This window comes from Lathyrus oleraceus, chromosome 4 (genome assembly GCF_024323335.1).
Source record: "Lathyrus oleraceus cultivar Zhongwan6 chromosome 4, CAAS_Psat_ZW6_1.0, whole genome shotgun sequence".
NCBI lineage: Eukaryota > Viridiplantae > Streptophyta > Magnoliopsida > Fabales > Fabaceae > Lathyrus > Lathyrus oleraceus.
Genome location: NC_066582.1, coordinates 152,969,204 through 153,041,292, shown reverse-complemented (window position 1 = coordinate 153,041,292; position 72,089 = coordinate 152,969,204). Strand labels below are relative to the sequence as shown.

At 35.4% G+C, this 72,089-nt stretch overlaps 1 protein-coding gene across 1 annotated transcript; it reads left to right on the top strand.

The window, feature by feature from the left end:
• Nucleotides 1–12,822: 12,822 nt before the first annotated feature.
• Nucleotides 12,823–47,294, top strand: LOC127074251 (uncharacterized). The gene is made up of 35 exons (XM_051015552.1): nucleotides 12,823–13,211; nucleotides 13,429–13,522; nucleotides 13,788–13,882; nucleotides 14,049–14,551; nucleotides 14,641–14,857; nucleotides 14,946–15,257; nucleotides 16,368–16,518; nucleotides 16,683–16,820; nucleotides 17,378–17,459; nucleotides 17,946–18,223; nucleotides 18,326–18,439; nucleotides 23,453–23,715; nucleotides 23,938–24,183; nucleotides 24,264–24,419; nucleotides 26,267–26,404; nucleotides 26,506–26,745; nucleotides 27,009–27,136; nucleotides 27,359–27,482; nucleotides 28,373–28,534; nucleotides 28,628–28,775; nucleotides 28,879–28,979; nucleotides 29,383–29,544; nucleotides 30,306–30,353; nucleotides 31,200–31,307; nucleotides 31,764–31,838; nucleotides 39,059–39,109; nucleotides 40,389–40,532; nucleotides 40,631–40,758; nucleotides 41,548–41,635; nucleotides 42,892–42,951; nucleotides 43,040–43,277; nucleotides 44,745–44,896; nucleotides 45,001–45,071; nucleotides 45,866–46,022; nucleotides 46,637–47,294. The coding sequence occupies exons 1-35, from the start codon at nucleotides 13,029–13,031 to the stop codon at nucleotides 46,799–46,801; spliced, it is 5,520 nt and encodes a 1,839-aa protein (XP_050871509.1). The 5' UTR covers nucleotides 12,823–13,028; the 3' UTR covers nucleotides 46,802–47,294.
• The last annotated feature ends 24,795 nt before the right edge of the window (nucleotides 47,295–72,089 follow it).

The window sequence follows — 72,089 nt, the reverse complement described above, 5'->3', positions numbered from 1 at the left end:
AGTCAGAAACTATTTTTAATCAATTAAAAATGAATAAAAATAACCTAATTGAACTAAAATCTCAAATTAATTAGAAAATTGATGAGAATATTTTTCATAGATCCATCATCATTCAAATAGGTTAGGAAAATATTTTTGTATTTTTTGAATATTGAAAACTATTTAAAATGAATTAAAAATAACCAGAAAAGAGAAAATTCATTAAAAATATCAAATGACAAAATAAAAAATATTAAAAATCAAAATTAGAAACTAGAAATTATTTGGAGAAGAATGCAATTGGTCCCATATTTTTTGGATTTAAAATGAGAGAGATATGATTTTTTGAAGTTTAATGAAATAAAAGAAATAAAATAGAAATTACAAAAATCAGAAAAAACCACAAGCGTCTGATCAAGCCTCATTAATTGACGTGGCTGATCAGACGGATGTGAGATGTGCGCGCATGGAAGGCATGAGTCAACTGAGAAACATTCAACATTATTGAAAGTCATAAGATCCAAAGGACACGATTCAATCTGGAAACATGATCAAACGATATGGATTTAAACTGGTGAACGGGCGGTGGTGTACACCACTGTCTTCTCCGGCGAGCACATGAACTCCGACCAGAGTTGCAGGTTCACAAACCTCAACCAAAATCCACGATCCATACATCAAAATTAAGCTGGGGTGATGTACATCACCCCTGTAACCTTGAATCACACTCAAAATTCCTATAGAGTAAGAAATCTGAGCTGGAAGATTCAGGTATAAAAAATGCAGTTCAATAAAACGCGAAATTGAAGCTACCACTAGCTTGCCTTTCAAGTGAGGACTTCAGAAAACACATTGGCCAGACAAATAGATCAACGAGTAATGAGTTTCGATGAGAAAACCAGTTGATGATCACCTTTGAATTTTGGAGATTTGAGCTTGCTCCCTTGCTTCCTTTGGCCAAACATAAGATCAATGGAGTATGAGAGAGAGGTCTAGGAACTTTAGATCTAGAAATTCAACCTGATTTAGTTGAATTTCAGATCTAAGAAATTAAAGAAAATTGGAATAGTTCCTTTAGGTGTGGCTCGGTTGTGATTTTTGCAGCACTTCAGGTTGATTCATGGATGAAATTTGAATGGAGTGAGGCTCTTATTTATAGATGGAGAGGCAAGGCAAGTGTGATCAAAGTCGTGTGCATGAAATTGGATATTCATTGCATGGGCTTGCATGATCATTCAAAAGGCCCAAATTCAATGACAAATGCACTCTGAAGCATAATTGAGCTGAAATGGTCGTGGACTTGGCAATGCACAAGCTTGTATAATGAGTTTCAACATGTTATGCATAATCATGCCTAAAACTTCTCCTCTTCGAAAATGCCATTTTCCAAATCCAAACATGAGCATGTGAGTAATGGTTGGAAAGGTTTTGATGTAAGTAAAAATTGTTATGTTGGGCAAAAATCCATTTGGAGTGTGGAAATTAGTGAATTTTGAGTTTAAAGTGTAAGGTGCAAAACATGCAAAGGCAAAGTTTCCAAATTTGGACAATGTTCAAGTCCTTCTGTTTTAATGATGCAAGCCCCAAGTGAAAAAACCTCCAACATAAAAGTTGTAGATATCTTCAAGACAATCAAAATGGACTTAAATTTTTCATCATTTGGATTTTTGATGAAAGAGTTATGAGCATTTGAAGTTGGACTTTTTTGCCTTTCAATGCATTTGATCCAAAGTGACCTATAATATATTGTATTATCACATGTATTTCCTTTGAGATTTTGAAATTTTGTTCAAGATAACATTTGAAGTAGACATCTTAAGCTTTCCAATTAATTTGATACCACCTCAAAATCATAAAAAATGAATGAGTTATGTTCTTGGGAAGTTGACCTAAAATTAGGGTTTCAATCAAAATGACCTATAATGTTTTGGAATGGGAGATGACCTTCCAAGATTCAAACCAATTTTTGATGAACATGAAAGTTGTTCATATTGTCCTTAAGAACATTTTTGATTTTGGGATCATCTCCATTTGACCAACACATAAAAAGTTAGGTCTCAGTGTATTTCAAAATAGTCAGATGAATTGACTGATCAACTTCTCAAGTCCTTGACTCATATCTTGATGAATTAATGATTGAGGGAACACAAATAAGTTCAAATATGCATGAAATGATGAATTAAAGAACTTCCCTTGATTGTATTTGACCATGGGCTGAGGTTGCTTCAAGAGCAAGGCATTGTGGATGATCAGATGAACTAGGGTTTCCTTGGGAGTCAAGTCTCAAACCCTTTGACTTGCTTTGATCAAAATGATGAATTGAGATGCTAGGGAGGCATACTTTATGGATGATAGCTTTGGGAATCATTATCATGCTTGCTATCATCTTCACTTGGCCATATCTCTGCACAAAGGATCTCCTTGAAGCTCTTGACCTTGTGATTGCTCAAGCTACAAACAAGAAATGTTAATGACATATTTTTGTGCTTTTGGTTAGTAAACAAAAATGAAAAAAGCAATGATATACAATTCAAGCATGCTTGGTGATCTCAAACCACTCACAAGAGGTCCCACCCAAAGGTAAAGGAAACCAAGATGCTTATGATCCTTGAGGCAATGCAAATGCAATGTTATGATGCCATGAGGGATCTTAGGGACAAAATTAGGATCTTACACTTTTCACAATGGTTATCTTCTATAACAGTAGTTAAATGTTAATTATATTCCAAATAAATTATTGTTGATGGGTTTCGAATCTATGATAAATATATATATATATATATATATATATATATATATATATATATATATATATATATCACAATGATTGTTTAATCTAATCGTTGTGATATGTAGCATGCTACCTAGCTTATAACCACTATCACACGCCCTTTGTGGAAACCACCATACATACAATCACACGCTACCTAACAACGAACGTGCAACCGTCATTATATGTGTTTTCGTAATAGTGAAAATAATTGGTGGCAAAAGGATTCCCACAAATGATCTTATTGCTCCCTTAGAAACTGTGTCCATCTATTATGAGAAAAATGTGTTAAAGCGGAAGGACGTGTATCACAAGAGGATAACCCTTGAAAGAAAGTTGTCGAAGGAGACTTTGACATTTGAAGAGGTAGTTGAACTGTTAGAGGATGTCATTGTGAAAGATAATGGATTTCTTATGATAATTCAGATTTATGTTGATGACATGTTTGTGACTGAGTCTCCAACTCAGAGAAAGTAAAGTTGTTGAGAATAAGTATATAAAAAGAAAGTTTGTACACTCAAATAACTCTAGATAGATGTTGAAGAAGATGTCCATGACATTGTGTCCACTATAAGAAGAAAGGTTGGTGGAAAGATGATTCATGTAATTGTTCCAGCTGTCCCATGGATAATGTTTCATTCCATCCAGAAACATTTAGAAGTGGAAATGTGTTTCAGAGAAGGATTTTGAGAGAGAGTCGGGTAAATAATCTCTTGAATGTAAAGAAATAATGGAGTTGTTAAAAGTTGTTGAGTTGATGAAAGCAAATCATTGTTATGAAAAGTTGGTCAAAGAATTTATTGTGAATATTTAGTGTTGGGTGTAATACCAAGGTGTATGATATAGAAAATTATGTGAACACTACTATAATTTTAACATATAATAGCATCAAATTGATAGCCTTTTTTTTAATAAAAGGCTATTAAAAGTTTAACACCGAGATCTATAGCAACCCTTTGTTATCGGGCGCTATTATATATATTCTTCTACAATAGCACTTTTTCTAAAACTCTATTAATAAAAGATACCCCTTTCTTAGCGTCTAATATAAAGGCGTTATTGTCAGATTTTATTACATTAAAATAAAATAATAATAATAATACAATAATAATATATATGGCATAATTTTAATATCTTTGAGCTGAAATATTCTTTTTTTGGTAAAAAAAGAGCTGACCAGTATCCTTCTTTCCTCAAAAACACACGCACCCAGAAACCCTTTTATTCTCCCCTTCATAGTTCATCTTTTTTCTTTCTCTTCTTCATCATTCACCATTAATTCATCTTCTTCCCTTGTTAACTCTAAATCATTTGATTCTCTCTAAAAATAATAATAGAGAAAAGCCATGCTTCACAGGTTGTTCTGACAAAATGACAATTTTGAATGGATGCTTCAATGCTTGTTTCACATTTGGATCCTGTTATGCTGTTATGGGTCCCATATCTATATCTAGTGGTTGGTTTTGTTTTGTTTTCCTTACTTTAATTAATTGTGTTGTTCTCCTTAAATGAGCTTTGCTTAGGTGATAATTCATATCTTAGTTCAGTGCAATTTCTGTGGGTGCAGACCTGTTATGGTTCAGGTTTTAGGACCATTACAACTGTCTTCTTAAGTTAACCTTGTTCATGGACAAAACATTGAATTTGATATTTATATAGGATTGTATGAGTTATATATAAATTTATCATCAACTTTTTACTTTGCTTTATCTTTGGACGCAATTATTTTTGGATTTTCAATTTCCTAACAGGCAACTAATTATTTTATGTATTCTTCAATTTCTGATTTGCAAAGGTATTCTTCAAGCTCATGGTCAATATCCAGGTGAAATGAGATTCAACTATTCCGGCAAGGTTAGAATCAAACTTTCAAAGGAGATGATGAAAATGATATCTAAAATTTTATCATAAGTTAGGATTTTAGTGATCTTGAATTGATTTCATCATGCACTGGAATTGATATCCTTCTTTATCTAGTATGCATAATTTTATATATCTCTTGATGGCTTGAGACAGAAGTTAAAGGTTGCAAAACTCTAAATACTGATTTGATTTCTAGTGTAGTGGAGACAACTTATATGCCAGTAGTTTTGGATTGAAGTAGAAAAACTAATTATAACAGTGGTGTAGTATCATGTATCAGTGGTATACTATATGACTAGTAAACAACTTATGTGGTGTTCTTGTCATATGTTAGTTATTAACTGCTATTCATCAATCAATTATGCTTACTGTATTTTAAAGAAATACACTAATGTAAAGATCCTCCCAATAGTGTATTTTTTGAGGCCTTAGAATGTAGAGATTAACCAAGTGAAAAATTATCAATTGATAATCTAAAATATTTTGACTTTTATTTGCATATGATATCAACTTCTCAAAATTAAGGATGGTACATTTATATTATACTGGAATTTGTGTGATAGATTTATTCATAGTTAAATTCAATTCATTATGTAATTTCAACAATTGTTAAGGTCTACCTTCATGTAATTTCAACAATTTCAATAACTACAAACGATTTGTGTGATATATATTCTTAATCATTACTTAAAATTTGTCCATATTTTGTGTTACCTGAATCGCAATATAATATTAAACAAATTTAGATCCATTGTAAGCTGCAAATCCTGTAATGTGTCTACGGTGTGCTAGTTTCATGAGGGTATTAATTTAGTATAGTATTGAGCTAAAAAAATCTATCAATTGATAGTAGGAAAAATAGAGGCCTTTAATAGCATTTTTCTGAAAATGCTATTAAAGGTGGGGGCCTTCAATAGCGGCTTATTGGAAAGCGCTATTAAATCTTAGAGAATAACGCAAAACTAGGATACAGTAGTGTTTTTTTTTAGAAAAGTGGCAGTATCATAAACTTACTCTTCTAATAATGTATTTGAGAAAAGTGGTATCTAAAACTTACTCTTTTTAAAGCGTTTATTGAAGCGTTATTATAGATAAAGAATCTATAATAACGAGAGCTTTAATAGTGCTCAAAAATACTATTAAAAATCTTTTTTTGGCATAGTGGAAGTTTTATCCTTCAATTATTAATGATTATTTGAGCATAAATAAGTATACAAGGTCCGATAAGACTCTCTCTATTTACAAGATTATGACCAAGGAAAAGGAAGTTGAGGAAGAAGAAGAAGTTGGCAGTGAAAAAGAAGAGGAAACTGCAAGTGATGATGAAGAACATTATGTCGAAGCACCAAAGTATAATGAAATTATGAGCTTCTTAGTGATGCTCAATTATTGAAGTTAGTGTCGAATGATGGATCTGATTTGGATGAAGGAATTTGTGGCTAAGAATGATGGTATTCTTCATGGGTTGCTGAATTGCAATTGTGAACTATTTGTTGGAAAAATATCCTAAAGATTAGTCCTTCCAATGTTCCTGTTATTGATGAATATGATTTTGGTAATATGCCAAATCCGTAACCAGAAGGAATCTATTGATGCATCATTGATTTTTTTTACCAATTAGGAACTCATTCTACCTTGGAATGTGAAAAATGTTGTCTTTGTTAATTGGTTAAACATTTTAAGTCTCATGGCATCCAACCACTCATCGGTGTTCCCTCTCTAATATGTGATATTTTGAGTGTTCAAAAGAAATACATTGTTATTTGTGATGATGAGGTTGGTGTTGCCCCAGGTGTTTTGACTTTGAGTTACATATTGAATGTTGGGAAATATTTGGTAGACATCCTGTCCAACATTTGGGCACTTATTTATGAAACTAATATGGTTTATGATGGAGAAATGTTGGAGCTTTTTCACCTTAACTTGTTGTTGCTGCTACATAAGTATATTGCCATACACATTGTGCCAGACATTGTCAGACATTGTGCTTGACATCTGTCCGTCTAAAGAACAAAACTATTGTTACTGCAATTTTGTGGTATGTGTTATAGTTCTTGTTATCTAGTACATGTATTCATTTTGGACTGAATTTTTCTATTACCTCCTGCCCATTTTGAGAAAATTAGGGGGAGATGATGATATAATGAGATTTAAGAAAGAATGTTGCTTCTATCTGGTGTTCATAAGAAGTTATTGGCTGCTATTTTTTTTCTTATTATTTTGATCTTGGCTTGTAAGTATTACTCTGGTTTTTCTATCTCTGCCTTTGTCAAATCATGGCAAAAAGGGGAGTGATTGATGTGTGCATATGATATATGTAGATGAATTGGTTTGAGCTTGCCTTGGTCTGTTTTCTGCATCTAACAACCACCACCTTACATGATCTCTGATATTTTTGTTGTTGTTGTATGTTCTTATGTGGTGTGCTAGTTTTTGAAGATTTACTCTTACACATTGCATAAGTTATTTTAGCCAAAATTTGACAAATGGGGGATTGTCGTTGCTTTTGATCGTTGCATTTTTGGTAAAACAACATGAGTAGTACAAGACATATTTTGGTGAAAATGCAACATGTGGGACAAGATATTTCAACATGTGTGTTGCATCAAGCCTTAGTCCATAAGACAGGTTTCGTGAGCAAATTTGAATGTTATTTATGTTTGACTATAGAGGTTATTACAAAGATTTGTTTCAAACAACTCGTTGAGCAAGATGTCTTAAACATGTTGTGTGACATTTGAGTGTGTGTTCTGCACAGACCGCATCATATTATTCTATATTGATTTTGGTACGATCAGAAGATTACTTTTGGAATAGGTTTGTTAATCCAAATCATTTTGGTAAAATATTTGGATTTGGTTTGAATATAGAGATTTAATTTGATTGGATTTGCATTGAAGAAAATATTTAATTGGATATGCTTTGAAGGAAGATTTGGTTCAATTTTATTCAATCCAAGATTTGTTGAAATTGATCTACACATATATTGGCTGAAGTTTTAATTAAACAAAATTTTCCTGAAGATATTTTATTTGTTTTGTTTTAATTATAAGATTTGGATTTGCATTTAATAAGAAAATCTCAAATCTCTATTAATTATGATTTATATCAAGTAAAGATTTTAATTAATTTGTTCAATATTCAAAATTGTGTTACATGGACAGATGTCAGACTAAATGTTCAAGCATGTGTGCAACATCTGACATTTAGCAACAAGTTATGGTTGTTGTTGTTCTGAGCGGAATTTTTTGTTGTGTTTCAATCATATTTGTTGATATCTTTTAGCAATGTGTTATTAAATTTGTTTGACAAATTAAGAAGATCAAATATGATTATTTGGAGATTTAAATTTGAATCAAGACAAATCAAATCTCTTTGTTAGAGGTTTTTGAATAACAAATCAAAACAACATCCTTTACAAATTTGAACGTGATCAGATCTCCCTTCTTTTGACTAAATATTTGTGGTGTAACATAAGTGATTTTTTTTTTGCATTTTCAGTATGATAAAGTAAATTAAATTCTAAATTATGCATCATTTATGGTAGATCATTACCCTTGGTGAGAATTTGAGCCTTATAATAGATGACATGTAAAATTCGATTTATTTTTCGTTCTTATGTGATTTCTCTCATATTTGTTAGTTACTCTAGAGCTTGACTAGACTTTTGTTGAAACTTTTTATTTAATTATACACCCTGATATGATAAATAAAATTTGTTTTTGTTTTATATTTATCCATTTAGCCAAAAAAGTCAACCTTTAAATTATCATCATTTGTTTGAAACCTGTTTGAGCCAATTTATCCCATTTTTTTTCTTATGACTCATTACAACCCTAGAAGTGAAAAACAATGTTATAACCATACTCAAAGGGATGAGAGAGTCTTATTTGGAGTTGTATGAGGTTGAATTAGTAGATTTGTGATATTTTAAAAGAAAAGAAAAGAAAGAAGAAAATTATATTACTATTCCTTCTAGAGAAGAAGAGAAAAAAACAAAAGAAAAAGAGAAAAGAGAAGTGAAAATGACTGCAAAGAAGTTGTTTGAAAATGAATAAAGTGATGATTAGTTCAACTGATGCGGTTCCTTCCATTTCTCTTTTGTCCCTTTAAGTTTCAGCTTAATATCTCTTAGTATTTATCTTACCCTTACCTTGGCCACTTTACAGCCTAAATAAAGTATTTTTGATCTTTGTGTGCATGTATTTCAAGTGTGGATATTATAGTCTTTTCAAGTTTATGGTAATGCTAACTTGCATGATATGCTTCAAGTGTAAAAAGATAATCTAAACACTTGAGAGTAAAATAATATTTATATCATGTGAGGATTTTGCCAATTTTGATGTACTATTTGGTAAATTATCCTCTTATTTGCTTTATTGTCACAAGAAGTTACTCACTAACGCCATATTGCTTAAAGCTTATAATGAGAATTTTGTTTACCCCTATATGATCTTGAAAGTGTTTGAAATTGCATGTTCTGATTTTGTTCTTATTTCTCGTTTTTAATTTATTTTGAATTTTGAAGTTAAAGTTTTGTTCAGAGTACAAAAGTTTAAGTGTGAGGAATTTTATCAGTGTATTTTAATACATCGTATTTTACTTTGTGTTAAGATAATTCTACGGCTTCTCACGTTAACTTTATTGTTTTTAATATGTTTTTAAGTTAAATTTGAATTCTCTTTGATTTTATATTTGTTGCTTATTTTTATAACAAACTATATGTGTTATATCAAACTTATTATTTATTAGTACTTTTAGAATATTAATAAAAACTATAATTTGTAATTTGGATATCAAAAAATCGATTCAAATTAAATCACATAAAATTGGATCAAATCAGATCAGATTTCTATAACCAATCATCCAAGACCAAACCAGACAGCGAGTAAATTTATCTTTAGATCAAACGATATTTTGCTTAAAAACCGTTCCAAACCGAACCGCAAACACCCATAGTAAATAGGAATATAATCCGCATAATATTGATAACACTTGTTTAATTGATGTTATAATCAAATAGAAATTGAATCCACTTATAAAATTTGTGATATAATAACCGATGATAAGTATGAAATTACTGAACTAGTAGATTAATTTGTTAATCATAATTGTAATTGTTTTTTTATTTTATTTTTAGTTGCCTGAAAACCTAAAACTCCACTTATTCGTATCTTCCCTTTGGTTAAATTAACTTATAGTCCTTGCGATACGATTTGAGTGCCGCTTTCTTATACTACACTTTATTTACTCATTTTTGACCTGTGTGCGATAACGAATCATTCATCTTTTAGCTTTTGGTTTTGTTTATATTGTTATTGAGTCTCCCCACCGATTATGCATCATATGGTTGGATTTTAAATATTTTTTGATGCATGAATAAGTCAAAGTGTTTGGTTATTATATTTTACGTAACATGCTTTAAGTCAGTTTGTTTAGTTTTTGAATCAAAAATTGTTTTCGAGAATTATTCAAGTCATGACAATATTAGAATCTAAAAAACACTTCACATTTTACAAAAAATGAGATTCTGGAAGTGTGTTTTGAATTACATTATTACATGACTCAAATCAGGATTATAAAGAGCCTGATAACTGTTTTCATGTTGCCATGATTCGAGTCATAATATCCATGATTCAAATTACAATCACTTGATTCGAATCATAGGTTGTCTGATTTGAATCAGATAAGATTACATTTATTTAGTTTTGCCTTTATAACTCTAATTCGAATCTCATGTTTTCACGACTCAAATCATGTGATTCGAATAACATAATGTGTAACTCGAATCACATAAATAGTTTCTCATATGTTCCCAACTCTTGATCCAAATCACTTGATCCTTTGATTCAAATCATACCTATTGCTTAAGACTCAAATCAAACACCATTTCTCACTCAGTTTTATGTTAGATCTACAATATGATTTTAAATTTCACAACACACTTGTTCTCTCATTTTCAAATAGGGTTTTGAGTATGTTTTGAGTATTTTGAAAATAAATTCTTTCATCTTCTACCTCATTATATTTCCATTTTCACGCGAATCTAAATCTCATATTTTGAAATGTATGATTTTTTTAGGAGATTATGCTATTGTGATTAACGCCTCTTTGAAATTTTCTCGAGTTTTAAAAGGTTTGCAAAGTGTGTGTGGTTGTGTCTGGTTTTTACAAGTCCAACAAAAAAGAAAAACGTTCTTCTCTCCAAAATTTATTTAATAGTGTTGTGCGGAAGCCTACACACAAAGTGTAAGTTCTTCTCAATCTTCAGACATGTCAAGACTCAAGATACCGATAGGATCGAGGAAAGATCGTTGCAGAATGGATACTTTGGAGCAACATTCTTTGTGTTGGAAGATTCAAGCTGATTTTGAGTAAAGATTTCGTGATGGTTCAATTTTGGATATTGTGTATAGTTCAACAAGGGTCTAAATCAAAGATTTTATATTTTAAACATTATTTGTATTGTGGTTGTATTTAACATCTTGTAATTTGTCACGAGCTATACTGGAAGACCAAAATTTTCAATGGGAAACCATTGGAGAGTGTAGTAGGCTTAACGAGAATGATAGTTAAACCACTATATGTTCAACATATTCTTTTCTCTATCTATTTTAATTTCATAGAATTGCATGTTTAGGTTGTTTTTATCACTTTCATAGAACCATATATTGTTAAGTTTATTGTCTTGGTAGCGATTTATTATTTAAACATAAGTTTTATTAGGTTGACACCACAAATTCTCTTGTTGATTAGGACTTGAAACAGTGGTCTTAGAATTATACTTGTTTTGATTATGTAAAGTTACAATTCTCATGTAAATCGATCTTAATTCAATACATTACTTAGATTAATTTTGGTTAGCTGGTTGTTCCAATTTATCATATTTGTATACCGATTAAGGCGTTTGTGTATATCCTGTCCGATAAACATAATCAATTTTTATACGCGCTTTGCTTATGCTTCACAGAGCATTTTTAAACTTTGAGAAGTTTTTCAAACTAAATTTAATTTCAAATCGGTCAAAATATTTTTGGGAGGACTATTCACTTCTCTAAACCGTTGCATTCTCATATTCTCGTCCAACAAATTTGATGATCGGTGTGGTTATAACAACATAATATCACGTTTGACAATAAAGTGCGGACACATTCAAGATGCTGGGTTAGAAGACTTAAGAATAGATGACGTATGCTCATACTAAAACATGGTGTAAGCATAGATTTAACTTTTACTCTAAATAAGATGTTTGGTGAATAACATTTTTTAATATGTCTATGCCTATGAACAAATTAAATAAGATGTATTTTAAATGGTCGGTGAACATCTTATTGATTTATGATAATGAATGACAAATTACATATTATAACTTTTTTCGCACAGGAGGTTCAAACCTGAAAATCAAAATAGCAATGAGGTAAAATTTGAAATTTGCTAAGGCTATATGTGCGTTGATAGAATGCGATGTAATGGAGCAAAATAAAATATTATGTTCTACCATTTGGATTGGTAAGAAGAAGATGAAATGGAGTAGAATATGATGAAATACATTCCATTCAATTTTATTATTTATCCTCATTTTTATTATTTACCCTCATTTTTATTCCATCTGATTTGGATGGAATAACATTTTTTTTACATTCCATCATAAATCATCCAAACAATAGAATGAGATATCCATTTTGTCCCGTTTCACTTCATTCCACTTTGTTCAATTTTGCTCAGTTAAGTTTGAAATATTCAAAGATAGCCTAATGAACGAAGTGGAATCGAAAATTCCATTCCATTGTTTGAAAATTTTAGAATGGAAGAAAATAGATTGTTAATTCCGTCCAAATACGAAAGGATAAAATATGATGGTAAATGATGAAATAAAATGAAATTCATATCATCCCATTTCACTCCATCGAATTTTAAATTATTCAAACAATAAAATATCATTCATTTCTGTCATATTCCATTTTACTTCTTCAGATTCCATCAATACAAACAAAATTTAAAAAAAATTGACGCAACTTCAATAATATATAAATAATATATATGCCATTACAACTAATTTTCATACAATTTGTGCTAAAGCCTAAAAGTGCAAATAAGTATAGAAAGAAGTTAAGTAAGCAATTCAAAAAAGAAAATTAATACTACTAATATTGAGTAGATAAACTATGGAAGGAAAAAAATGAAAAAAATAAAAATAAATAGAGAGAGAAATAAAAAAACAAACACACACCTTAGTTTGGTTGGTGACACACAAAACCCAGAGCCCCTCGTGCAGCGCCGTTATGAATTAAAGGAAGGCGCGAATAATTGAAAACGGATCGAGACACGTGCTGGGTTTGATACAGGGTTTATCAACCGAAGATTAGGGTTTAACTTATCAAGCTTTCAAGTGAATAGCACTTTCAGAGAAGAAGGAATGTCCGAAGCTGAAGCAGAAGCTGGTTCAATGCTTTCAGTCGTTGCTTCGTTATCCAAAAGCTTCGATCAAGTGCCTCCTTCAGCCGTTCCGGCGGTGCTAGATTGTATTCTGCTTTCCACCGGTTTGTCTCCGCCCTCGCTCTTCGCTTCACTTCTCCATGACTTTCCTCGTTTTCTCAAGGTATTCATCTTCAATTCAGTTCCTCTCTTCACTTTTTCCCAACCATTTCATAAAAAACTATGCTCCAGACCTCATTTTGTTGCTATTTGCTACTTGATTTTTACGTTTCTAGAATTTGTAAGACTGTTTATTTACTATTTTACTATTTCTTTATCACTCTATATTGAGTTTTTTCTTCCGGTTTTTTATGTTTGATTATATTTGTTGGATGTAATAGGACATTATCAAGGAGGATGGTACTTTGGATTCTGATAAACGACACCGTCTGGTGTCATTGGTGGCCGCATTTTGTCACCTCCTGAAGAAAACAGGTGAGTTGCTTCTGATTTATGTGTAGTTTTTGTTCTTGTTAAACATTCACAAAGGTTTTTTTTTTACAAACTGCAATATTTTCTCTGTTGTGCATTTGGAAATGCATATATTTTTCTCTGTTTTTGCATTTGGAAATGCATTTATCAATTGAAACTATAATGCTATGCTGAAATGGAGCTTTTGCAGCAGCAGTGGAATTACAGTACACTTCATCTTTTTTATTTTTTAACTAGGAATCATTCAATGTGATTTATTTACTTGCAGGGGCTGATTCTGACGCGATACAACTGTTTGTTTGGAGGTGTTTTCTTCCTTTAGCTAAGGTGTTGCCACCATCTCAGCATGACTTGCTTAATCAGGTATAATACAATGTCAAATTAAATAGCTAGGAAATTGCTTATCAGGTTCGAATCCTACTAGGTGCAAATTGCTTATAAAAAAAAAGCTAGAAAATTGTGTTTTGCTGGTAGTTGATGTATAATTTATTTATTTATCATTTAACTAATTTGTAATTTGATATGGTAGATAACAGAATCACTCATGGATGTTGTGATTAAAACCGGCACCTTGGAAGTTCTCGAAGAAACTTTGGTGCCGGTTTTTATAAGATCAGTCGGTCTTTCACTGGGGATGCTTCATAATGATGATTCGAGTTTGTATAAATGGAGTAGAGAATCGTCTCACCAGGATTCACATGACGTAGTTGATGGGGAACAATTTACATCTTCATCAAATTGTTACAAATTGACAACATCATGCAATGTTTTGTCTGTAATTCTTGAACTCGCCCTTCAGTTTCTGCATACAAATACACTCTCCAATTCAGCTGAAAGAGAAGGGTGTATTGCTGAAACATTTGTTAAAGTTTTGATTTTGGAATTATGTAGTATGAGTGAACGGATGCTTTTACATAGTCCAGAACATAGATCTTGCGCAATTGGCTTTCTTCTTCCTATCATTCTCAAAACATTCCATGACATTGGCTCTTTTGAAATCTCAATTCATGGGCAGAAGCATGGTTTATCTCGGTATAGCCAGCTAGATTAGTTAATATATTATTTGCTTTAATATACATTCTTTATCTGTATGAATTGTCTGGTGTATTACTGGTTTTCAGGGAACATTTCTTCATGAAAATATGGAACTGCTGCAAAACACTATTTTCAATGGGACCTCTAGAGAGAAGAGAGGGATACAACACACTCTCTCTGTATTTCTCTTTTTCCTGGCTGGCAGAAGAATATGAAATTTCTGATAGTGATACAGTCATTAAAGCTGAAGAGTTTGACATAAGAGCAGAAAAAGAGTTCTGGGATGAGATAAAAACGGGGCTGGTACTTGAGCTCTGTTTAGTATTTTTCTGTTTGATTGCTTATGTTGTTGATGCTTTGCTTACTTGAGAACCAAAATGAATATGTTCAGGTTGACAGGGAGAGTTTAGTGAGGAAGCAGAGCTTACATATATTGAAGATGGCTCTGAATATACGAGAAGGAGTCAATTCCCTCCCTAGCATTTCAAATAGCGACACCAATGGAAAGTGTTCAGTACCTTGTGGGGTGACAAGGAAGGAACTATGGGCTCTCAAAGAAGCGAAGTCACTTGGTGTTGGGAAGCTTTCGACGTTAGATGAGCTTATTTATAACAGCCAGCAATATTGGGGTGCCTTTGTGCTTTTATATGAGATGCTTGAGGAATATGGTACTCATTTAGTTGAAGCGGCTTGGAATCATCAGGTATGGGGCCAGTTTGTTTCAGCTTTTTTAAAAAATGATTTTTATAGTATTACATATTTTTGTTAAAATAAATTTACAAAGATTTAAAAAAAAGCTTCAAATATAAAATTAGTTTAAGTAGTTTTTCATTAAATGTTATTTTAGGTGTTTCATCCTTTTGCTATAACTTTTTTTGGATAGTTCAAAAACTCCCTTCATTTTGAAGCTATTTTGACTATGTTTTCATAAAAATCATTTTTGAAAAATTATGTGATTTTGACTATGATTTAATCTTCAATAATGCATATTTATGTTACTGGATGTCAAAATTAGTCTTTTAATTTCTAAAAAATGAGTTTGAAAGAACTTTTACTATTTTGATTTTTTTTTCTTCATAAAATCAGTTTTGAAAATAAAAAGAAAAAATCAGTTTTTTAAATCTATAACAAAGGGGCCAATATAATCATGCAAAGGAGTAAAAACTTGGTGTGTATGTGTATATTTATATATTTTTGTATGTGTTTCTTTGTAATGAAGTGCTAACATATACAATGCACAAACTTTTATTTATACTAATACAAGATTCCAATCCCAATTGAATGACTAAAAAAATCATGGAAATTACTCCTAAGAGATGATTTAAGATATTTTAAGATACAATGATGATTTTATGAGATGTTTTATTTTTAATATTTTAACAAGCTTCAAAATCCTACTGTTAATGATGGGTTTGAATTGATGAAGATGGGAGGTATGCTTGATATTTAGGAGTAAAATTGTGAAGTGGGAAAGAGTGAGGAGAACAAAGGTAGAGGAAGTTTTACTACACCTTTCCCTGGTACACTGTCATTTTAGCCTCACACTTCATAAGAAAATTTCTTTATCTACATAGAGAAAGAGGTCATGATGTGACGGGTTAAGTTTATTCAGAAACAGTTTTGTTTTTATTTGTCCTTTTAACAATTCCTGACATGGCTCGCATAGTCAAGAAACCCATTTAAATTGCATACAGTTTAGTGTATTTTGGAATACAAAGTTGTCAAAACTTCGTTGTTTCTGTATTTTGGTTTTGTGTTTTGTGCAGTTCCATAACAATTGCATCTAATGTGTTGAAGTAATTCTCTTATACAGGTCTCCTTGATGCTTCAATTCTCTGAATCATATCTCAATGTTGCAACAAATATCAGTAAATTTCATCAAGATCAATTTGAAGTATGTGGCGAGCCTTTTGACTGGTTATCTATTTTATGGGAACGGGGCCTTCAACATGACAATCCTCAAGGTTAGTGTCGTCATGATTATGGACACGTGAGGCCCTGGCAAGTCTTTTTATTAGTAAAATTTAAGTCAAAATATGAATACCATTACCCAAACTACGGAGTTTGTCACATATTAAATTAGTCCTTTCATCCTTTTTCCTTTTGTGGTGTTTCCAAATATATGCAGTAAGGTGCCTGATCATGCAGTCTTTCCTTGACATCAATTTGGAGAATCATGTGAACTATGTAAAGTCAGTGCCTGAAACCTTTGTTCTCGGTCCATTTATGCAAGGGTTGAATGATCCAATGCACCATAAAGAATTTGGTATGTGCTTCACTCCTTTGGCTCCTTTCAAATGAATTTTTTCTTGTTCATATTTGAAATTTATGTTAAGTTTTTTCCCTTTTAGAATTTTGACAAGACCCAACTTAGCTCCAAAAGCTAGATCTAGGGATGGGGATTGCACAAGCCTTACTTTGGCAATATCTCTAGTCAATGTAGGATCTCAAGTTCTCAACACACTCCCTCTCCCATTCAAAATTGGACATCTGGAGTGTAGACAAATATGAGTGGCCCATAACAAATCTAGGATATAATTTATACAATTTTAGAATCTGTGCTTGGTCAAACTCAATTCTAAAAGCTAGCTCAACGAGTGAGCCTTGTCCAAGCCTTACTCTGGCCTTATTTCAAAATGATGTGGGATTCTAGTATTTTTTATTAAAAAAATCTGCGTATTTAATGGTTTAATGTCACTCAAATGATTAATTTCTTCAAATCTGACGTTCCTTTCACTGGCATGAAAAAATGTGTGTCTCCTTATGCTACTGTAAACATTTTACATTCTTCTGAATACTGTCATGACTTAATTGATATTTTAGGTGTGAAAGGAGTTTATACATCAACCGTGATTAAAGGTGCAGCCCAGTTTTTCCGGCAGTATGTTAATTTTCTATCACCAAGGTATGCTTAGAACTTGTTTTAGTAAATAGACTGGTATACGGTGTGTTTATAAAAAAAAGTTCATTAGCTTATCCTTTTTACACCGGATCTTCATGCCAATAAGTAAAGAGACTTCCAAATTGATAGGTATATGTCATGCAGTCTTTGAACAACTTAGACAACTTAGTCCAAACTCCATAATACGGTACTAGAGTAGTTTTAGTTTATTAGTTTTGAGGACAATACCCATCTCTCTAAATATCTATGTGAGATTATAGAAGGCATTTGGTTTTGTTTCTTTGCTAATATGATGAATGACATACTTCCTGCTTAATTTAGTGGAGCAATTTTTTCTCACACGCACATGCACACGCTTGTTTGCCTATAGTTTGGTGGTAATGGTACCCGTAATGCTTTTTATCTTTTTCCTTTATTTATCTTTTAAATGTAAATGTGTAATGAAATACTTTGGATTTACATTTCTTATTGTCTAAAAGTTATTTACAGGAAGCTCTTTGCATTTTTATACAATTTAGCATCCACCACTAAACATCAATCTTTTGGACGGGCTGGACTTATGGGCCTAGCTGAATGCATTGCTTCAGCTTCTGCTGGTATTGGAATACTTATTCATGCCAGGACAGAATCATTCACCGAAAATCTCCCAGTGGAATTTTTTCCTGGAATGGAAAAAAGTCAAACTGGTAAAAAAGAATTACTGGATATCTTTAGATATGTTATTGAGAGCAGCAAACAACATTTCAATCCCAGTTACCGACTTCAAGGTTTATAGCAGTGTACTTGGATTATATGATTCTTAGCATTCATTTTCATATTCATAATTTAGGAGCCATAGAGTCATCTTACACCTAGATTATGTTTTTCAGTTTGTGGCAGGATTCTTGAGGCTGCTGCTTCTGTGGTGTGCGCATTTGATATTCCTCTTGAAACTCTTTTGTTCTTCATTTCAGCATTGCCACACGAATTTACGGATTATGGTGGTATGTGGAATTTCTAATATCTAGTGCTTTCTAACATTCTAACTATAGTCACAAACTTGTGTCACTACTCTATTTTGGAAAGTGGAAGGAAAATATAATGCTAAATACTCTATTTTCCCTTTAATTGCGTGCGAGTGGAAAGCAAGTAAACTTACAAAATCTTCATGTTGTTCATATCTACTGATCCAATGAAGCTGGAAAACTGAACTATCAATTACTGTCCACTTTCTATACTATTAAAAGTTATATTATAATATTATATTACTAGGGTTTAGTATTAAATATATGGATTTGACCCATTTGTCTTATGTACTACTCTTTTAACCTATTAATATAAATATGAGGGTCTTTCTTATGTACTACTCTTTTAACCTATTAATATAAATATGAGGGTCACTACACATTGTAGTGCATCTGACTGGTTATTCATATTCTTTCTCTCTTTCTACATGGTATATCTATAGAGCCTACTAGGGTTCGGTTGAAAAAAAAAGTTAAAAAAACCCGAACCCTTTCGACAGCAGCAACAGAGAAGGCCGATTTTGCATGCTGGAGTGGTGAATTTTTTTTTTCGGCGGCCGAATTATGGAGAAATTTGCATATGAGCAAAATTGATGTCTTTAAACGCTTTTTCGTGCGCATCTGAAACACGTGTTTTTGACATCAGATGGGTTGTGGTTTTGGGATAGACTGAGGTGCTTTTTTTAGAGTTGATAGAAGCTTGGTGGATTCAATGGCTGTTTGTGGCATTTTGGTGGTGTTCTACATTGATATAGTGTATTTTTGTGCGGTTTCGAGTTAAAGTCGTGTTCTACTGTGTTTTTGGTTAAACAATATCGATGAAAATTGAAAATAGCATCAAAGACAGTTCTAAGAAGCCCATTACCGAGTTTGTTACTACTTTCACAAAACTCACCGACATCAAGCTTGATGGGGATGGTGAGAACTATGTGGAGTGGAAGTATCTATTTGAAATTAGTCTCGGCGGAATGAGAAATGATGGACATTTAACATAAGCATGTCGAAAGGAAACAAAGGCAACAACAATTTGGAATTCTGGTCTTACTTGTGAATTTTGTTGATAAGCAAGTTCAATAAGTTATTACTCACTGCAAGATTGAAAAAGTTGTGGGATTTTTTGAAATTTATTTTTGGTAAATCTGATAATCTGAATCGCATTTATGCTCTTTTGCAAAAGATTTTCCGCCCCAAACAGGATAAGTGTAAGTTGATGGATTATTTTTTAGAGTTTAAGAAATATTCCAAGGAGTTGACTTCTCTTCTAGCGTGCAAATCTGTCGAAGAAATGTTAACTCAGCAAAAGAAACTTATAGCCTTGAGTTGCCTTTCTGGTCTTGATTTAGAGTATGAGGTGGTTCAATTCCAAATTTTGTCAAGTAAGCAGGTTGATAACCTTACTGGTGTTTTCTCTCGGGTTATGCAATCATCTTTTATGGAAGTTTTCTCTCGGGTTATGCAATCATCTTTTATGGAAGCACACCCTACTACTACAGTCTACATACAATGATTCCTATGCAATCATCTTTTATGGAAGCACACCCTACTACTACAGTCTACATACAATGATTCCTATGATCGCTCAACTTTAGCTGTAGTTGCGGTGGTTTTCATAATGGAGGTAGAGGAGGTCGTGGTGGCCGAGGTCGTGTGGGTGGTGGTTGTGGTGCTCCAGTCCAGTGCTTTGGTTGTGGCGAATTTGGTCACTACCGAAACCGTTGTCCCCATGCACAAGCTAATCCTCGCTTCACTAATATAATGTCTTAGCCTGATCCTCAGCCTTCACAAAATGAAGGGCATACAATAGTTATGAGTTGGGGTGTACATGGGTTGGATAAACCCACCAAATCCGGTCAAACCGACTCAAACCAATCCGAAAAAATGGGTTTGAACGGGTAAGTAGGTCAATATGATTTTCGAAAATGAAAAACCGTTCAAAATAATTGGGTTTCGGGTAAACCCGAACCCAACCCATAAAATCCAATCAACCCACTCAATCCATAAATTTGACCATTAACTAGTTATTTTTGTTTTTTATGTCTCTTAATGAAATGATATATGAATTAATATTTATATTTTCATTATTGGAGTTTTGTTGAAGATATTAATGTTGAAGTCAAGACTTCTTTTTTAATTGTGAAGGATATTTGAACAATGTTCTTAGTATTTTTTTTTTTGTAATTTAATGAATGATAACTTTGATGTATTTATACTTGGTTGCTTTAATTTTAGGCTCTTATTTTGTGAATCATGATTTGAAATTATTTAGGATGATGCACTTTGATTATTTTGATGCTAATACTAATAAGTTCTGAGTATTTTATTAATTCTAATTCTAAGTACTACCGTAATACAATTTTGAGTTTTGCAAATGTTTTTATTATAAATTTCATAAAGAATTGGTGTCTATAGGACTAAACTATTTTTTAAGGAAAAATAGTTGGAGCATTTTTTGGAAAAGAATATGATACATCATTTATATTTATGGTTTTACCCAAATCGACCCAATAATGTTGTGGGTGATTATTTTACCTCACCCAAACCGTTATACTCTATATGGTTTTGGTTTTGGCCAAACCCAATCCAAACCGACCTATGTACACCCTTAGTTATGAGTGATGAAGAATTTAATAGATACACGGTTTAGTTGTAATGTTTGCATTTTTCGAAGTGATAATGCAAAAGAATATTTTTCCTGCACAATTTAATATTTTCATGAATCAACGTGGCATGATTCACCAATCATCTTGCAACTCCACAACAAAATGGAGTTGTTGAGCGCAAAAACAGACACTTAATGGAAGTTGCCCGAGCTTTATTGTTTGAGATGAAAGTTTCAAAAGTTTTTTGGACAAACTGCTGCCCACTTAATTAATCGCATGTCATCATCTGTTTTAAATGGTGTTATCCCATATTCCATTCTTTTTCCTTCTCATTCTTTGTTTTCTTTACCCCTCCTTCTCATTCTTTGTTTTCTTTACCTCTCAAAATACTTGGTTGCACATGTTTTGTGTTTGATGTTGTCTTCCCCTGCTGATACTCATTGGGAAGCATTAATCCACATTGTTAAATATTTGAAGAAAGCTCCCGGAAAGGAAATTGTGTACCAAGATCATGGGCATATGTAGGTGGAGGCTTTTTCTGATTCAGATTGGGCAAGATGTCCAGTGGATCAGAAGTCTACCACAGGATATTGTGTAGTCTTCAGAGGTAATTTGATATCTTGGAAAAGTAAAATATAATGTAGTAGCAAGATCAAGTGCAGAAGCATAATACAGGGCTATGGCTCAAACAAATTGTGAACTGATATGGGTAAAACAAATCTTGGATGAAATGAGATTTGAGTATAATTATCTTATGAAATTGTGGTGTGATAACCAGGCTTCCATACATATAACATCAAATCCGGTCTTTCATGAAAGAACAAAACACTTGGAGGTAGACTGTCATTTTATCAGAGAGAAGGTTCAAGAAAATCTCATATCCACTTCCTCTGTTAGGACATGAGATCAACTAACAAATTTGTTTACAAAGGCATTGAATGGGGTGCGTGATGATTTTATTTGTAACACGCTGGGCATGATATATATATATATATATATATATATATATATATATATATATATATATATATATATATATATATATATATATATATGCTTCAGCTTGAGGGGGAGTATTAAGAGTTATATTATAATATTATATTACTAAGTTTAGTATTAAGTATATGGGCTTGTCCTATTTGTCTTTCTTTCTTATGTATTACTCTTTTAACATATTAATATAAATATGAGGGTCACTGCACATTATAGTACATCTGATTGATTATTCATATTCTTTCTCTCTTTCTACATATACTAAATTACTGTTACAATCCCAGAGAACAGAAGTAGAATTTGATAGAAAGAAGAATAAAAGACATGTGTTTTTATTGAATATTGAGAATGAGATCACTGCTCCACTGCCCTGTTCACTCAAATGCTTACAAATCTTAATGATCCCTCTCTACATTGCATCATCCTATTTATTTTGTTACTGATTCCCTCCATCTAACCAGCTGACCACTCTAACTGTGCCTGACTTTTTTCCCCTTCTCTTCTGTCCTAACAATACCCTACTAATTACCAACCTCACGCCCAGGACTAGACAATTGGAACGTGGAAATAAATGGGGGGTGGTCTGATAGCGGAAATCATAGTAGATGGCACACCGGATCTTAAACGAGGCTCTGATATCATGTTAAGAAATGTGGTTGGACCTAACTCAATCTTACAAAACCGGTTGATAGAGTGAGGACTGCCCTCACTTATGAGCACATGTTCAGGCCATATATTATCCAATGTGGGACTCTTAACACAAGTGTTCATGCTTGATGTTATCTTCTCTAATGTGGACAATGGATGACATCACCAAGATAAAGCATTAGCCCAATAAAAAAGCAGTTGTATACATGCTTCATAAATGCTGTTAAATGTATGCACCATCAGCACTTAACTAAACTATCATATGTGGTCCATGCCCCCATCTCTTGGGGAACGGGCTCTCATGATTCATCTGTCTGGCATTCGTACTGATATGTTCAGATATATCATCTATTAGGTTTTACTGTTTTATAGTTTTATGGAAAAATTCAACAGGGTTTGAAGGAATTAAAAGAATCAGACACACTGCAAATGTGAAATTCAGATTGATTATCTGAGCACAATTGAACTAACTTCCCTGGTTGGATATTTTCTAAATTACTCTGTTGTTGTTCCTTCCTGATGTTAGTGTCAATTTTTGAGTTTGGACTTGGGAGCATTACTTTTTAGTTTTTACAGAATTTTTTGGGATATATAATAAAAAGCTTACTGCATATTTTTCATCACATATTCTGCTGTTCTGTGCGATGCTGGTATATCCAGCCTTTTGTTGGTCAATGAATTAGCCTTTGAAATCTGGGTGATGTGATTTTCTGTTGGTAGAATGTGACCACTTTCCATCTCTTCCCCACAGGCAAATTAAGGTCGACTGTGCAACGATGGTTCTCTGGTTGTGGTTACAAGGATTGCTGTGCCAATTGTTGTCTGGATGATATGAAGCTCTGCAAGAGTCTTTATGATTTTCCACATAGCTTTATTAGTAATCATCGTTCCATTGATATTTCTCTTAATTATGACGACGGCGACTTTAGTGCATGGGAGTTTGAAGCAAATAGATGGGCAAGAGTGCTTTTCCTTGCAATAACGGAGGAGCATCCTCTGGAACCTATTTTAATGGTTTGCTTTTGCCTTCTCCCTTTGTATTTTCTATATGATGCAACTAACTCCCTTTGAAAATTGGGATTACTATTAATGGTGTGAGCTCCTATTAGTTTTACTATGCAGTATTAGGATCATTCTATGGCTTGCTATTGATAATCTGCTCAGTGCATTGTCATCCCTCTATCATTCTCTGGTTTGTATATGAACAGTATAAATGGATGTCTATTATTTTTGCAGTTCATTCAAAAGATTGGCTCGAATATCTTCAAACAAAACCATGATGCAGTTTACATAAGAGTCAAATTCTTGATTCTTGCCTCAAGTTTTGTTCTGGAGCTTCGCAGAACAACGGAAAGAGTGATTGAATATGGCAATAAAGCCAGAACAAAAAATACAGAGAGTGGCTTTCCTGGTGTAGTTGATGACTGGAGTTTCATAGATGGCATTTCTAAGAAGCTTGTTGATATATTTCTGTATTTGTTGGTATTATTTCTTATAATTCTTATTATGGTGTGGAATTCCATTTATCCATTTGTGATCCTTAAATGATTATTGAAATGCAGGATGATCTGGTTCAGTTTGCAACCCAGTCTTGTTCCGTTTTCTGGTCTGGTGCTGTTGCAGAGGACACTGCACTGCCTGGTGCAGTGAGAGGAAAACTTGGAGGTCCTAGTCAGCGGAGGTTGCCAATTTCTGCCACCACTGCTGTATTGCAGGCGGTAGGTGCTTTCTGCTCTTTTATTAGCGTTGGTTACTTGACTTCTCTTTAAAGCTGGATTCTAGAATCTTATTATCCGTGGGTGCCACTATTCTGTAGAATTTGTATCTAAACTGGCGAGTTGTAGGTATACTCTTATACAGAAGGTGGCTAACATTTTACTTTATTCATCTGTTTAATCATTTTAACAGAAGTGCTCAAATAGTTTAAGTGTTAAGAAATGTGGTTGGGCCTAACTCAACTCTACAAAATCGGTTGGTAGAGTGAGGACTGCCCCCACTTATAAACACATGTTTTAGGCCATATATTATCCAATGTGGGACTCTTAACACACCCCTCACCCTCAAGACTAGACAACTGGAGCGTGGAAATAAGTGGTGGGTGACTTCATAGCAAAAACCATAGTAGGTGGCCCACCGAATCTTAAACCAGACTCTGATATCATGTTAAGAAATGTGGTTGGGCCTAACTCAACTCTACAAAACCAATTTTGTAGAGTGACTGTCCCCACTTATAAACACATGTTTTAGACCATATATTATCCGATGTGGGACTCTTAACATTAAGCTCTCAACTTATTTCTTTAGATAAATCCTAGAGGTAAGAATCAACATGTTAATAAAAACTAAGCTTTATTGATGTATTTGTAGTGAGGGCAAAACGTTAAATGATAGTATTAATCTTGGATATCAGCACTTACCGGCCCATCTAAAAACACTATAGCAGAATGATCACCGTTCAGAAAATTTTCATTAAGATAAAATCATTAATACTAAGCACTTAAATGTTACTTTTAAAAAAAAATTACTCCAAATATTCATGATTAACCATAAAAAGTCATTGGTCTTGAGCAAAATTTACAAGCATATACAAACAAAAGTCAAGGAAAGAACAAGTTTCATCGTAAAGCTTTAAAGTAACTAATCATTAAAATTCTAATCAAAGTTTTTGTTAATAGGAATCTTCAATTAAAAGTACAGTTTTTTTAGTTCCGTTTCTGTGTATGGTGAAAAGAAGACGTTATAACTAGTAACCAGTGCGGAGGATAACAAATAGTCTATGTGTTTGGGTCTTTGAAAGACTTACGACAAGAAAAACAGAACAAGGAAATGAAAAAGAAACTAAAAGGACAGATCTCAGTGTCGAGAAAAGAATATTGAACAGAAAGTCAGAAACCACATACCTAAAAAAAACAAAACAATAGAGAATGAAGATGACAAGAGAGAAAAATTGCAACCTGCTGGAGAGTGAGAAGAAAAAGAAAACAAAGTGCTTGCTTGATTGGTTTGTTGGAAGTTGCTAGGTGCTTGCCAGAAAATACAAGATCATGGCCAGAAAGTTGTTGATAATGGGTGAGCAGTTGGGTTGGATGGGGTTATGGAATAACAGAAATGGGAGGCTTCCATTTGGAAATGAGAAAGAGGTAAGGGTTTTCTTCTTTGAAATCCAAAAAGCCAAAAATACTCCCAAGTCCACCTACGCAACATTAAATGTTAAGGATATCTTGAGTTTTCAGATGGTTCCATTGTCGTGGCAGAAATATACACTACAAGCCGCAATTTCTGTCGCAGTACCATCGTTAATGCCTGAAAGTTGTTACGTTGTTGAATCCATGTACTGCCAATATCATTATCAAAACTCACAGTTTCATCCTGTTCTATTTCTTTACATTGGTCTGGTTTATCTTTGCTTAAAACTTGAATGTTTCTACAAGTTGATATTATAAATATCAGAAATGGGAGTTCATTCCTGTTCTCTTTTTTTTTTTTTTTAATTTGCTTTGATTAAGCCGTACTTTTTGTTTCCCTCTTTGCAACTTGTCTGATTTTCCCGTGTTTAACCAAGCAGATGATGTCAGTGAAGGCCATGTCATTAATATTGTTGTGGTGCAAACAAATTAAAAAAGATGCTTTGCTTAGCTCTGCTTTTACTTTCATGTGGCAATTCTTCTGGAGGACTGCTAGATCTCCACATTCTTTCTCAGAGGTACTTGGCATATTGCATTATCTGCTATAAAATTGTGTTTCTGTCACGCTTGAAGTTTGTGATTATATACTTTTTGCTGTTGCTGTGTATGTTTAATGCAGACACAGGCAGAAGTTTGTCTTGCAGCATATGAATCATTAGTCCCAGTTCTCAAAGTCCTAGCTTCCACATACTGTATTCAATCTTTTAATCTCATTGAGGAAAATGAGCAATTGTTTTCAGATATAGAAGGCAGGCCTCAGTTAGATTGTATGTGTGGATCTTTCATTCAAAATATTAATGATCTCCTAGGAGCCGGAATTTTGGCAAGATCTCGAAGGGCTGTTTTGTTGGATATTAAGGTGGTGATCTCTCTGTCCTGGGGCATTTTTTTTGTTGCCATATGATATTTGGGTCGTGATAAAGTCAGTCTCAGATTTGCATATTCATTTCCTCATTTGTTTGTCTAATTCGATTGTGCCTGTGTTGTGGCGAATCATCCTTTTCCAATTAATGGTGGTAAAACTTTAGCTGTGAACAAATTATTAAATGTATAGTTACACTAAATACAGGATGTTAATTGGTTAATTGAAAGATTTTAACTGGTTTCTTTTTACTGATTCAGTGGGCATGCCTAGAATCTTTGCTGTCAATTCCTTCCCATGCTCTCAAAAATGGGATTCATTTGGAGGAAAACCACACTTTCTTCTCAGATGACACTCTGAGATGCATTTTTGGTGATCTTGTTGAGAGGTAAGAGAAACAGGATAATCTATATGCAATTATGCATGCATGATCAATGTGATTTATGTGATTTCTCTTGCAACATTTTGTCTTATTTATGGTTGAGACTATCAAACTTTGTCAATATTGTCAACGTCACACATCTTCTTTACATGTTTTGGTTATATCTTCTTTTCCCTCCTGGTTTGTCTTATTTATGAGGCTTAGCTTACTGAAATTTGTGTTTTTCAGCCTTGAAAATGCTGGAGAAAGTTCTGTTTTATCCATGCTGAGATCACTCAGAATGTTATTTGAGCTAGTTGCCAAAGTGACGCCAAGTGCAGTTGTTTCCTGTAGTCATGTGATAGATGCACAGGTGTACTTCACAGCTTGCTATTTAGTCTGTATTTGAATTATTCAGTTCACTGTGTTGCCTTTAATGGAATGAATTTTAAGAGTACATATTTCCATAATTGAACTTGGAGGTATGACTTTAAACATCAGCTCTGTGCCCAGATATATAGCTTCTCATTTTGTGCGGATAGCCCCCAAGACCTTGATAAGCTAGCCTGTTGCTAGGTTTTACTTATTTTTCTGTGGTCAGTTGTTTGGCTCCTGAAATTTCAAGGGCCTTTAGGTGATCTTTCAAGAATGATGGTTTCCCTGCATTTGTCAAAACCAATTACGCATACATGTTCATTTTTTGGGAATAACATAATCACTGAGGATGGCACAGTTGTCACTGATCGGGATCATCAAACTTGAAAGAATAATATCTTAATGTATGCACTAAAATATTACCGTGTATAACAATACTAGACACACAATCATGGAGACATTTGGGATATGTCGGATATTTGATGGAATGGAATTGAATGAGATGGAACGGAATGGAGAAGAAAAATAAAGTTAACATTCCATAATTTGAATATTTTTGTAATTAAATTGGAAAAAACGATATTCCACCCTGTTTAGATGAATTTGACCTTAGTTGATATTGATGATTGCCAAGTTTGATCCTATAATTATGGTTGGTTAAAGTAGTATTGTGATTGGGCAATTGTACTGTCCATCACATTGCTTCTAACTTAGTGTTATTTAGTTTGTGTTTTTTGTAGCATTCATGAAATTGCATAATTCTATTTTGTGATAATTTCTAATCAAAATGGTGGAATATCCTTCTATTTAATTGCATGAACGTCCTCTTTTCACCCCACCAGCAGCGTTTGCTAACTTAATGACATTCAAATTGCAATAATTGACCAGGTTATTTGGAATTTGGTGCATTCATCTTGGATATTACATATAAATTGCAACAAGCGAAGAGTTGCTTCGATTGCTGCTCTTTTGTCATCTGTTTTACATCCTTTATTATTTAATGATGAGAGCATGCATCAAAGAGACAATGCACCAGGGCCACTGAAATGGGTATGTGTTCTTTACACAAGTTTTCTATTCCCGTGTGTTTTCTCTTCTAATTCTCTCAACTAGTGACTTTTTCTTTTAATCTATGACACTCAGTTTATTGAAAATCTTCTTGAGGAAGGCACAAAGAGTCCTCGGACAATTCGACTTGCAGCGTTGCACTTAACAGGGTTATGGCTCTTAAATCCTATAATTATAAAGTTTTATTTAAAAGAGCTTAAACTGCTCTCTCTATACGGTTCAGGTACCAAACATGTTTATTTGCTGTATCATTTTGCATTTTACTTGGCTAACTGCTGTTTCATTACTATAAAAGTATCATATGAATATGACACTGTCTCTTTCAGTTGCATTTGATGAGGATTTTGAAGGTGAACTAGCTGACAATAATGATGCAAGGCTGGAAGTCTCTTTATTAGCTAGGAGCCCTGATCCTGAGCTGACAGAAGTAAGCAACTCAACATTTAATAGTGATGATTGCAAATATATATTTTGTATTTATTATTTGATTATGTTATTAATTATTTGATAGGATCCTCACATCCTTAAATAGCCTGGGACTGATTTGATTTTCTTCCGAAATTATGGGATTGTGTTTCCTTTGCTTCTTGTATAGACACCTGTAAATCCCTTATAAATAGTAAGAGAAAAAAAATCAGATTTAACAAAAGATTTGGCTACTTCAGTTTTCTGTATGTCTACCCAAATTTGCTAAACAATAATAGCATTTTATCATAACACCATGGTGTGCTTATTGTCATTAATTGCTAATCTAATAACTTTCCCTTTATTTATTAGAAACAATTCTAGAAGCTTTTGACTTTGTAATAACCGGTCATTTTTCTTAACAGGCATTTATTAATACAGAGTTGTATGCACGTGTATCGGTTGCTGTTCTGTTTTACAAGTTGGCAGACTTGGCCTGTATGGTGGGATCACCAAATGAAGACGTAGATTGTATTGCGGCATTAGATTCTGGCAGATCATTTCTGCTAGAGCTTCTTGACTCTGCGGTAGTAAAAGACTATTATTATTATTATTATTTTTTGAAGCAATAGATTACCATTATTTGATGATAAGGAATACATTTTTATGCTAAATTTTTCAGTAGTTTTTTATTCATTAGTTTAAATTCAGAAATATTTACTGTATGATATGTACTTGGCATGCTGAGCTATTATGTTCTTCCGGTATTGTGTATGCCTGATTTGCTCTGCTTGTTTTGTTACTATCTGGCTTCAAACCATGGAAGAATCGTTTGGGGTTATTTGAAATTATGAATAGGTTAGATGATGTTTTTGGTTGTCCTCTCCTTTTGAATACCATCAATGTAAGCAAAGTAAAATGAAAGCTAGCCCCACCCCCACTATTGTAAGTATGTATCTGGTTTTTATACATTGGGCCTCTAACTCATTCTTACAAAGCTGACTTGTAAGGTGAGGACTGTCACTTTTTATAATTCTTGTCTCTTTTTAATGTGAGACTTGAGTTTTTCCAACAACCTCCTCAAGCCCAACAACACTATTGGGGTTGGTGCGTGGCCCGAATGGATAGGCCCCAATACTGTATTATGTTTTTAATATTGGGTCTAACTCTTACAAAACTAGTTTGCAAGGTGAGGGGTGCCACTTTTTGTAAATTTTTAGGTTTTATCTGCTTTGGCAATACCGTATTTGGTTTCGTATATATTTTTTGGGTGCATGATGTTCATCTACGACAAGTTCAGATGGTTATTTTAGAATGCTTATGTTGAATATAATATCTATTGATGTAGGTCAATGATAAAGATCTCGCTAAGGAGTTATACAAAAAATATAGTTCTGTAAGTATTCTTTGTTCTCTACTTTCTTTTAGCATGATAAGATGGTGTCAGAAAACTTAATCTCGGTCCCAGATTTCTGATGTTAGTTAGTTCACAATTATGAAATTGCTACTGCAAATACTCCACAACCCCAGCTCCAACCTTATCGAAGGTTTCGCAAGTCTGTACAAAACCTATATCCACCTCATCAGCGTTATCGCCAGTGACATTTTGTCATTCGATTGCAGAAAAATTAGACGACATTTTGTCATTCGATTGCAGAAAAATTAGACGAGGACATAAGTAAATGGAGCCCGCCATCAACGACAATCATCTTTGTCAATTTATGGTGAAACCATGCATTTTGCCACATTTTTGACCAATAAAATGAATTTGATGAATGAATGATACATATCTGACATAGAAGGAACAATAGTACTTACATATCTGAAAATACTCCTTTCTTGGCCTGGGTCCTTCTTAACTAAGAGTATTTGGTCCTTAACTAAGAGTATTTGGTCCTTAACTAAGTATTTGCACACAAGTTATTGGATGCTTCCGTTCTTGGAAGATTTGGGAAAAATTGTATTAGCACTTCAATGCTCACATGTAAGCTTGCGACACTCAATTGGGCATTAACCTGAGCAACACAACTCTTGACTGCATATCTCCAAGAGAATCTCTAAATATTGGCTGATTTCAATGGTTTATCAATTAGCCTTATTTCCAAGAGAATCTCTAAATATTTGCTGATTTCATTGTTTTAAATATGGCATGATGCTAGAAATTTCTTATTGCCACTGCAATTTGTGCTCTTATCTTTATCTATTTTACCTTACTTAGCTCAATGTGACATTGGTATTACAGATTCATAGGCGCAAAATTCGGGCTTGGCAAATAATATGTATCTTGTCACCATTTGTTGAGGAAGATATAGTTGGGCAAGTTTTAAATTACTTGTACATATCACTTAATGTAAGTTAGTTTTAAATTAATTGTACATATCATTTAATGCAAGTTGATTTCGCTCTGTATGACAGTTGTGTTTACTTTCTTGATTGTGTTGGATGCATATATTATGTTCGAGCTTACGAGCGTTCTTCTCTATTTAAATTTCATTATATTATTTTATCAGATTACTTGCACGTCATGTCTTTTCCCGGAATCATAAGACAGTTACTAGGTTTTGCTTTTCTTTTCTTTTCTTTCTACGTGTTTGTTTGTGATGCATACTTACATTCCATGACTAATTATATTTGCATCGTCATATGTTAAATAGAAATCACTTTTGATCCAAAAAAGGAATGATAATCATATAGATTCTTCTCTGACACCAAAAAAGATTAATATAAAATAAATGGAAACTGTAACTAGTGTTGATTCTTCTTTGACATGAAATTGGAAATGATTATATCTTTTGTGTTCCTGTAGAGAAATAACTTACCTGCCGTTCGACAATACTTGGAGACATTTGCAATCAACATATACTTGAAATTTCCATCACTTGTAAGACTTTCTTCTTCCTCTTTTTCCTTGTCATTTTTCTCTTCATATTTATACTATTTTTTTGCAACTAGATTTTTTTTATTGTTTTGATTGAGGAAACCCAAAAAAATAAATAAAAGCAAAGATCACCAATCTCCCTAACAGAATTGTTCTGAGATGGAAAATGTCATATATTTCATTGAGTCCTCATATGCAATATATAATTACAAGATTGAATGGAAATAGCTAATCATTCCAAAAATAGTTTCCTAATATTAAAGGACATTGATGCTATAGATACTAAATTGAATATATGTTCAGTTGGTACATAATTGAATATCTTCATGATGTTATTGGCAATTAACAACAAGATATCAATTGCCTAAAACCTCCTCTCAAGTTGGAGCATGCAGATTGGGGATGCCCAACTTGTTTAGAAAATAATCAAACTGTTGTTTTTCCAATGCTTTAGTAAATATATCAGCTAGTTGAATATTAGTGGACACATGGTGAGTTGAAATGTTGCCTTTGAGAAGCTCATCACGTAAGAAGTAACAATCAACTTCAATGTGTTTTGTGCGCTCATGGAAGACTGGATTGACAGCTATATGTAATGCTGATTGACTGTCACAATATATCTTCATGGGGCGAGATTGGGGGACACCGAGAGAGAGCAAAAGTGCTTTCAACCATTTGAGCTCACATGTGGTAGTAGCCATGGAACGATATTCCGCCTCAGCCGAGGAACGTGAGACAACATGTTGTTTCTTGATTTTCTAAGAGATAGGAGAATTCCCAAGGAAAACAATCCATCCAGTGAGAGAGCGCCTAGTCAAAGGACATCCTGCCCAATCCGAGTCACACCAGGCATAAATTTGAAGATCACAATCAGCTTGGAGAAGAATACCTTGGCCAGGATTTTCCTTGAGATAACGGACGACACGAAGAGCTGCGTTCCAGTGCTCTTCTAAAGGTTTTTGCATAAATTGAGCCAACATATGAACAGAGTAAGAAAGTTCTGGTCTAGTGATAGTTAAGTAGACCAAACGACCTACTAGTCTTCGATACCGATCCAGATTAGAAAGAGGAGTTCCAGTGGCCAAGGGAAAATGATGATTCTGATCTAAGGGAAAACCAACTGGTTTAGCTCCCAACAACCCAACTTCGGTGATGATATCAAGTGTATATTTCCTTTGACACAAGAAAATCCCATTGGAGTTGCGAGCCACCTCAAGGCCAAGAAAATATTTTAAAGGGCCAAGATCTTTCATATGAAAGCATGTGTTCAAGTAGGATTTGAAGGACTCAATTGATTTGTTGTTGTTTCCAGAAATGATAAGATCATCCACATAGACTAACACATACAGCTCTACATAGTCACGATGTAGAGTAAAGAGAGAATAGTCAGAGTAGCACTGTATAAAACCATACCGTAGCAGAGCATTTTTGAGTTTGGCAAACCAACATCGAGGTGCCTGTTTCAATCCATATAAAGATTTGTGCAAGCGGCATACTTGATTTGGTGTAGAGGTCTTGAAACCGGGAGGTAATTTCATATATACTTCTTCATCAAGCTCATCGTGTAAAAAAGCATTGTGAACATCCATTTGGTGAAGTTCCCAGCGCTTGGCAGCCGCAACAGCGAGAAATGTTCTCATAGTTACCATTTTCACCACTGGTGCAAAGGTTTCATGATAATCCAGCCCCTCAACTTGGTTGTTCCCCATAATAACAAGTCTTGCCTTATAACGCTCGATAGTTCCATCTCAATGATATTTAATCCGATACACCCATTTGCTACCAATAGCCTTTTTGTTTGGAGGAACCGTTTCTACTGTCCAAGTGCCATTATTTTCAAGAGCTTCAATTTCCAGCTTCATGGCATCTCGCCATCGAATATTTTTGACGGCTTCAGCAAAGTTTTGAGGTTCTGTAGCTGCAGAAACAGCGGCTAAAAATTTCCTGTGTCGTGGTGAAAAGTTAGCATAATTTACATACTTGGCTAAAGGATAAGGTGTACCCGAGGGACGTGACGAAGCAGTAGAACAATTTGAGGGGCATATCTTAGTGATGGTATTGGTCACAAAGTCTTGCAGCTTGGTAGAAGGCAATTTGATACGATGACCACGTCCCAAATTTTCGATAGTGTCTGCAGCCTGTGGTTCCTCACTGGTTTCAACAAATGATGACATATTTTGGGAGTCAAATGAAGAAGATCCAGCAGGAGATTCAATTGAAACAGGTGGCGTGACACTTGACACATCTTTATCAAGTAATGTTGCAGTTTCAATTGCTGGAGTTGAGGGGACAGCAGGTATAGTAGGAACAAGCTGGAAAAAATCGTCTTCAATAGCATTACTGAAAGATGCACCAGGCAAGATGTGATCATTTTCAGACGGAATTTCGGCAGCAAAAGGAAATTCATTTTCACAGAAAACAACATCTCTTGAGTTAAAGAAAACGCCAAGCTCTAAATCATACATACGTCATCCCTTGGTGCCATATGGATAGCCCACAAATACACATTTTCGACTTCTAGCAGCAAATTTATCACCCTTATGATGTTGATTATGCGCATAAGCTAGGCAACCAATGACACGGAGGTGCTCAAGAGAGGGACGTTTATCATACAAGAGTTCAAATGGAGTCTTACCATCCAAGTTCCTTGTAGGAGTGCGATTGATCAAATAACACGCAGCAAGAGCACATTCACCCCAAAATTGAATTGGAAATTGAGCTTGAAAGCGCAAGGCACGAGCAACATTGAGAATATGTCTATGCTTCCGCTCCACTCTTCCATTTTGTTGTGGTGTCCCAACACATGAAGTTTCGTGAATTATACCATTGTCACGAAAATATGTTTTCATGCAAGTAAATTAGGTCCCATTATCACTACGAACAATCTTTACTTGTTTATTGAATTGTCGCTCAACCATTGCAAAGAATTGACAAAGATATTTAGAGACTTCTGTTTTCTCAACAATGAGATAAATCCACACCGCTCTCTAGTAGTCATCAACAATGGTTAAAAAATATCTAGCGCCACAAAATGTTGGGTTGCGATAAGGCCCCCATAAATCACAATGGATTAAATGAAATGCAGAAGTTGCTTTATTTTCACTAATTGGAAAAGTATCTCGAGACTGTTTTGCTCTAAGACATATTTCACATGATTGGGTACATAGATAATTGTTTCTATTAGAACTAACATTCGGAAACATTTGCAGAGCCTTCAAAGATGCGTGTCCTAGTCTGCGATGTAACAGGTCCAAAGGAATTTCCTTATTTGTTTTCACTGCAGCTGCTTTGACCATCTCTTTAAGATAATATAGCCCCTTTCTTTGTTCACCCGCTCCAATCGGCGTCCTCAAAGTGGGGTCCTGTATAAGACAAAACTTATCAGTAAATTTAATAGTGTAGTTAGAATCTTTTAGCAGTTGCGATACTGAGATAAGATTGCAGTGTAGACTAGGCACATATAAGACATTAGTTAATCTTATTCTTTCATTGAGCATCACAATTCCTTCCTTTGTCGCCATTGTCTCTTCACCGTTTGGTAGTCCAACAGAGCACTCAAAAATGTTGTGCACATTTGTTAAGCATTCCAGTTACCGGTCATATGATTTGATGCACCTGTATCAATAATCCATGGCAAAAAGGAACACTTACCACTTAGCTTCTCGGTTGCACCTAGCTTTACATTGTTCAAAAGGCTGACCAATGCTTGCCATTGATCACTAGTAATATTTCTTGGATTACAAATATCGGAACTTGACGTTTCAGAAGCAACCTCTTCTTTAGATGGTTTTGCTTGTGCTACATGAGCCTTAACAACTCCTCCACGTTTTTTGTTGTTAGAAACAACGTTATATTGTTCTGGTTTCCCACGCCCGATTCCTTTCAACTGTCCGCGTTGTCGATCTCCCCACCAATCAGGATATCCTATTACCTGAAAACAACCATCTGAATCATGGCCCGTTCGATTGCAATGACTGCACATTCCGCCTTTTTCTTTACGTTTGAAGTTGGACTGCACTGCAAACGCCATGACCTCACCACGATCTTCGGCCATACGGGTCACAGTGCACAACCGTTCCTCCTGAATTAATGTCGCATAAACTTTGTTCAATGTAGGCAGAGGATCCTGAGCGAGAAGATTGGACCGTACTGCTCCATAGAGAGCGTCATCTAATCCCATGAGGAATTGATGGATTTTCTCTTCTTCGCGTTTCTTTTGCAACACAGAGCTGAGATTGCACTTGCAACGCCCACACTTGCATGCCGGGATCTGATCGTAATTCGCCAATTCTTCCCACAACTTCTTCAGTTTCCCATAATATGTCACAATGGTCAGTCCTTTTTGTTTGCATTCAACGAGCTCTGCTTTGAGCTGTTGAATACGTGGTCCATTAACAATGGAAAACCGCTCCTTAATGTCTTCCCAAAGATCCATGGCTACCTCCATATGCGACATAGTTGATCGCAATGAAGGTTCAATTGTGTTCATGATCCAAGAGACCAACAAGGAGTTATTAGTCCACCAATCTTCAAGATCTGAAGATTCCTCATCAGGTTTGCTGATTGATCCATCAACAAAACCAAATTTCTTTCTTGCTCGAAGTGCCGTTCTAAGTGAACGAGCCCATTCGTCATAGTTTTCTCCCTTTAATTGAACCTGTGTTATCAAACTCCCAGGATTATCATTGGAAGTGATATCATAGGGAGAGATGGTTTTTCGGATGACTGCTCCATCGCCATTGTTGACTGACTTGGAGGATTCCTTCACAGGAGAACTTTCACCTTCACTGTCAGACATGATTTAAATGTTTTATTCTATATGTATAACTAGGCTCTGATACCATAACAGAATTGTTCTGAGATGGAAAATGTCATATATTTCATTGAGTCCTCATATGTAATATATAATTACAAGATTGAATGGAAATAGCTAATCATTTCAAAAATAGTTTCCTAATATTAAAGGACATTGATGCTATAGATACTAAATTGAATATATGTTCAGCTGGTACATAATTGAATATCTTCATGATGTTATTGGCAATTAACAGCAAGATGCCTAAAACTCCCTGCATGTCTCCAGTAGTGAAAGTGAGAAACCCTTCTAATGAGAGGGGTTCAAAACCATATCAGGCTTAATTAAAACCACTTTTCCCATTCGCAAGACAATAATTAAAATCACTTATCCTTCATTTTTGGTGATGTGTCTATCTCATTTATGATGTGGCGCTGAGATGACAAATCTGATTTTGAATAAAATAATCTATATCAACATTTTAATTAAATATATAAATTATGCCTTTTTTTTATAAAGAAAATTAAATTAATTGTTCACAAATTATGAACACCCTCCTTAAATATATAAATTCTTTATTTTTTTATAACTTAAAAATTTAAATTAAATTAATTATTTCTCGATCATATACACCATTCATCATCATCTAGATCAACACTCAACATCATCAACACGCAGCATCATCAAATCTCAAATTTCATTTTGCTACCATTGCTCAAATTTTATTTTGCATCTCTTCAATCTCAGCCCTTGTTGCTGTTTCTATTGGGTGTTGGTTTCTTTTGGATCTTATTTTCTCATGGTTTCTATTGGATCTTATTGAAGCCCTTCCTTCCCCTTCCTCTCTCCTCCTATCTAGCAAACAGAACCTAATGGTACTGATGATGTTGTTTCAAATTTGGTGTTGGTTTTTGCTCTGTAATAAGCTGCAGTGTCCATTTTCATTATCGATGTTGAGTAACACTCACCTAGAAAACAAAGAAATTAAACCCAAACAAACTAAGAAAACCCAATTTTAGAAACCCATCTCAGATCTCACTAAATTTAGAAACTCTCAATCTGGATTTTAGCTCAATTGGAGAAAGATAACATCAAATATACTAAAAACCTTTGCCTCTCATTGAAATTTTTCTAATCACAAAAACCATTCTGTTCTATGCGATCACCACCGTCATTATATAGTGACATGGATCTGAATTAATAACACTGACTCATTTTTTATAATAGTCAACCTTGACACATCACTGTCACATCATCAAAAATTGAGGACCATGAAAAATCTGTAACATTAAAATACAACTATAAAAGATTTTAAAAATAGAAAGGTTAAAATATCATTTTGATTAAAATACGAGGATGAAAAGGGCATTTAAGAATTATGTTTTTTATTTACTTTTTTATTTATAGAGAGTTTTACGTATTTCTCCCTTCTATTATAAATAACTTTCTTCAAAAGCTAATCAAAATAGCTTTTCATTTTTAGTGTAAAAAATCTTCTACAAATGGCCCTTTGTTTTCTGGGACTAATATTTAAATGAAGTCTGGTTCAGTACATGTTGATCTCATTTAGGATGATAAGTACTCCCTCCAAAATGAAACAAATCTTCACTACTTTCCTAATTAATAATAGCATCTCTACACTATTCCCCATTTAATTTAACTCTTTATTCATTGACTGAATTTATTAATCGTGGAGGGTAAAGTTTAGGCAATAGACTTAACTTTTTATTAAGATTGCATAGATTAAATGTGATCAACTACTACCACTCTTAGTGGACGTTGGACCTATTTGTTTTAGTTTTAAAAAAATAGATTTTTTCTTTGTATTTTTAAAAATAGATTTTATAAAACTGTTTTTTAAAATCTTACAAGTTTTTTTTTTATATTTATTTTTCTAAATTGAAAGATTAATTTTGACATCCTATAATATAAACATATATTATTGAAGATCAAGATATAGTCGAAATCGCAATTTTTTTAAACTGAAATCTTGAAATTTGGGTATTAAAAAAAAGTTTCAATAAAATGATGAAATATGTAAAATAATATTTTAAGAATAACTATTCAAACCAAATTTTCATTTGAAGCTTTTATGAAAAGTTTTTGTAAATCTTTTTTCCACAAAATTATATTAAACTATAAAAATCATTTTAAAAAAAGCCAAAACAAATGGATCCAATATGCTTAGTTTAATCAAATTTTGCTTATAATTCATCCCAGGGAGAGTAATAACTTATCTTTGAGATTCCATGTAGGTTCAGATTAATTTCACCTACAGTTGTAAGAGAATGTTGGCCAGGCTAGTTTCTTGAGTATATTTATTACATGCAAAATTTAGTGTCAAACCTATTATGCGGGTTTTTAATTTGTAACCTTTCACTGTTGAAATTATCTTTCTATCTCACATATCATAATGTCAAATTCACAGGTTAAAGAACAATTGGTCCCTATATTGCGAGATTATGACATGAAACAACAGGTAAAATTGTTTTCTATGGCATGAAAACTTTGGCTTTAATGTGCTTTTGTTATTATAAATTGCTATTCACCAGACTGTAAATTTAGATTGTAAATACAGCCAATTGTTTACCAATTGATGCATAAGCTCTATAACATCAATCAACATGTTTCCTACTAAATTTCATAGTGGTATATAATTGTGATTATATAAGGCTTTGTCAATATAACTATGTAAAACGTGATGCTTGTTGAAATTGTATCGGATTTGGAATTTGTTAAGAGTCCCACATTGAAAACGACATGATCTCAATATATTTATAAGTAGGGCAATCCTCACCATACAAGCCGATTTTTTAAGGTTGAGTTAAATTCAACCACAAGTTCTAAGATTGTACAGATTCTCTTTCAAGTGCAGAACAAATGACCCCCCTGAGATAAGGAATTAAGGATGTAGAAGCACTATTATAAGTAGAAACACTATAGTAAGTACGTGCATTCCATTCCAACTAAATACACTTAATATCTGCAAAAGCAGTTTGCCAATGTAAAACTTTCTCCACTTCTCCTTCCATCTGTCTAAAGGTAAATTCAAACTGGTATAAACTTGTATGTAGGAAACACTAAACACTCACTAAACCTCCGAACAAGTTAGTCTAAACTAAATGTTATAGAAACACGAGGTTTGCTGTTTGTGAGCTGGACAGAGCTGTTATGTGGCTTAGTATATAGTCTATGATAAGTGATGTATCGGCAGGGACTTAAAATAGTCTTTTGACGCTTCAATGTTTGCCATTCTTTTTCCTTTGTGCATCTACCTAAAGGAATATTGAAAATGAATAATGGAATGATGATTGGAGAGTATAGAATCACTGAACCTGGTGTGGGAGTAGCTTGTGAAACTTAAAGATTGACTTGTAGAAATCAGACAGATGTTTTGGGTATCTTGGGTGCCCATATGTACAAGCACAACAATAAAGAATTAAACTAGTTTTTTGACAACAATATTTTCAAAAACACACTCACTTCCATAATTGCGGATTAGATTTGAATCACGATAACTACTTTCTAGCTGTCAATGTTTCTATTAGGTACTGAAAATATAAGTTATGCCTCAGGATGGCAGTTGCATGTACTCTAGGTCAGATATAAAATTTTCATTTTTTGCCTATCATCATATTTCAGTACTATATTTGTGATATGGCTATTTTTCCACTTCCATTTTTTATTATAAAGTAGGATCAAATATATTGCGGTACGCTTAAAAATATTTCTTCTAATTTGTGAGGCTCAAAATGCAGGCACTATCTTCATATGTTTTCATTGCAGCTAATGTCATTCTCAATTCATCTAAAGATGTTCAATCTAGGCATTTAGATGATTTGTTTCCTCCTCTAGTTCCGTTGTTAACTTCACATCATCACAGCTTACGTGGTTTTACCCAGGTTTTCATTTATGGTGTTAATATTTTGTTTTTTAATGTCTATATATCTAATTGACACTCAAATAGATAGGTCTTTTATATGCTTGGCTATTTTTGCAGTTACTCATATATCAAATTCTGCACAAACTGTTTCCAATGTTGAATTATGGATCTTCTGAGATACCTTTAGAAAAGAGGTGTTTTGTAGATTTGAAAACATATCTTGCAAGGAATTCTGATTGTGCACGGTATTATTATTGTTATTTTTCCTTGTTATACATCCATATGTAAAAGACTAAGAATTTTTGTCCCTGTTTGGTATGCTCTTCATCTATTATGTTGTTGGCCTATGAGTTTTAACCTAGTGATCCCAAGCTTTTTCTTTCTTCTTTTATTTTAATAATATTTGATTAAAGTTGAGCGGTTTGGATGTGGTTGTAAGGTTGTTAACTTAGTTCAGATGTTTGTGCCTTCATCTTTTGCTTGAATTTAACTTTTTTGCTTAAATAAACTATTATGTTGCTGCTCTAAACTGAATTTTCCACATTGTTAGAAAATTGAAAACATGAGTGGGATGCCTGGGTCATGTATATTTGAACATCTGAATCATTGGAGTATATTTGAATACAATTTGGATGTTGAGGGTTGACAGGAATACTCTTTTTCACACTCTAATATTCACTCTCTTATTGGGTGAAATCCATTTGGGTCCTATACTTTGGAAATGGGACCCACATAAAACAGTGGGACCCATTCCTATTTAAAATGTGTTAACCATCAAAACTATTGTCAAAATTCGTTGTCAAAATATAATTTCTGTTTTTTATTTGGATTGGGCTTTCAATCAGTAGTAATATACTACCTAATTATTAGTACAAATAAGTGTTGGTGCTTTTTATTTTATTTATGCCATGAAATCAATCTGTTATCATATTTTTCTCCCCTACTGTTTCAACATTTTGTAATTTGGGCTCAAAAGCTGATTTACAATTTTCTAACGAATTGTACTCATTAATTTATGTTATCTTCTTTTTCAGCTTACGTGTGTCAATGGAAGGATACCTCGATGCTTATAATCCAAATTGCTCTGCCTCACCTGCTGGAATATTCATCAATCGAGTTGAGGTGACGATTTGTGTGTACTGTATCGTTGGATAACCTTACTAAAACTAACATTAAACCTGCCATTCGAAAAAAAATAAAAATGACTAAACTTAACCTTTTGGGGAAAAGAAATCTAAATTGCAAAACAAGGTGGCCTACATTTTACCTTTAAATTAATGGTTGGTCCAGTGGCAAATGCAATCCAATGTCATATGCTTCCCTTTTATATCTCTCTCCCACTCTCTCGTTCTCTATCTGCGTGTGTGTTAACAGTCACTACCCGTATCCTCATATTGCATTCTTGTTTGGTTGTTTTGTTTGTCATTAGAATTTGTTAGATTTCCAATTTCTTAGCTAAGCCAAGATTGCACCATTGTGTCATCACTTGAAAGATAAAAAATACGGAAAACAAATATTATTTCTAAAGATCACCTAAGTACAAGCTCTGATACAATTATGTAGACAATGTACAAAAATCCTAATAAACAATTCTACAAAAGGAATATTCAAAATAGTGCTAAAGTATTGATAAACTGCAAATAGTGCTATTTGCAAAATTACATCTCACTCCCTCAAGTTAGTGAATGAATATCAACTATTCCTAACTTACACGTTATTGAAATTGCTTTATTGACAAGCCTCTTAGAATTTGGGCTTGAGCCTTGCTCAATGGCAAAACCTAGCACATGGGATAAGGTTTTCTCCCCTCATGTGAAGTGTGAAGTTTGCAAGACAATAATGTGTAGGCCAAAAACAGTTCTAGGTTAGTCTAAAACTATTTTAGAAAATAAGCTTGAGGTTTGACAATTTTTCTGAATTTGCCTTTTGTGAATTAGCACCTAACAGGATGTTTATAAAGAATACAAGGATTATTGTGAATTAAAACTTCCATGAAGTAATTATTAAACTCTCTCTATCCCCCCTGAAATGCATTGATCTTATTATACTTGTTGTCAAAGGAATCAAAACTACATTGAATGTGGACCTATTTCCAACAAAACCTTTAGCTGCTATGCTACACTTGCTTGCTAATGCGTAGAAGGACCATTAGCAATTATTATTAACACTTATATTTTTTATTTAAGATTCATACTTTTTTTATTCAAAATCCTCTGGTCTTTAAGGCTTAAATTGCATATCCCTCATATATGTCAGAACTGAATAAATTCTACATTCCCAAACCTCCGCTCCAACATCTCAAACATATAAATTTGTAAGATATTTGTGCTTTTATAGATGATACTTTTGTTAATTCTCTTTTTGTTTGTTGTGCTAAGGAAAACGATTTTGAGTGTGTTCCAACGTGTCTCATGGACCATGTTCTCAAATTTTTAAATGTAAGTACTTTGTCATACCTCCCTATTTAAATAAGATATGCTATAACTTTTGTTTTATCCTGTGAGTTTTTCTCCCCAATCATTGCAGGATGCTAGACAAGACTTACGAAGTTCAATGGCAAAGGATGTGGTAACTATCAGAAATGAGACTCTAAAATTCAATGGAGATAATTGCATGAAAAAATTATCCAGTGGCAGTGAAGCAACCTTATTTAAGGATATGTCCTCAGATTTCCAGAAAAAGATTACTCTTACCGAACATGGTGCGGGGGATAATAATGGAGGTTTCCATTATGGCAATGATGAAGCTTACAGAAAAATGGCTGGTATGTTTTAATTCTTTTTCTGCAAGAGTTAAAATTATAATTCTGTTGTAACTGAAACCATTTGTGATAACTGTAATTGTTCTTTTATAAATGGCGGGCAGGGACGGAGCCAGCGATTTTAAATTGTGGGGGCGATATATTAATTTATAAATTAGTAGTGTAATATATGCAATTTATTTTTTAAAAGAAAAATTATACATTATTTTTTTATCTTTTATGATATTTAATTTTTTTAAAAGAATTTAATAATTTTCTTAATTTTTTATTGTGTAATTTTTTCAATTTTATTATTAACAAAATTATATATATATATATATATATATATATATATATATATATATATATATATATATATATATATATATTATATATATATATATATATATATATATATATATATATAATATATATATATATATATATATATATAATATATATATATATATATATATATATATATATATATATATATATATATATATATATATATATATATATATATATATATATATATATATATATATATATATATATATATATATATATATATATATGCAATTTATTTTTTAAAAGAAAAATTATACATTATTTTTTATCTTTTATGATATTTAGTTTTTTTAAAAGTATTTAATAATTTTCTTAATTTTTTATTGTGTAATTTTTTCAATTTTATTATTAACAAAATTATATATATATATATATATATATATATATATATATATATATATATATATATATATAAATAATTAATGTAGTATGAGTAATTATTTGTGATATTTAGTGATGATATCTTAATGTTAAAATATATAAAATAAAAATCATTTTTAAAAGTTTTACTAAAAAAATATTTTGAAATTAAACACAACCAATTTAACCATATTTTAATTTTAAAATATATTTTCAAAAAAATAAATATATATATATATATATATATATATATATATATATATATATATATATATATATATATAATGGTAAGTTAAAAAAATTAAAAACATTGTGGGGGCATATGCCCCCACTCTCATACACATAGCTTCGTCTCTGATGGCGGGTGGATATAAGTAATTTAGTGTTGTGTGGAGATATAAATAGTGGCTGGCCCGAACCGAATTAAACTCATACTATATTATGTTTTTATATTAAGTCTTATTTCATCCAATGTGGGGACTATTAACACACCCACGCCCCCCTTCACGCCTAAAACTGGACATATGGAACGTGATCCAATAGCGTTGACCTGATAGCATGCAATCCAATGGATTTTGAACCAGACTATGATACCATCTTAAAATTTAGGTTGTGTTAGGTAAAAACTGTCCCCACTTATAAACGTGTGTTTAGGCCTTATCTCATAAAATGTGAGTCTTAACAATGTCCATGTTGTGTTGTAACTGATGCCTGTGTTCTGTGTTGAGTTTCATAATTTCGTGCCTACCATAATTTAGTTTTTCAATATCAATGTGACAGAGATAGAAAAGGATGATCTCCTTCTGGACCAATTATTACAGTCAAGAAGATCATCTCTAGATCAACAAAAGGCAACTCGACAGAGTTTCATCCTTGTAGCATCACTTCTTGACCGCATACCCAATCTTGCTGGCTTGGCACGTACATGCGAGGTAAATTAGTTACACATGCTGCTCCATTTCCCAATATTATCTATATTGTACTATTTTTTTCCTTTTATGTTCCCCAACAAACTTTACTCCAATTTTTGATGCAGGTGTTCAAAGCATCAGGGCTGACCATTGCTGATACAAACATCATAAATGATAAACAGTTCCAACTAATCAGGTTCTCATGATAGTACTGTAAAACTTATATTTTTTTCCCTTTATATTAATTATTCTAAATGTTCAAATCTTAAGAGAACATAGATTTTTTATTATGGACCTGGCTCATGTATCTTTGAACTGACCGAACTTAGTATTTCACATATTTTAAACTGCTAAAATTCTCTGACAAATGAAACCACCTCTAACTCTATGAGGGAACAACAGTCGACCACAAACAAACATCCTTAACTCCATCCAAATTGCTTGTTCATATATGGCCATCAACATCCACAAAAATATAAACTTCTTGTGTGCCAGTAGAATCCTAAAAAAGTGACAAGATTATGGATTGATTGTTTTCAATAGAAACATTATCTACTTGTTTCCACTGCTTTTTTAAAATTAGATTGTAGTCAATAAAAAGTTATAAATACATCATAAGTATAAGTTTATAACACATCTTTAAGGTATGTACACCAACTATCCAGTTGTTGAGGACATTGCTTGGATACACTCTGATACCTAGCCGATTCTTCCATTTGGCTGGACATTGAAAGAGGGACACAAGTAGAACCAAAATTTTCATTTTTTTCTTATTAATTTTAGATAACATTAAGCTTCTCTTTGCTTATTAATTTAAAATAACAAATTTCATCTTCTTGAATTGACTTCACGTGTGATGATTTTCCTGGAAGCAAATAAAAAAATGAGGAGCCCTTTATGTTAGCGGAATCTTTCTTGATATATGTTATAGAAATGGTTTTAATGCATTGAATTATAAGTGTCAATCATTCACTTGATTATTGTTTACAGCGTGACAGCTGAAAAGTGGGTGCCTATCATAGAAGTCCCAGTAGATAGCATAAAGACATATTTACAGAAGAAAAAGAGAGAAGGATTTTCCATCTTGGGTTTGGAACAAACTGCCAACAGTGTACCTCTTGATCAGTATGTCTTTCCAAAAAAAATGGTAAGCTGTGTGTCAAATTCCAACTTTCCAGTCTTAATATTTTGTTGTAAGATTGTGGAAATGAAGTAACATTTAGAGTGGGGGACAGGGAATTTTCCTCTATTAAATAAGAAAGAGAATCTAAAATATATAATCTAAATTACAGAATTAGATGTTGAATCTCCTCATTGATCTATTCTCGTAATATTGAATGATGAAAGTAGAAAACATATGGGGATAAGTTATGCAAGTGTATGCCTTAATATCAAAAGAAATTGGTTCCTGGAGAACCTAACTGATGGAATTATTTTAGTATTGAATGGCCAATGAACAATATGATGTTACTGGTAATTAAAGGACTGGTGCTGATAGCACTCCTCATATTGGATATACTTGGAAGACTGAAATAAATATGTAACAGATACTAGTGAACTTTTATACATATTTTCATCATTTAGAAAAAGTAAAATTATTTGTGTTTGCTTTTGGTCACTTAGGTTCTCCCCTTTATATTTATTGGTTGGTTGCTGTGACCTGGTCTCTGTTATTGCTTATATTTTCTTCCTGTTTGATGCCACAGATTTCTGGCAGTGACTTTTAAGTTTTTTAAGAATATTCTTTGGTTGTTTACTCAGGTCCTGGTTCTTGGCCGAGAGAAAGAAGGTATACCCGTGGATATAATCCATATTTTGGATGCTTGCGTCGAAATTCCCCAATTTGGGGTTGTGAGGTCTCTCAACGTTCACGTCAGTGGCGCTATTGCTCTCTGGGAATATACTCGACAACAGAGATCCAAATAGTCTGACTCAGATCAATTTTACAAGTCAATCACATTACATTGAAAATATTGGGAATCAAGGTTTGTCCATCAAGATATTTCTCAGGCTATATAGTCTTTTGGACTGGCTATTAAATTAATCCACCGTTTAGTTACACATGCTAGAACTAGTTTGTTGGATTTTGCATCTTCCTAGAAGAGGTTAGTTACACAGACTAGCGTGTGTATTCCCTCCAATCAACTCTGTAGTATTTGTTGTATTTTACCAAGGATTGGAACCACTTGCATTTCGTTGAGAAACATAATGGCTATGGCACTTATGTTTTCATTTGCAGGAAGAGGGTACTATCTCCTTACAAACTTTTTGTATATCTCAAAAGAATGGTTCGTGTTAATAGTTTGCTGGAGATATGTCAATCGTTATGGTTGTTTTCTGTATTAAACAAATATTTGGCTCTGATTAAAGTCAACTTAAGATTTATGGATTTCAATAAATTTAATATACCTTTAAGATATGAATTCAGATTAAATATAAACAATGGATTGTCAATAAAATAAGCTGATATTCTTGTTTTAACTTCCTTTAATTAAAATAGTGAATATAATTATTTGAAAGGAGAGAATAATGGATAATCATTTTATAATTCAAGGTAACAAAATGACAATTTAGAAAATTTAGTAGTTTGGATCTGGTTAATATTGTTACGTTAAATCAACAAAAAGAAAGGGGGGACGTATTTTCCTAGACAATCTGTACTCTAGTGTAAAGTTGTAGATTGGAATTTTCGTACACTACTAAAATTTAAGCAGCGTTTGCATCCCTTAAACGACAGCATAATTGGAATTTTTTATCCAAATACTCTTGATTAAAATTTTTTTTTTCCAAATAATCATGATTTAAAAAAAATCCCTAATTTACCTCCACTTTTAAGAGAAATCGTTAGATCAATTGGCGCCTCCTCTTAAATTTAGAGAGGAGGCGCCAATTGGATTGGCTAGGGCTCCTTGTGTTACCAATCCAATTGGCGTCTATGTGTTAAGCTTTAAGAGAGGTGCCAATTGGATTGACACCTCGGTGTGTTTTGTAATTTTTTTGAAAAAAAATCTACATGATAGATAAAGTCGAAATCAGACCAATTCATATTAATATTAACTCCCGTTTACAAAAAAAATGTTGATGCCCGGGATGACCTAACTGACTTTCGGTCCCACATCCCCTAACTATCCAAACTCGTGGCCCTAACCCACGTTGATGATTCACCACAGATGTTTGAGTATCTGAGGGGTCAGGAACATCACTACCAACTGCAGGAGATTGCCTGAGATTGTCAGACAAATCAGCGTAGTCTTATGTATGCATCGAAGGTGTACAGCCATAACTGAGTTCATGATCCATGTCAGAGTAATTGGATTGTGTTTGAGTTGTTGGAGGGCGACCGGGACGATTGAAGGGAGACATTGGTGTGAATGATGCGTCGAGGAAATGTTGAAATGATTGTTGTGGTGTTTGGTATGTTGGTATAAGCCCTAGAAGCCAATACTTTTGGTACTTGTATCAAATTATTTATTAATAATAAAAGATTTTTTCTTTATTATGTTTGTTTAATAAAGTCCCTAGAATAGCTAGTTCGTTTAATGTATCAAGTGTGACTTAATCATGAGATCCCATTAAATATAAGGACATTATTCTTAAAATATTGGTAGTCGAGCTTTGTTGTGAAATTGGATAACATTAAAGCATTAAGACTATTATGTATATAGACGGATGATCACGTCTCATGGATCATGGATAAGGAGTTATCAAGTCTTAAACATATGTATGAATATTATGAGTAATATTTATACTGGATTCATCCGCTATGAGAATACTATATAGAATGTTATGCAAAGTGTCATAAGTTATTCTCATGGTGATAGTGGTGTATACCACCCTTCGACCTGAAACCAATATGGACCCTAGATGTAGAGTCGAGTGCTTTATTGCTGATCAAACATTGTTTGTAACTGGATGACCATAAAGACAGTTGATGGGTACTCAACGAAGCATGCTAAGGGACATGTGTGACCTAGATGAAATTTTCCCATCCTACGTAACAGGTGTCATACGCTGAACTGGACTTTTTTGTGGTTTTAATCGCAATGTCGCGGTTAGCAAGAGTCGCCACCGACTTTTCTTTTATCCAATAAGGAAAGGTGGAAAAGAACAGGAAAAACCTTAATTTAGATTTTGGGTTCGGGAGGTACATTATACAAAGGGAAGGTGTTAGCACCCTTTGTATCCATGGTTATCCATGGGCTCTTAATTGCTCGATCACTTATATTATTTTTGTCTAAAAAAAAGTGTTTGTGAATTGTTTAGAAAAATTGTTTTGAAAAGAGAATTTAACTTTGTAATGATTCTTGTATGAATGTATACAAAGTGATTATCTCGTTTAGTTTTGAAAATTGTTTAGAAAAATATAACTCGGTAATGATTCTAGTATGAATGTATACCAAGTGGTGATTTTCTGAAGGTATTTTGAAAGGTGTGAGGTGTGAAAAAATGTTTTAGGTTGTGAGCCATCAATTAAGAGTTATACCGACCCAAGGTCTTTATGAGTATTTCCTATCCTTATGAGGGTAAAACTGTCCTTATTATTGAGAAATAAGTAGTTTTATCCTTTGGATGTAAAAGGGTCATCGTAGGGTCATCGATTGGTCATTGAAGGCAACAGTTACGAGGATACCTTAGCATTCGAAGGGACTATCATCTTTTAACCGTAGGCAACATCGGAGGGTCATCGAGGGACAAAGTTGTATATTCGAAGGCAACATCCGAGGGACTATAATTTATTTTATGATGATTTAACCGAAGGGTCTTTGCTAAGGGTATCCCCACGTTCGCGGGACATGACCGTAATATCGTAATCGTAAGGCAACAAAGAGAGGTCTAAGATCACTTATTCAAAGGCAAAGTTTTACAATTAATTATATAATTAGGATGAAACTCCACATTAAAATTATTAAAAATAATATATTAAAAAATTAATACATTAGAAATTAATACATTAAAAATTAATTTAGGGTGAAACTCCACAAGGGTATCCCACAAATAAAGTGGAATACCTAGCCAATAACCTTTTCCTGGGATATGTGAACCTTTACGAAACTCAAAAAAAGAAACATGTCAGAACACCAAATCAGGGTGCAATCGAAGATTACACCGGAGAAATATCACAACAATAAATAGGATAGGATGAATAATGCATGGCTATGATAAAAACATAAAAAAAAACAGACTAGAAGAATCAGGTACTGTCTCGTTCGCCTCTGCCTCGCCTAGCGAAGGCCACGGATTTTGAATTTGAAAACAGCCCCATGTTAGGAACTTTGAATTTTATGGCATTTTATCACAGGAATAACATGGTCAAACATTCAGGGTATTCAGGCGTATTTAGATTCCCATACGAAAGCAAATTATATATCAACATTTAATCATGATACATTATATATGTAGATATGGCCAATTGAAAGTATAAACAATAGAGATACGCAAACCTGTTTGCCAATTCAAGGTTGAAGGGATTGACCACTTGTAGTATCGGAATAAGTTAGGCAGCGGGAATTGGACGGCGATGGCTTCGGTGCAGATGGGCTGCCTTCAGGGTTTCTTTACTCTGAATTCTCCGGGTAGGCAGGGTTCCTATGCCAAAGTTTCTATCCGTCCTTCTCTGTTCTCTCTCTTTCTTTTTCCTCAAGGTTTTGTTCCAAGGAAACCTCAGAGTGTTTTGCTTCTCTTCCTTCTTTCTCCAGTGAATCTCCCAGTGTAAACTCCAAGTCTCCCCCTACTGAAACTTCAGTATTTATAGACTAATTTCGTGGGTAATGGGCTTGGACTGAGGGAGACCCAAGTCCAAAATAATTTGTTATATTTTATTTATTTATTTATTTTAATTATTTAATTAATTAATTAAAAAAAAATTTTTCTCTTTTTTTTTTTCTTTTTTTTTTTCGTTTTTTTTATTTTTTTTATTTTTTTTATTTTTTTATTTTTATTTTTTTATTTTTTTATTTATTTTTTTATTTTTTATTTATTTTTTTAGGAAAAATGATGGGTAATTTTTGGGGTATGACAGCTGCCCCTGTTCAATATTCTTGAACCGAGAGAGTTAGGATGGCGTGTATGCCATTCGTGGTCTGGAGGTGGAAGATTATTGAACACTAGAATGCCCCAAAAATTTGCACTTGAGAATCGACAGTTGATCTTGATGGAGATGGGCTTAAAGATGCCATCCGGGAGGTTTGATGACGAAAGCTTCAGATCGCGCCGTATATTAGGCCAATTTGAAGACATGGGTGCCACACTGGGTCGTACGTTAGACCGTATAATGAGTCATCCATTAGGCTGCCGACTTCGCTGGGGAGTCGGAGTGTGTCATATGCTGTTGGGGATAAAGGGTCAGAATGGACCATACGCTAGATCGTATCTGAGTTGCAGAATGAGCCGTACATTAGGCTGAATCTGATGACGAAAGGGGTAGTCGTACGTTAGACTACACTTCAGAAATGTACCGTATGTTAGGTAGCATCTGATGGGATGGACATCCGAACGGGTCGTACGTTAGACCGTCGCAGAATGAGTCGTCTGTTAGGCCGCATCTGATGATGAAAGCGGTAGTCGTACGCCAGACTACACTTCAGAAATGTACCGTACGTTAGGTAGCATCTGAGGGTTGTAAGATCCAAACGGGTCGTACGTTAGACCGCGTTGGAGTTGCTGGAGTTCAGAATGGATCGTACGCTAGATCGTATCTGAGTTGCAGAATGAGCCGTACGTTAGGCTGTATCCGAAGAAGAAAGTAGTCGTACGCTAGACTACACCCCTGAACGTACCGTACGCTAGGCAGTATCCGAGGATTTGAAGGTCCAAATGGGTCGTACGTTAGACCGCATTGGAGTTGCTGAAGAAGTCATATGTTGGGCTGAATCAGAATGAACCGTACGTTAGGCTGTATCTGATAACCTGTATATGTTGTACTTGCAATAAATGTCTGGGATGGGCTTAAAGATGCCATCATTAGGAGGATATCGAAGTGTTGTCAGAACGAATGTTCCCATGAACTGTATTTGAAATATGTATCTGAATCTTGGATGTGATTGATAAAGGTGTCTGTCTGAATGAACCTTTTATTTTGACTATATCAGGAGGATAAATAACCTGCAAAGAAAAGTTAGCTTCATGCTATGTCATGATGCATGAGATGTTTCGTGTTATGCTAAAATAAATGTGAATGTTGTATGCATGCGTATGCTGTGAAAGGATGTAATGAATGAGCTATGCGTATGAGAAGTTCTGCTTGGGGACTCTACTGGGGAAAATAAATCCCCATCTACTGATTTGAGACATTTGTGTCGATGACCCTTTCTCGGCTGGGGATGCTTGATTTCTGTCTGATGGTGGAAATATTCAGCAGAGTCGGGCTGGAGATGGATGAGATAATCAGCCTGTCTGGCGATGCCGACCTCTGTTGGGGAATAGCTGGCTGTGCCGGGGAATACTGCCAATTTCTTCTGGGAAAAATAGGCTTGCTGGGGAAGAGAATTGGTAGCGGATTCATTGGAAGCATGGTTAGACCTTATCCTCGATCCTGAAGTCTTGTAGTAATTGCTATTGCTATTCTATGCATGTATTTTGGTAAACATTGGTCATATTCAAATGCATATATTAATTCAAATTAAATCAATGGACATTTACGCAACCAAAACAGAAAAGTAAAAACAAAAGCATCTTTTTTTTGAAAGAGGGTTGTATTGATTTTGAAAGGAGGCCTATAAACAGGCAATTTGTGTACAAGGAGACAGAAATCCTAGTAAGAGGAAATTGTCAAAAACAAAGAGAAAGCTATGTGGAAGAAGTCCTATTGATTTTAAGTCTACTACTGTCATTATGTCTTCAAGCATCTCATCCCCTGCTGTCGGATGGAAGTGATTGGCTTGTTCAGTCCCTTGAACTTGGATGAAGTTGACTAAGAACGGGACATAGTCATACGCTTTAATCCCTAATATTTGCCTGGACCGCCTTTTCAGGTTTTCAGTCCACCAGGATACCCTTTTTTGCCCAAGCCGCCTTTTCAGGTTTTCGACTTGCCGGGTGTACATTTTTTTTTTATATATCCCTAATTTTTGCCCGAACCCTTTTGGTTCGCCGGGATGCCCTTACTTTTGCCTAGATACGTCGATCTAGCGGGTCTCTTTTATGCGTAGTATTTTTTAACTATGTCCGCGTTCACGGGATGTGGGAAGTCTTCACCATCCATTGTAGCGAGTATCATGGCTCCACCTGAGAATACCTTCTTAACTACAAATGGCCCTTCGTATGTGGGAGTCCATTTGCCTCTGGGGTCAGTTTGTGGTAGGATGATGCGTTTGATTACCAAGTCGCCAATTTGATACACTTGTCTCTTGACCTTTTTGTTGAATGCCCTGGTCATGCGCTTCTGATATATCTGCCCGTGACATACAGCCGCAAGTCTCTTCAAATTTATCTGATCGAGTCGAGTCTGAATCCATTCGTCCTCGTCTAAGCCCGCCTCTTTCATGATCCTTAGAGAGGGAATCTGAACTTCCACTGGTAAAACGGCTTCCATTCCGTAGACTAAAGAGAAAGGAGTTGCCCCTGTCGAAGTTCGCACGGAAGTACGATAACCATGAAGAGCAAATGGTAACATCTCATGCTAGTCTTTGTATGTTACCGTCATCTTTTGTATAATCTTCTTAATATTCTTATTAGCCGCTTCTACAGCGCCGTTCATCTTTGGCCGGTACGGAGAAGAGTTATGGTGTTTTATTTTGAACTGCGTGCAGAGTTCAGTAATCATCTTGTTGTTCAAATTAGTGCCATTGTCAATGATAATTCTCTCAGGGACGCCGTATCGGCAGATGAGGCTGTTCTTGATGAATCGTGCCACCACATTCTTAGTAACAGAAGCAAATGAGGCTGCCTCCACCCACTTTGTGAAGTAATCAATAGCAACAAGGATGAAACGATGTCCATTAGAGGCGGTAGGTTTAATCTCGCCAATCATATCAATGCCCCACATTGCAAAGGGCCACGGCGCGGTCAACACGTTTAATGGAGCAGGAGGCACATGTACTTTATCCGCATAGATCTGGCGCTTATGACAAGTTCTGGAGTGATGGTGGCAATCAGTTTCCATGGTAGACCAATAATACCCTGACCTCAGAATCTTCTTGGCCATTATATGTCCACTAGAATGAGTCCCAAAGATACCGTCGTGCATGTCTTCCATAATCTTCTCTGATTCCTTTCTATCCACACAGCGAAGCAAAGTCGAATCATGGTTACGTTTGTACAATATTCCATTACTCAAAAAGAATTTAGCGGAGAACTTCCTCAGAAATTTCCTGTCATTGATGGATGTCCCTTCAGGGTATTCCTGAGCTTCTAAATATCTTTTTATCTCGTGGAACCAAGGCTTCTCTTCTACTTCATCAGCGTTAAGTTCATAACAATATGCTGGTTCGTCTAGTCGTTCAATGGTAATCCGGGGAGCTTCATTGTCCCATCTGACTCTGAACATAGATGACATGGTAGCCAATGCGTCTGCCAACTGGTTCTCCTCTCGGGGAATATGTTCGAATGTGATCTCTTCAAAGTGTGGGATTAATGTCAACACCTGCTCTCGATAGGGGATGAGGTTCGGATGTTTAGTGTCCCATTCTCCTTTGACCTGACTGATTACTAAGGCTGAGTCTCCATACACCCTCAAAAACTTGATTCTCAGGTCTATAGCAGCTCTGAGTCCCAAAATACATGCTTCATACTCAGCCATATTGTTGGTACACTCAAAACATAGTCTAGCGGTGAAAGGCGTTTGGCCACCCTTGGGGGAAATGATCACGACGCCAATACCGTTGCCCAATGCGTTAGACGATCCATCAAAAACCATAGTCCATCGGGATCCCACTTCGGGTCCTTCATTCGGTCCAGGTTCTTCATAATCAGTAACAAGCATGACATCCTCATCTGGGAACTCAAAATTCATAGACTGATAATCATTCACGGCCTGATGAGCCAAATGATCAGCTAACACGCTTCCTTTGATTGCTTTTTGGGTGGTATACTGGATATCATACTCTGTTAAAATCATCTGCCATCTTGCTATTCTTCCGGAGAGGGCGGGTTTCTCAAATATGTATTTGATAGGATCCATCTTAGAAATCAACAAAGTGGTGTGATTCAACATATACTGTCTTAGTCGGCGAGCAGCCCAGGCCAAAGCACAGCAAGTTTTCTCGAGCAGTGAGTATCTTGTTTCACAGTCGGTAAACTTTTTGCTAAGGTAGTATATGGCATACTCTTTTCGACCGGACTCGTCATGTTGTCCCAACACGCACCCCATTGAGTTTTCTAAAACGGTTAAATACATGATTAGAGGTCTTCCCTCAACTGGTGGCACCAGAATTGGAGGTTCTTGGAGGTACTTCTTGATTTTGTCGAAAGCTTCTTGACATTCATCATTCCATATCATCTCTTGATTTTTTCTCAGTAACTTGAAGATGGGTTTGCAAGTAGCGGTCAAATGGGAAATAAATCGGGCAATGTAATTCAAACGTCCCAAGAAACCTCTGACTTCTTTATCCGTACGGGGAACTGGCATCTCTTGAATAGCTCTCACCTTGGCTGGGTCGACCTCAATACCTTTACCACTGACAATAAAGCCCAAGAGTTTACCAGATCTTACTCCAAAGGTGCATTTGTTCGGGTTCAATCTCAACTTGTATTTCTTCAGCCTCTCAAACAGTTTGTATAAATGATCGAGATGTTCTTCTTCAGTATGAGACCTGGCTATCATATCGTCCACATATACTTCTATTTCATGATGGATCATGTCATGGAACAAAACCACCATAGCACGCTGGTACGTTGCTCCTGCGTTCTTTAAACCAAACGGCATTACTTTATAACAGAAGGTGCCCCATTGCGTCACAAACGTAGTCTTCTCCATGTCCTCAGGTGCCATTTTGATCTGGTTATAACCCGAGAATCCATCCATGAAGGAGAATACCTTGTGTTGAGCGGTGTTGTCTACCAGAACATCAATGTGTGGCAGTGGGAAATCATCCTTGGGACTCGCTCTATTCAAATCTCTGTAATCCACACACATTCGCACCTTACCATCCTTCTTTGGCACTGGTACCACATTAGCAACCCATTGAGGATAAGAAGTAACCGCCAGAAAACCAGCATCGAATTGTTTCATGACTTCGGCTTTGATTTTCTCGGACATTTCAGGACGCATGCGACGAACCTTTTGCTTAACAGGACGACAATCTTCCTTCGTCGGCAAACGATGCACTACTATATCGGTATCCAGCCCTGGCATGTCTTCGTAAGACCAAGCAAAAATCTCCACATAGTCATGTAGCATTTGAATCAATCTTCTTTTGACACTGATTTCCAAGCCTGCTCCTATTTTGACTTCTCTCTTGTCCACCTCGGTACCCAGATTTACAGTCTCAACTGACTCCTCATGCGGCTGTATAGTCCTTTCTTCTCGCAGTAGTCGGGCAAGTTCTCCAGGGACTTCACAATCTTCCTCGCTTCCATCCTCGGCTTGGTAGATCGGATTTTCAAAGTCATAATGAACAGTAGCAGAGTCATTACCAACAGGATCCAGAGTGGATATGGATCGGCAAATTGTTACGTGAGTGTGTGCAAGAAACATAGCTTGTTTGAAAAATGACAGGAAAGATAAAGAGCGCAATATTTGAATGCAAAAAGTCCATTGATCTATTGAATATGAATATGCTTATGAAAATGACAAACCCCTAACAAATTAGCCATTGTGCCTCGGGCATAGACACAATGCTTTAAGAAGTTTGATTGTAAAAGAAAATTAAAATTTGCAATTCTAGAATAAACAATAACAATTACTCCTGACTAAAGGAAATCGGGATAATGTCTTCAGTCTTCCAATTGTTGAGTCCGTCACCAATTGTTGGGAAAATCCAGCTATCCAAGTCGCAATCACTATCAGCATCTTCCATAGCATTAATCTGATTTTTGACTATCTTTCCAGAGTTAAACCCCAGGCCAGCTTTATCAGACTTGTACGGTACATTGATCAGTTGACCCCAACCAGCACGATCACCATTTTCAATCGCGGCTTGAGCATCTTTCAGAGAGATCATGACAGGGGGAGCACGAACAACCTTGGGCACAAGGGGAGTTGGCTTAAGGACAGGACTGGGTGGAGGAACCACTTCAAATGACTGAGAAGGAGTCTCAAAGAATTCACCATCCATCTCGACGTATTTGAAGGCTTGCACACTACTGACAATATACTCTTCTTCTCCACATACAGTGACAACCATGCCTGCTATTGGATACTTCAGCTTTTGATGAAGCGACGAAGCTACCGCACCTGCCCCATGGATCCAAGGGCGCCCCAACAAGCAGGAGTAGGCGGGACGAATGTCCATCACGTGAAAGGTAGTGTTGAAGACTTGAGGTCCTATCTTGATAGGGAGAACCACTTCACCATAGACAACACTCTTCGCACCATCGTAAGCACGCACCACAACATCACTAGGTTTCAGTTCAATGCCTTTGTAGTCAAATTTATCGAGTACAGCTTTCGGGAGCACATTCAAGGAAGAGCCGTTGTCGATCAACACGTGAGCCAGGGTGATCCCCTCACACTCGATGGAGATATGCAGAGCTTTATTGTGATTCTTTCCTGCTGGCGTCAGGTCAGCATCGGAAAAGCCTAGGCCATTGTCAACAGTCAAATTAGCAACATAATGTTCGAATTGATCGACGGATGTTTCTTGAGGCACATGAGCGGTCTTCAAGAATTTCATCAATGCATTGGCATGGGATTCAGAGGATAATAACAAGGACAACATTGAGATTTTAGACGGAGTATGCCCCAATTGTTCCACTACATCAAAATCGCTCTTACGGATGATTTTCAGCATCTCTTCCATTTCCTGTTTGGCAACATCTTCAGAAGTAACTTCGACCGATGTCTCTGACTGAGGAGGATTGACTGGTCTTTTTCCTCGAATTTCGGGAGCGGGAGGTGAGATTTCTGGGGAGTAGATCCTTCCACTTCGAGTAACTTTACTAGTCCCCACAATATCATTAGGATTAGCAGAACTACCAACTTGCTTTATGCCATGGATGTAAACGCCGCCTCCATAGTTCCACGGAATAGCTTTGCTGGAGGAATATGGCACGGGGCCAGGTGCGGTAATAATCAGGGGAGCCACTTTGGGCTCAGCGGTAATCTTCACAGGCACTCTAGTAGCGGTAATCTTCACTGGAGCTTTGGACCTAGCAATCACAGATACCTCTTCAATAGAGTTGTCCACCTTAGGAACCCTTTCAAATAGAATTGTACGATCATCCATCAGCCGTTGAATGCCGTTCTTCAACTTCAAACAATCATTGGGTCGGAGTACACAGAGATCGCAATCTTCAGCACAACCTGGAAATAAACCAGCTTGCAATAAATTCTTCTTAACGATCAGGAGAGGAGATGCTAAATCAGCAACGTCAGTAACGTGAGAATTGTCGTCCACAACATTAACATTCTGGTCATGATTAGGCATAGGTGCTGTGATGACATTGGGGGTCGCCGGAGGATCAAATTCAATTTCTCCAGCGTCGATCATATCCTGAATCTTGTTCTTCAACAACCAGCAATCATTCGTATCATGCCCGGGGCTATCGGAGTGATAGGCACACCTGGCGTTGGGATTATAACGAGGAGAAGTAGTGTTGGGATTTGCAGGAGGGCCTCTGAGGGTAATCAAATTGGCCTTTAACATACTCTGCAGTGCTTGGGTTAAAGTCATATTGATCTTGGTAAACTGTCTTCTCGACCTGTCTTGTCTGTGTTGGAAGTTCTGAGATGGCGGTGCGGCAATTGTAACTGCCCCAACAGTATGGTCACGATTCTTCTTGTTATGCTTCCTCTCACTGTACACAGCATTTGATTCACTCTTTCCCTGATAGGACTTTTTGGTGCTTGCAGAAGTAGCTGCCTGTATCTTTCCACTTCGAATGCCGCTTTCAACCCGTTCACCTGTCAAGATAAGTTCAGTGAAACCTGACGAGGAACTTCCCAGTAGATGGCTGTAGAATGGGCCAGTCAGTGTACCCATGAACATGTCCACTAACTCTCGATCAGTCATAGGGGGTTTGACTCTGCCAGCCAAATCTCTCCACTTTTGAGCATATTCTTTGAAACTTTCTTTAGAGCCCATAGTCATATTTTGTAGCTGTAGCCGAGTAGGCGCTAACTCAGAATTATACTGGTAGTGCTTGTAGAAAGCTGTTGCTAAATCAGTCCATGTGCGGATGTTAGAGCTCTCAAGCTGATAATACCACTCTAACTGTGTGCCAGACAGACTCTCTTGGAAGAAATGGATCCACAGTTTCTTATCAGTAGTGTGCGGCTGAATCTTTCTCACATAAGCCCTTAGATGCATCTGAGGACAAGAGGCACCATCATACTTAGTGAAAATGGGAACCTTGAATTTGCGGGGAATGACCACATCAGAGACCAGACCCAAGTTTTCGAAATCCAGACCGGGCACTTTCTGCCCCTCCATAGCTAGCATACGTTCTTCCAGCAACTTGTACTTATCATCCTTCGGAGAGTACTGTTCATGTTCATAATCTTCATCGTCGTCCTCAGAATTGACGAGATTAGGATTCTCATCTTCCGAATCATTCTCGGTCTCTTCTTCTGAATCCTTCGGAATTCTAATCTTGACTCCTGTAACCTGTCCCTTAAGCCTTCTCCCCGGGTTGATGTAACCCACAGGTTTCTGGTCCTTCTTCTTCTCCATCAAAAGAGCTTTCAGTTCTTCCTGCCCCTTAGATAAGCTCAGCATCATTTCCTGGAATTGAGCATTCTGGGCCTGGAGATCTTTGACAGTTTGTTCGAGAGCCATTGTTCAATCTGTTTGAATCTGCTGGAATTTGTTTGATAGGAAAATCGTGAGAACACTGATCCTTTAGAATACCTGTTATGCGATGCAATGCAATGTATGAAATGTTTTCAAGGACTTTCGGGATTTAACTTTGCATAAACTAACAAAAAGAGCTTTTTTTTTTTTTCTCTTTTGTTTTTGCTTTTGTTTTCGTTTTTTCTGTTTTTTTTTTAGCAGAGTTAAATCCCTAAATCCTTGAAATGGTTAGTACAATGCCATGATGTTATGATGTTATGTTGTTATGATGTCATGTTGTTAGATAAATAACAAGCACAAGCAAGTCACACAACAATCATTCCTAGGTTTTAAGGCTTGCGTGAGTTCCATAGGTAAATACCCTCCCCACTGAAGTTTGGTTGGTTCAACCTGTCTTAGAATAGTAACCGGGTTCTAGAAGGATCTCAAATCATTGACCTTTCCTTAAGTCCACTTCAGTGCAACACCAAGTGGTTGACCGAAGCTTCCCTAAAGTCCAATCTCAAAGAGTGTAGTATCGAGTCTCAACCAACTCCAGTCGGAACCGAAGCCAGTTATCTCACTACTTTCTAATGGCCAGGATGAGTCAATTAGGGTTCTAAAGGTCTGGTTAATGCTTTTATGACACCACGCGAATGCCAAATATTTCCTCAACTAACATGAGGAACATCAGGACATCCAAAGTGCCACATTAACCGTAGCCATCATTTTGACCATTCCAGTATACGCCGGACAGTCGCGATGATCTCTTGCTACTTACCTAAGGTACACTAGATCCGGGTGTAGGATCTTTCACTCAAGCATAACATACCCAAGCAATCCCTTAAAAATAAATCAGACAAATTGAATAAGTGATCTTGTTTTTAAGGTAACCTCTCTTTTTAAGGTCCCCAGCAGAGTCGCCAGTTCTGTCATACGGTGAACTGGACTTTTTTGTGGTTTTAATCGCAATGTCGCGGTTAGCAAGAGTCGCCACCGACTTTTCTTTTATCCAATAAGGAAAGGTGGAAAAGAACAGGAAAAACCTTAATTTAGATTTTGGGTTCGGGAGGTACATTATACAAAGGGAAGGTGTTAGCACCCTTTGTATCCATGGTTATCCATGGGCTCTTAATTGCTCGATCACTTATATTATTTTTGTCTAAAAAAAAGTGTTTGTGAATTGTTTAGAAAAATTGTTTTGAAAAGAGAATTTAACTTTGTAATGATTCTTGTATGAATGTATACAAAGTGATTATCTCGTTTAGTTTTGAAAATTGTTTAGAAAAATATAACTCGGTAATGATTCTAGTATGAATGTATACCAAGTGGTGATTTTCTGAAGGTATTTTGAAAGGTGTGAGGTGTGAAAAAATGTTTTAGGTTGTGAGCCAGCAATTAAGAGTTATACCGACCCAAGGTCTTTATGAGTATTTCCTATCCTTATGAGGGTAAAACTGTCCTTATTATTGAGAAATAAGTAGTTTTATCCTTTGGATGTAAAAGGGTCATCGTAGGGTCATCGATTGGTCATTGAAGGCAACAGTTACGAGGATACCTTAGCATTCGAAGGGACTATCATCTTTTAACCGTAGGCAACATCGGAGGGTCATCGAGGGACAAAGTTGTATATTCGAAGGCAACATCCGAGGGACTATAATTTATTTTATGATGATTTAACCGAAGGGTCTTTGCTAAGGGTATCCCCACGTTCGCGGGACATGACCGTAATATCGTAATCGTAAGGCAACAAAGAGAGGTCCAAGATCACTTATTCAATGGCAAAGTTTTACAATTAATTATATAATTAGGATGAAACTCCACATTAAAATTATTAAAAATAATATATTAAAAAATTAATACATTAGAAATTAATACATTAAAAATTAATTTAGGGTGAAACTCCACAAGGGTATCCCACAAATAAAGTGGAATACCTAGCCAATAACCTTTTCCTGGGATATGTGAACCTTTACGAAACTCAAAAAAGAAACATGTCAGAACACCAAATCAGGGTGCAATCGAAGATTACACCGGAGAAATATCACAACAATAAATAGGATAGGATGAATAATGCATGGCTATGATAAAAACATAAAAAAAAACAGACTAGAAGAATCAGGTACTGTCTCGTTCGCCTCTGCCTCGCCTAGCGAAGGCCACGGATTTTGAATTTGAAAACAGCCCCATGTTAGGAACTTTGAATTTTATGGCATTTTATCACAGGAATAACATGGTCAAACATTCAGGGTATTCAGGCGTATTTAGATTCCCATACGAAAGCAAATTATATATCAACATTTAATCATGATACATTATATATGTAGATATGGCCAATTGAAAGTATAAACAATAGAGATACGCAAACCTGTTTGCCAATTCAAGGTTGAAGGGATTGACCACTTGTAGTATCGGAATAAGTTAGGCAGCGGGAATTGGACGGCGATGGCTTCGGTGCAGATGGGCTGCCTTCAGGGTTTCTTTACTCTGAATTCTCCGGGTAGGCAGGGTTCCTATGCCAAAGTTTCTATCCGTCCTTCTCTGTTCTCTCTCTTTCTTTTTCCTCAAGGTTTTGTTCCAAGGAAACCTCAGAGTGTTTTGCTTCTCTTCCTTCTTTCTCCAGTGAATCTCCCAGTGTAAACTCCAAGTCTCCCCCTACTGAAACTTCAGTATTTATAGACTAATTTCGTGGGTAATGGGCTTGGACTGAGGGAGACCCAAGTCCAAAATAATTTGTTATATTTTATTTATTTATTTATTTTAATTATTTAATTAATTAATTAAAAAAAAAATTTTTCTCTTTTTTTTTTTTTCTTTTTTTTTTCGTTTTTTTTATTTTTTTTATTTTTTTATTTTTTTATTTTTTTATTTTTATTTTTTTATTTATTTTTTTATTTTTTATTTTTTTTTTTAGGAAAAATGATGGGTAATTTTTGGGGTATGACAGCTGCCCCTGTTCAATATTCTTGAACCGAGAGAGTTAGGATGGCGTGTATGCCATTCGTGGTCTGGAGGTGGAAGATTATTGAACACTAGAATGCCCCAAAAATTTGCACTTGAGAATCGACAGTTGGTCTTGATGGAGATGGGCTTAAAGATGCCATCCGGGAGGTTTGATGACGAAAGCTTCAGATCGCGCCGTATATTAGGCCAATTTGAAGACATGGGTGCCACACTGGGTCGTACGTTAGACCGTATAATGAGTCATCCATTAGGCTGCCGACTTCGCTGGGGAGTCGGAGTGTGTCATATGCTGTTGGGGATAAAGGGTCAGAATGGACCATACGCTAGATCGTATCTGAGTTGCAGAATGAGCCGTACATTAGGCTGAATCTGATGACGAAAGGGGTAGTCGTACGTTAGACTACACTTCAGAAATGTACCGTATGTTAGGTAGCATCTGATGGGATGGACATCCGAACGGGTCGTACGTTAGACCGTCGCAGAATGAGTCGTCTGTTAGGCCGCATCTGATGATGAAAGCGGTAGTCGTACGCCAGACTACACTTCAGAAATGTACCGTACGTTAGGTAGCATCTGAGGGTTGTAAGATCCAAACGGGTCGTACGTTAGACCGCGTTGGAGTTGCTGGAGTTCAGAATGGATCGTACGCTAGATCGTATCTGAGTTGCAGAATGAGCCGTACGTTAGGCTGTATCCGAAGAAGAAAGTAGTCGTACGCTAGACTACACCCCTGAACGTACCGTACGCTAGGCAGTATCCGAGGATTTGAAGGTCCAAATGGGTCGTACGTTAGACCGCATTGGAGTTGCTGAAGAAGTCATATGTTGGGCTGAATCAGAATGAACCGTACGTTAGGCTGTATCTGATAACCTGTATATGTTGTACTTGCAATAAATGTCTGGGATGGGCTTAAAGATGCCATCATTAGGAGGATATCGAAGTGTTGTCAGAACGAATGTTCCCATGAACTGTATTTGAAATATGTATCTGAATCTTGGATGTGATTGATAAAGGTGTCTGTCTGAATGAACCTTTTATTTTGACTATATCAGGAGGATAAATAACCTGCAAAGAAAAGTTAGCTTCATGCTATGTCATGATGCATGAGATGTTTCGTGTTATGCTAAAATAAATGTGAATGTTGTATGCATGCGTATGCTGTGAAAGGATGTAATGAATGAGCTATGCGTATGAGAAGTTCTGCTTGGGGACTCTACTGGGGAAAATAAATCCCCATCTACTGATTTGAGACATTTGTGTCGATGACCCTTTCTCGGCTGGGGATGCTTGATTTCTGTCTGATGGTGGAAATATTCAGCAGAGTCGGGCTGGAGATGGATGAGATGATCAGCCTGTCTGGCGATGCCGACCTCTGTTGGGGAATAGCTGGCTGTGCCGGGGAATACTGCCAATTTCTTCTGGGAAAAATAGGCTTGCTGGGGAAGAGAATTGGTAGCGGATTCATTGGAAGCATGGTTAGACCTTATCCTCGATCCTGAAGTCTTGTAGTAATTGCTATTGCTATTCTATGCATGTATTTTGGTAAACATTGGTCATATTCAAATGCATATATTAATTCAAATTAAATCAATGGACATTTACGCAACCAAAACAGAAAAGTAAAAACAAAAGCATCTTTTTTTTGAAAGAGGGTTGTATTGATTTTGAAAGGAGGCCTATAAACAGGCAATTTGTGTACAAGGAGACAGAAATCCTAGTAAGAGGAAATTGTCGAAAACAAAGAGAAAGCTATGTGGAAGAAGTCCTATTGATTTTAAGTCTACTACTGTCATTATGTCTTCAAGCATCTCATCCCCTGCTGTCGGATGGAAGTGATTGGCTTGTTCAGTCCCTTGAACTTGGATGAAGTTGACTAAGAACGGGACATAGTCATACGCTTTAATCCCTAATTTTTGCCTGGACCGCCTTTTCAGGTTTTCAGTCCACCAGGATACCCTTTTTTGCCCAAGCCGCCTTTTCAGGTTTTCGACTTGCCAGGTGTACATTTTTTTTTTATATATCCCTAATTTTTGCCCGAACCCTTTTGGTTCGCCGGGATGCCCTTACTTTTGCCTAGATACGTCGATCTAGCGGGTCTCTTTTATGCGTAGTATTTTTTTTTTTTTTTTTTTATTATTTATTTTTTTTTTTTTTTTTTTTTTTTATTTTTTTTTTTTTTAGGAAAAATGATGGGTAATTTTTGGGGTATGACAACAGGATGAATGTCTAAGGGTCCAATATTGAACTGGACAAGGATGACACGGTATATGCCTTGTGTTCAATATAAACATAAGGGCAAAAGAATAATTATACATATAAGTATTATCACAAAAGGATTTGTCAGATCACATGACATTTTCGTGTCTTGGGTAGCAGTGATGTGTTGCTAGATACCGCTCACTGTTTAATATGTTAAATACATGATTTAATATGATTGTCAATGCCGCAAAAACCTACAGGGTCACACACAAAAGGGCAGATTGATGAGAGATAGAGTAAATAAGAAACACTGTAAGGTATGGTGCACTTAAGTGAATTGTAGAACATCGTAAGGTACGGTGCACTTAAGTAGAATACGAAATATGGTAAGGTACCACACGCTTAAGTGATTTTGGTATATCATAACATATGGGCCACATACACTTAAGTGGGCTTTTTAGCTTACAACCCACACAAGTGGTTCTATAAATAGAACCCTTGTGCAGAAGCATTTGATTAGATGAAAATTTTGTTTCTCTCTCTCTCTCTCACACGCACACACACACACATACACACACACACACACACACAAAGCGTTCATTCGTAGAAGCTAGAATTGAGACTGAAGGAATCCGTTCGTGTGGACTGAGTAGAGGCGTTGTCACCATTCAACGTTCGTGATCACCCATTCGATCTGCATTAAGGGTTTCAATCGCCACAAGAGGTAACGATTCTATCACTGATCATGCTCATTCGTAAGGATCACTAAAGGAGAATTTTTTTAATTTCCGTTGCGTTTTGGATCACTATTCTCCTTCATGGTAGACATATGATTGTTGAAGGTTTTGATTTTCATATGTTTGGGCTTCTTGGATATGGTAGAAGGAGGGACAATTGGTGTTAAGTGGTCGTTGAGTGTTTTGGCTAAGGCGGCTTTGGTAGGGTGATGTGTTGGGTGCGAAGCGATGTTGGGTCTCTGGATGATGATCTAGTTGTTGGTGGTGGTATGGGGTATGCTCTTGGTATTGTGGTTGCGTGTACGGCATGTTAGGGTTGCATGTTTGTGGAACTAAAAGTTTGACAAATATGGGGTTGTGAGTAGCCGGTCTGACAATGTTGGTGGGGGTTAGATGTTGAGCCTTCTGGTGTGTAAGTTGCCTAGCGTGGGTCGTATAGGTACATATCCTCGGCGATGAACTCAAAACCAATCGATCTGTATCAAGCCATATAATTACGACTTGGTTTTTCTTCAGTTGGCATCACAGTGTCAGTTAAGACATGGTCATAGCGGTGCTTCCATTTGCGACACTCAGATCTAGCGAAGCTTTGCCATGGGTTAAAGTTTCATTGATCGTTAACTTTGCGTAGATGCAATTCTCCTAGGTTTGCTGGGGGATCTGGGATGTGTTGAAGCATACCGAACTGCAACTTAACACAATCATTATTGCGCATCTCCATAGTGGTGAATCTTACGATCGTTGTGCATGCAGTCCAAACGGCTGCGTCTTGTTCGTTGATTTCATGGTCACGATCTAAATTTAGATATGGACGCCAAATGAACTGATATGTGAACATATGTTAGATTATGAATTTGGTAGAAGAAATTAACAAATTATTACGAAAGAGTTAGGTTAATAGCCATACATCTGTCGGTTGAAGGTGATCTAAGAGATTGCAATATTGGGTAATACAATGTCTAGGACATCTGTTATAACTCATATCACGTGCCGACCATCTGCACCATAAAGGTAAAAATATTATTTAGAGATAATAATCGGTAAAGTAAGTAAATATAGTCCCTTTTAAAGAACTTACTTTTGTGCATACGGGAATGTGAAAGGGTTGTTGTTGACAGGCGCTAGGGACGGTAGTCTGGAGCAACCCCATGCTTGGAGCAAAACAGCACATCCAAAAAAGGTAGATGTGTCTTTGGGCGAAATTTTACACAAAGAGCTATAAAGATAAGCCAGACAAACGGATCCCCAACTGTAACTTCCTATTCTATCTACATGTCTTAGTAAAGGTAAATACATAACATGCATACTAGAACCACTACCTTCGGGAAATAAAAAAGAACCAATTAAAAGTATAATATAACACCTAATTTTTATTATTCGAGCCTCTTCGGTAGAATTCTCATCTAACTGTAAGCTGTTATAATATGCCTTAAGGCGTGAAAGGAGTATACCTTGACCTCTCAAGTTATCATCTAACAAATCAGCATCCAAGAGATCCATGCAAATTGAATTCGCATAGTTGGTTTTACCATTTACCGCCTTACCTTCGATAAGCAGTCCCAATAGCATGTAGACGTCTTATAACGTCACTGTACACTCACCGGTTAGAAACCAGAATGTGTGTGTATCGGGACGCCATCTTTCATATAACATAAGAATGAATTTATTATCCACCGACCAAGACATTGTTTTGCTTATATGTCCAAAACCGGCGAGTTCGACATACGATTGAATCATCAGGTCCATGTGTACATATTCGTGGACCCGAGTTCGAAATCTTGAAACATCCTATAAAAGAAACAACAAAATACATTACTTTATAAAAGATAAACAACAAATTAAGTATCGTTATTAAAAGGTATTCTAGACAAATAACAGAAGAATTAAACGCTTACATAAGTTGTTATATTTGCAACTATTCCTCTGTGCGATTCACCCATTGTGAGGAGAGACATCTTGTTGGAGTAAATGTTGAAAAAGTGTTTGTTACAGATGAAAGAGGTTGTTGCAGATGAAAGAGATGATGTTGTTGAGGAAGAAGTGAGTGTTAGTGTGGGAAAATGTGAGAGTTTCCTGCCTATTTATAAGGTGTGACATGCAAAAGTGTGGATGCATGGAAAGTTGTGATTGCATGTGCTAGCCAAATGGTTTGGCGCCCATGTGCATTTGCCACATGCTAGCACCAATTAAATTGGCGCCTCCCCTAGGCTCATGCATGCTACATCTTGACCTAGCCTGGCGCATGCATAGCTCTGCATGCTTGGTTACGAGGTCTGCATGCAAGACATGGTGTCGCCAATTGGACTGGCGCCCATGTGCAAGCATTACAAGCTAGCACCAATTGGAATGTCGTTAGGGCTTGCATGTTTGACACATGGCTTCCCTCTGGCTTGCATGCTTGACACATCACTTCCGTCTTGCTTGCATGTTTGACACATCACTTATGACTTGATTGCATGTTTGACACGTCACTTCCGTCTAGCTTTGCATGTTCGACATATCACTTACCTATTTAAGTGTATTACTATCTACATCCAACAATCAACACAAATTCATCTGCACCAAAAAATTAATTTTCATCTGCACAAGAAATATTACAATGTCATCTTCACCAAAATATAGTATCAATGTTCACTATAATGGTGAGACATATTGTAACACCTCAAAATTTGCCCTCCTCAATTGGGACTAGCTTAACATATTGCATTGCATTTTTAGGTCATTAGTCATTGCATATTGCATATCATGTGGTTACATTGTGCAAGTCATCCCTCAAAAGTCTTGGTCAGAAGATAAGGGATTAATGTGCAAGCTAGGGTTTCATTGATTGAATGGACTGGTCACTAACTGTCTGAGGGTGGTTCAAATTAGGGTTTCATGGTTCTCAAGGAGATTGAGCTACATCTTGGTTGAAATGACACATCATCATCATCATGGTCTTGTTATCATCCAAGAAGTTCAAGAGTTTGATCAAGATACCTTGAGATTAGGGTTTTGACCACTGGTCAACCCTAATCAGTTGCATTGGGCCAATCAGGGCATGGCTATGAGATGGGGTCTATGATGGATATGAGGATCATTTCATGATTGTATTGAGCTTATTGAGGATAGGGTTTCATCATTGAGCCATTTCATCAGAAGATTGGGGTTCAGATTGATCAGTGCATTGCCAAATTCATCTATCAGTTGAAAAAGTCAACTGTGGTCAACTGTGCTTGATTTTATGGATTAGGAGGTGGAAGAGAGTTGGACACACTTCATTCATGTTGAAACAAGTGTTATTTGACATGTCAAAGCTCAAAAATGAAGAAAATAAAGTCAGGACAAAAATTGCCAAAAATAGAAAGTGGCTTGTAATGGAAGTTTCCTAAAATGGAAAGTTTTTCATCATAAAATTACATGTCCAAGAAAGCTTAAAATGAAAATTTGTTAAACATGAAAGTTGTAGATCTTGGTCTCACCTTTCCAAAAAGTCACAGAACTTGAAATTCCCATGTATGGTTGGCAAGATATGGTCCATTCATTTTCCAAAAATGCCCAAAATCAAAGTGCCATAACTTTCACATGGAATGTCCAAAATGAGTGATCTTTTTATGAGCAAACTCCATTTCGAATGTACTTTCATGGTGCATAAGCAAAATTCATCAAAAATGGTCAATGCAAAAGGTCAATTTTCAAGTGTACTAATTAAATCCAAGGGCAAAATGGTCCAAGTTGAGAAATACATGGAATTTTGGAATGAGGATTTTTGCAACACTCCCCAAATGACATTTAGAAGATGTTTGAGCTGTCATGAGCTGTCATGGTGTAATATTTGGCAAGGGCATTTTTGGACTTGCACTTAAGTTTCACATTACACTAATTAAACTCATTTTTGCTAATTTGTGATTAAGAGGATGATTAAGGTGAAGTATAAGATGCTAATCATAACAGAATGTTAATGATAATCACAATTCTCAAGAATCCTAACCAACTTTCCCTCCATTTTCTCTCAATTTCTCAAGAACTTCATCAAACTTTTTGGATCAAAACTTCATCAAATCTCAACCAAATTGCAAAATTCTTCTTGATTCGTGCTCCTTACATCTTCCTCTCCAACTGTTTTGGTGAATCCATGCAAGAAAGCTTCAAATTCGTGATTGTTCAAAGGAGGCTCAACAATGGAGTTTTGAGATTTCTTCCACTTGGATCAACCTCGAGCTAACCTAACTTCTCCAATCATCTTCCTCAACCTTGATGTTCATCTGTTTTGGCAAAATTCATCCGGAATCATCAAGACTCGTCACTGCCATCTCCAAGGTACCAAAATTTGAATCTCACCATTTCTTAAATTATCATATGCTTTTTGTAGCTCATGCATTGTGGATCATCATGATATGTGTAGTTTTTGGATTGGTTAACTGTGGAGAGAGATATATTGATTTTAAGTTTGATGTCCATTCCTTCTTTCGCTCGATCCGTCTAGCACAGTAGGATTTAGGAAGTTTCGTTTGCATATTCGTAATCTACGACGAGAGACGAAGAGTTTGGTATAAGGCTCGTGTCATTTGGTCGAGAAAAGTTGGTGACGGAATCTGCAGCGATGAACACGAAGAACATCTTGAATTTCTGGAAATAATTCGTGTTTGATCTTCTTTCTCGCCGTGCCAATTCGAAAATGTGTTTGGCGCCAAGACGGGCGAATGAGACGCTGCCAGCAAATAAATGCTGCTGTGCGTTTTGGCCAGGCAGAGTGAATATTACAGTAGTGCCATCCGCTGCATGATTAAACAATTAATCCATTAATTAAATTAAATAATTATTTCACATAATTAACAAATCTTAAAAAATTCATAAAAAATCCAATTCTAATCCAAATTTAGTGGGAGTTTTTTTGTTAGATTCGTAATTTTCTCTAGTTTTTTATAGGTATGATAACTCAAGTTGTGCTTGGAGGATTTTTGGATTGGCCTATTGATCTTGTTCATGTGTACATTTTTGTATGTTTTGCCAAAACCTTCATGAAATGCTCATGCCTTTAAAGAAATGGATGAAAATTTTTGTGCTTGTTCTGGACTCATTAATGGTGATTTTCATGTAGAGTTTGTGATTTTTGGATACTTGGTGATGGAGATATGATTTTTTGAATAGAGGTGTGACAATTTGTGTCACACCAAGCTAGGTCAACTTTCTGATTTTATTTGCCTGGCTTAGGAATGTTGAATTGCTCCAATTTTTTGTGTGAATGAACATTGATATGTCAAGATTACATGTGATTTTTGCTGGAATTTTTGATGGAGTTTTCTAATTGATTGATAATTTTCTTCTCTGTTGGCTCATTTTGTAAATTTGTGTGACACATGTTGGCCTTTTGTTTGTGAAATTCTCATAGTGTATTGGATGAAGATGAAATTTGGTATATGCATTCTAGACACATTATAGGACATCATAGTTTTGATCCCATTCATTTATTAATTGTTGTCACTGTTTTATGATTTTTGGAAGGTGATGCTTGTGTTGATACCTTGAATTGGTTTGTGTAATTGTGTCTGGACTTCTTGATTTTCATTGACCTACTTTCTTTTGTCCAATTGAGCTGAAAATTGACATGCTATACATTGAATGTGTCCTGTTTAGGTGTGAATATTTGTGGAATTAATTGAATTGTTTTGATATGCTTTTGAGTGAGATAGTTCTGTTTGGTCTTTTGGAGTTGCAAATTGCATGATTAATGTTAAATTGTGCATGAAATGATAATGGTGAATGGTATGAGTATGGGACCAATTGCAATTGCTTTTAATTTGTTTGAATGTGATTTTGGTTGGTTTGCACTTGCTGTTTTGATTTTTTTATCCCCTTTGGACCCTAGGCTTGGCCTAGTGGTCTAGTTTCTCACATTTGGTTTGGACTTTTAGGTTGAAATGCAAAAGGCTTAAGGAGATAAATGCAAGTTGCAAATTGAGTTTTGTGTGATGTTGTAAACTAAAATTGGCTTTGTGTTGTAGGTTTGATGTTTGAGCTTGAGCTCATGGCTTGCACTTATGTGCATTAACTTGTGTTGTCTGTATAGATTGACTTTTGCTGTTTATTGTTGGTTTGTCTAAGTACTGATGATACTTGATTGATTTCAGGTACATTTAGTCGCTTACAGTTCTTTAAGAACTTGCTTGCTGCTGCTTGGTTGTATAAACCAGTTGAGGTAGACTCTCTTGTCTTCATGTAGTCTGGAAGACCTGGCCTGTTACTTGGCCAGGCAACTGTCTGAAGTCCTCCTTAAGAGGCGATGTTTGTGATTGTTTACTTTTGTGCCAAGCAGGTGAAGACCTCTATGAGGCAATTGGCGGAACCCAAGGGATATGCAATCTATCCCCCGCTATTCTGTTGAGTCGTCCCCCTGCTCACCCTACTGTGTTGATGCATTGGGACACAAACCCAAGATCTTGTACTTTGTACAGTTGTGTCAGAGTC

Bases quoted from the DNA above. Each gene is read 5' to 3' on its own strand.
- LOC127074251 (XM_051015552.1), top strand. From the start codon at position 13,029: ATGTCCGAAGCTGAAGCAGAAGCTGGTTCAATGCTTTCAGTCGTTGCT. The intron at 42,952-43,039 runs GTAAGTACTTTG...CAATCATTGCAG, and splicing joins ATGTTCTCAAATTTTTAAAT to GATGCTAGACAAGACTTACG. The intron at 44,897-45,000 runs GTAAATTAGTTA...TTTTTGATGCAG, and splicing joins GCTTGGCACGTACATGCGAG to GTGTTCAAAGCATCAGGGCT.